Genomic DNA, 72089 nt, shown 5'->3' with positions numbered 1-72089 from the left:
GCTGTTAGATTTGTCCGCTGCCTTCAACACGGTGTCACATGAGATTCTTCTCGGCCGCTTGTGGGAGGTGGGTATAGGGGGTGTGGCCCTGTCCTGGGTGGAGAGTTTTCTCACAGGCCGCTCACAAGGTGTCAGATTGGGCTCCCTTCATTCCATCTCTAGGGAGCTCACCAATGTAGTGCCACAAGGCTCATGTCTAAGCCCTACACTATTTAATGTGCGTGTGGCCCCCTTGGATGACATTGTGAGAGAATACGGGTTCACCCCGGTGTCGTATGCTGGCGACACCGAGCTTCTGTTCCCTTACCAGTCCCTCACTCCAGCAATAATAAAATCCTTTGCGGATCGTATGAGGGCGGTCTCAAACTGGATGGCTACAAATTGCCTCCAGTGTAATGTAGAAAAAACAGAGGTGATGTTATTTGGAGAGGCCCCGCTTTTGTCGTAACCAAAATGGTGGCCTCTAGATCTTGGGCCAGTGCTGAGTCCAAAACAGACTGTAAAAGTTCTTGGTGTGCATCTGGATCAGGCACTGGTGCTTAAAGAACATGCCAATCAAGTCGCTGGTCTGTGTTTCCATACCATCGGACTCCTGCGACGCATTTTCCCATTTCTGCCTGATTATCATCGAAAGACCTTGGTCCAGACCCTGGTGGTCAGTAGACTGGCTGTGGAACGGAATCGTCCCCTACCTCCATTGGGCGATGGCTCAGCACTAATTCCCTGGTCTCTGAACTCGACCAAACCGCGTCCCTGGCAAAACGATCTCCTCCCCTTTCTCTTCCCTTGCAGGAACCTACCAGGACAGACCGGAGACCGGAAACGCCCTGTTCTGACCCTGGAAGTCCCGCCCTCGACCCGGATCCGGAACACAGAAAAGCCGAAAGAAGCGAGGAGAGAGCGTTCAAGGCGGCGGACTCGTGGCAGGAGACAGCATGTGGAGAACCCGAGTTGGAGAACGGAAGAAGCGGATGTGACGGAGAAGAGAAGACCGGAGACGAGGAGGAGGACGTTTGGAGCGAAGACTGGTGGAGTCCCCGGGAGGTTGCTGGAGAGCAGCCGCAACTCGCGGGAGAGTTGCGGCGGGGCATGTGAGTACCCTGTCTCCTGGCTCCCAGGTGGACTTGTATATAAGTGTAGATAGTGTGTCCCCTCACATTGCTGAAGACTAAGTGCACTGTATATTTGTATTATAGACCACGTCACGAGCCCGGTAGTTTAAAAAAACCCTCACTTGAACCCTCATCACTTCACCTTCTTCCCTCCCTTTCTTACCTGTTCCCGTAGCTGACCTCCCGTTCCTCACGCTCGCTTCCTCCCTCACACAACCCTGGTGTTGGTGACAGTACTCAGACAGTCCTGCGTTGAGGACTAATCGCCCTGTTTTTTCTCTCTCTCCACATACCTCCGAGGATCACCGGACACGTCGTGGAAAAGACGGACCTACTCCTGAGACGTCCAGGGCTACAGAACCATTTCCGGACCATTCCTCTCCTGACAGCTCTACATCCAGGAACTTTATCACAACCTCAACCCCTGTTTCTTTCCCTCCCAAAACCCTGACTTTCTGTACAATAAAACAAGGTACGAGATAGCTTACTATATCCGGCCTCCACGCTTGTTATTCCGGTCCGCCCGAACCCCTAGCCCACAGGTGGTGTCAGAAGTGGGATACACCGGAAGCATGGAAGCGGCAGTAAAGAAGCTGGCTGAATCCCAGGAGCAGATGGGGAAGTTGATGGAACAATTCCTCAGAACCACTGAAGACGATCGGGGACAGTTACATGACGTCCTGAACGGCCAGGGCACAGCACAAGACCAGGCTATTTTATTTATTTAATTATTTAGTTGCTTGTATCGCGCCAGAATCGACCCATGGGGTATCTCCGCGCTTTGCTCACCTTAAATACAGAAATGCAGTGCCTCTGTAGGATACCACAGGGTGAGTTATACTTTCTGAAACAGGTGCGTTTTTAGGGCTTTCCTAAAGCACAGGTGGTTGGTATTGTGTCTTAGGTCGGTTGGAAGTTTATTCCACAGGGTCGGTCCCACAAATGATAGGGCACGACCACCTTGCCTGACCTTTTTGATGGTTGGAGTTTCCAGTAAACAGGCTTATATATCTGAAATTTTTGGGCCAAGTATCTGGGGCCTTGTCCATAAAGACATTTGTGCACTGAGCAGCAGATTTTAAAATTAACGCGTTGCCATAGGGGCAGCCAATGAAGGTCATTTAAGAAGGGTTTAGACGGAGTTCTTGCAGGAGCATTTAAGATTAATCTGGCCGCCGTATTTTAGACCACCTGCAAACGGTTAAGCGCCTCCTCATTTGCTGATATAAGGAGACGTTGCAATAATCCAAGCGGGAGACTTACCAATGTTTTGGGACAACAACGACCAGTAGCCTCTCTTCCGTCGGTGGTCCTACAGAAGTATGTCCCGGGAGAGGACCTGGACTTCTTCACGAATTTTGAGCGCCTGGCCCAAGCCGCTGCATGGCCACCCGACCGCTGGGGTCACTATATAGGCCCCCTACTGACTGGAGAACTGCAGGCGGCCTATCAACAGGCCAACATACAAGGACAAACCCCTTATAACGATATAAAGACCTGTATCCTGGAGCGTTTAGGGATCGACGATGAAACCTATAGGATACGACTAAGGCAAGCAAAAGAAGGACCACAGGAGAATCCCCGGGCTCTATCATTCCGTATCCAAGACCTGGCGAACCGATGGTTAAAACCTGCTACCTCCTCTAAGGAGGACATCCTGGCGAATATATATTTAGAACAATTCTTGGCCTCATTACACCCCTCCACCCAGAAGTGGTTTCGACAAGTTCAAGTTCAAGTTCAGGAAGTTATATAGCGCACTACTCACCCGGAGGGTCTCAAGGCGCTTGGGGAGGGGGGTCATTATTTATCGAATAGCCAGGTTTTAAGTTCCTTTCTGAAGGAGATGTGGTTCTGTGTAAGGCGGAGGTGAGTGGGGAGTGAGTTCCAGGTCTTGGCCGCCCAGTAGGAGAAGGATCTTCCTCCCATGGTGGATCTTTGGATGCGCGGAACTGCGGCGAGGGCTTGATGGGAGGATCTTAGTTGGCAAGCGGGTGTATAGAAGGACAGTCGAGTGTTGAGGCATTCGGGTCCTAGTTTTTAGAGGGCCTTGTGTGCGTGGGTGAGGAGACGGAACGTTATTCTCTTGTTGACGGGAAGCCAGTGGAGGTCTTTCAGGTGACCGGTAATGTGATCTTGGCAAGGGATGTCCAAAATGAGTCTCGCTGATGCGTTTTGGATGCGTTGGAGTTTTTTCTGTAATTTGGCTGTGATTCCGGCGTAGAGGGTGTTTCCAGTGTCTAGTCGGCTAGTGACCATTGCGTGGGTGACAGTCTTTCTTGTCTCAGAGGGGATCCAACGGAAGATTTTTTTGAGCATACGAAGTACGTTGAAGCAAGAGGATGAGACGGCATTGACTTGTCTGGTCATCGAGAGTGAGGAGTCTAGGATGAAGCCAAGGTTACGTGCGTGTGGGTACGTGGGTATGGGTGCTGTGCCCAGAGCCAATGGCCACCATGAGTCGTCCCAGGTAGAGGGGGATGATCCTAGGATGAGGACCTCCATTTTGTCTGAGTTAAGTTTTAGGGGGCTGTTTTTCATCCATTCTGCTACTTCTTTCATGCCTTCGTGAAGATTGGTTTTGGCGGTGTTAGGGTCTTTGGTGGGGGAAAGGATCAGCTGGGTGTCGTCAGCGTAGGAGATGATGTTAAGGTTGTGTTGCCGCGCAATGGATGCAAGTGGACTCATGTAAACGTTGAAGAGGGTGTGACTAAGTGAAGATCCTTGTGGTACTCCGCAGATGACTTCGGTGGCCTCTGATTTGAATGGGGGAAGTCGGACTCTCTGGGTTCTCCCGGCGTGGTATGAGATGATCCAGTCCAAGGCTTTTCCCTGTTTGCCGATGTTGCTGAGGCGTTGTATGAGGGAGCTGTGACAGACTGTGTCGAAGGCGGCGGAGAGGTCGAGTAGGATGAGGGTCACTGTTTCTCCGTTGTCCAGTAGTGTTCGGATGTCGTCTGACGCTGCAATGAGGGCGGTTTCGGTGCTGTGTTTGGCTCGAAAGCCGGACTGTAAGGTGTCGAGGGAGTTGTTGGATTCGAGGAAGGCAGCGAGCTGGCCATTGATGGCTTTCTCAATGACTTTGGCAGGGAATGGGAGGAGGGAAATGGGGCGGTAGTTCTTAAGTTCAGAGGGGTCTGCTGTGGGTTTCTTCAGGAGGGCGCTGAGTTCGGCGTGTTTCCAGCTTTCTGGGAAGGTAGCGGAGTTGAAGGAGCAGTTGATGACATCACGGAGATGTGGTGCGATGACGGAGTCTGCTTGCCCGCCTGACGTTGGAAAGCACGGTGGAAATCGCTGGTGCGTTTAGTCGAGCACAGGACATTCAGAAGGCGAAAGAAGAACACCCACCCCGACCCCAACATATCAGTCACGTCCGAGCACAAAGACCGTCCTTGCCCAAGAAACCAGACCCTGTTCCCCTTTTTCCATGCCAGATTCTGCCCCGACCACCACCTCCCGGTCCTCAGTGCTATCATTGTGGAGGCTATGGACATATTGCCAGGGTATGTCCACAGAAGGAAGAACCAATGGAGTTAGGATTAGCCCACAACTATGTTTGTGTTACCTCCGAAGCAGGCCCTCCCCGTTTTCACTGTCCAGTAAGGATCGATGGACATCCTTTACGGGCTCTCGCCGACACAGGATGCCGACAAAGCGCACTACGCCCCCAGGAGTTGCCGAACGCCATAGGACCTGTGACCGGGACGGTAGCCATACAATGCATCCATGGTGATACCAAATGCTATCCCACTGCCAAGGTGCGGGTTCAACATCCTACCGACCAAGGAAGCCTACTGAAAGTCGGCCTAATACCCAATCTACCGGAACAAGTGATACTGGGTAGTGATTATAGCGGGCTTCCACACCTCCTCCAAGAAACAACCAACTCCCTGGAAAAATGGTGGGCGGAAGCGCCATTTCCCCAAACCAGTACGTCCCCGGAGGTGCCTACTAAACCACACAAAACCAAGAGCCAAAAGAAGAAAGAGAAAAGAAGCCATACTAGTGCCTATCCCGTACAGCTGGACAACCACCCTTGGGAGACCGATAGGGAATTCCACGCTGCCCAACAAGAAGATCCTGTGCTACAGAACGTGTGGGCTCATGCCCTAGAGAACGAGGACCCTCTCCAAGTAGGCCCATATTTCTTTAACCGGAATGCACTGTTATATAGAAAGGGCGGACCTCAACAAGCCTCCCAGTTGGTACTCCCGGTCTGTTCTGGGACAAGGTGATGTTCCTGGCCCCCAGCCATCTGTTGGGGGGCCACTTTGGTGATGAAAAAATGGGACAAACTATCCTCGAAAGATTCTACTGGCCGGGGGTGTATCAAGAGATAAAACGGTATTGTCGGGATTGCCCGGTATGCCAGAAGAACAGCCACTATCGACCTCCTAGAGCACCTCTACAACCCCTCCCCCTCATCGATGCCCCCTTCAGGAGGGTGGGCATGGACCTAATAGGCCCCCTTTTCCCTCTAAGATCGGGTGCAGATGCGCACTAGTTCTGGTCGACTATGCCACACGTTTCCCTGAAGCAGTTCCCATGCGTCAACCCACCACCCAAAACATTGCCAAAGCTCTCATCTCCATCTTTTCACGTGTAAGTTTCCCTAGAGAGATCCTAACAGATCAAGGGACCCCATTTGTTTCCTCCCTCATGAAACAAGTATGTTCCCAACTTGGTATTAAACAGATAAGAACCTCTGATTATCACTCACAGACCGACGGACTGGTCGAGCGCTGAAATGCCACCTTAAAAACCACCTTGAAGAAACTGTTAACACTGGAGAGTAAAAGATGGGAGGAAATGTTACCCCTAGCTCTGTTTGCTATCCGCTGCAAAGTCCAAAGCAGTACTGGTTACTCCCCCTATGAACTATTATATTGATGGGCTCCCCGAACCCTGTTGGACATGGCTCGAGAAGCCTGAGAGGCCGAGCCCGACCGAACCAAACCACTCCCGGAATACGCTGCCAACCTCAAAACACTCTTAGGACAGATAAGAGAAATCGTTAGGCAAAACTTATTGGCCGCTCAAACCTCCCAAAAACATCAGTACGACAAAGGGACCAAGCCACGTACCTTTGTCCCTGGTGACCTTGTGCTTCTGCTCATGCCCTTCTCGGATCACAAACTGCTGGGTCAGTGGCAGGGCCTATTTGCTGTCCTACGGCAAGTAACCCCTGTAACGTATGAGGTAGAATTAGATCCCAAACGCGGTGTCACCCAGATCTATCACATAAACCTCCTTAAAAAATGGGAGGGACCTCGACCTGTACTATCCAGTGACAAGGCTCAGAATCCCCTCCCTTATGAGGTCTGGTTTGATCCTGACCTACGGGAACCACAAAGACAGGACCTCCGGAACGCCTTGTCGTCTCTAAAACAAGTCTTTTCCTCCCTACCGGGCCATACCACTGTCATAGAACATGCCATTGTAACTGATCCCGGAAAAACAGTGAGGCAACACCCCTATCGGGTCCCTGAGTCCCGCAGGGCCGTTATCAAGGAAGAAACGGACCAAATGCTGAGAATGGCCATCATAGAGCCCTCCATCAGTAGCTAAAATTCCCCCATTGTCCTGGTGCCAAAACCAGACGGCTCAATAAGATTCTGTATAGATTTTAGAGAGGTCAACAAAATCTCAAGTTTCGACACCTACCCTTTGCCTTGCGTAGACGAGATTGTGGAACATATAGGCAAGGCAAAATACATAAGTACCCTTGACCTATGTAAGGGTTAATGGCAAATCCCCCTCAGAACGGAAGACAAAAAGAAAACCGCCTTTTCGACACCCGATGGGCTGTTTCAGTCTAAAGTCATGCCCTTCGGACTTCACGGAGCCCCGGCTACCTTTCAGAGGGCCATGAACCATGTCCTACAACCCCATTCCCAATACGGCGGAGCTTACCTGGATGACATCGTCATCTATGGCGATGATTGGGATCAACACTTGTATCACCTACAGACGGTCATATCTTCCCTCGGGGGCTATGGGTTTACCATCAATCCCTCTAAGACCACCCTGGCCGCCCAAACGGTGAAGTACCCAGGCTTCTTACTAGGAGAAGGTGTGATTCGTCCTCAGGCCCAAAAAATAAGTGCCATACAGCCCATCCGCTTTCCACAGACTCGAAAAGAACTCCAGGCCTTCTTAGGCCTACTGGGTTACTATAGGAGGTTCATACCCAACTTCTCCCAAACCGCGGCTCCCTTAACAGATCTACTAAAAAAAACACACAAAAACCGAAGAGGCACTACGACACCCAACACCCTTAGTGTTACAAGCATTTAACAACCTTAAACAGTCCCTAGTGTCAAAACCGGTACTACTTAGCCCCGATTACACCAGACCCTTCATCCTTCAAACCGATGCCTCGGATCAGGGATTGGGTGCAGTGTTGTCTCAGAAAGATCAAAACGGGGCCAAAAAAACCAATCCTCTACCTCAGTAGAAAGCTCTTCCATAGAGAGAGGAACTACGTCGTGGTCGAAAAAGAGGCATTGGCTATCAAATGGGCAGTATAAAGCCTCCGATATTATTTGGAGGGTCGAGAATTCATCTTGTATACAGACCATGCCCTATTAGAATGGATGGCCAGAAACAAAGGACACAATGACCGTGTCCTACGATGGTTCCTGTCCCTGCAACCCTACAGGTTCAAAGCCCTGCATCGAAAGGGGGCGGATCAGGGAAACGCAGTTTACCTTTCCCAGTACCCTCCCCCAACAACCCCTACAAGAAAGACAGCTAGGGGAAGGGGATGTGGAACGGAATCGTCCCCTACCTCCATTGAGCGATGGCTCAGCACTAATTCCCTGGTCTCTGAACTCGACCAAACCGCGTCCCTGGCAACACGATCTCCTCCCCTTTCTCTTCGCTTGCAGTAACCTACCAGGACAGAACGGAGACCGGAAACGCCCTGGTCTGACCCCGGAAGTCCCGCCCTCGACCCGGATCCAGAACACAGAAAAGCTGAGAGAAGCGAGGAGAGAGCGTTCAAGGCGGCGGACTCGTGGCAGGAGACAGCGTGCGGAGAACCCGAGTTGGAGAACGGAAGAAGCGGGTGTGACGGAGAAGAGAAGACCGGAGACGAGGAGGAGGACGTTTGGAGCGAAGACTGGTGGAGTCCCCAGGAGGTGGCTGGAGAGCGGCCGCAACTCGCAGGAGAGTTGCGGCGAGGCATGTGAGTACCCTGTCTCCTGGCTCCCAGGTGGACTTGTATATAAGTGTAGATAGAGTGTCCACTCACATTGCTGAACACTAAGTGCACTGTATATTTGTATTATAGACCACGTCAAGAGCCCAGTAGTTTAGAATACCCATCACTTGAACCCTCGTCACTTCACCCTCTTCCCTCCCTTTCTTACCTGTTCCCGTAGCTGACCTCCCATTCCTCACGCTCGCTTCCTCCCTCACACAACCCTGGTGTCAGTGACAGTACTCAGACAGTCCTGCGTTGAGGACTAATCGCCCTGCTTTTTTTCTCTCTCCAAATACCTCCGAGGATCACCGGACACGTTTGGAAAAGACGGACCTACTCCTGAGAAGTCCAGGGCTACAGAACCATTTCCGGACCATTCCTCTCCTGACAGCTCTACTTCCAGGAACTTTATCACAACCTCAACCCCTGTTACTTTCCCTCCCAAAACCATTACTTTCTGTACAACAATAAAACAAGCTACGAGATAGCTCACTATATCTGGCCTCCACGCCAGTTATTCCGGTCCGCCTGAACCCCTAGCCCACACTGGACTACTGCAATGGCCTGCTCATCTCGGCCGATGAGGAACAACTAAATCGTTATATGAAGAGCATAGGGCGGATGATAGTCCTGGATGGTTGTGGCGCTATACCAAATATCGGCAATGTCCGTATTTGTTGAGCATGATATCTTAGTCGTTGGGTGCCTAGGTATGGGTCATCATCCTGTCCCAAAATTGATCCGTAGATCCAAAATATAAATGAGAACCTATCACACCAACTCAGAATATTCCACAAGAACACAATTTCACAAGTTAATTCAAAGTAAATCAGATCAAATTAGAATAAATATATAGTTCATTTAATCCACAAGGCTTTCTCCAAGTCCAGCCAACACGTGTTTCGTCGAATGGGCAGGTACCCACGACTTCATCAGGGCTGATGTTCAATTTCAGAAAGATTATATGCCTTCTGGCTGGTTATAATTCCGACCCAGCCTCACACGGCTGGGTTGATAATATCTTTTGGAGAACTTGGGTCTGTTCTCTTGAACGAACTTCACATCGGTATTTAAGTTTATAGCTTAGTATATGGCCAGGTACCGCTTGTCGGAATCCTTTTCGTAAGAAGAAATCGTAATTATTTGTCACGTTGGTTATTGATGCGATATATCGTTTCCCCTGCTTCTTTTTATGAAGTCCCGGGAAACATTTTCTGCTGCGCGTGCAGCCGGTCTCTCCGTATTTTGGAAGTAAAACTTGGAGAAAGCCTTGTGGATTAAATGAACTATATATTTATTCTAATTTGATCGGATTTTCTTTGAATTAACTTGTGAAATTGTGTTCTTGTGGAATATTCTGAGTTGGCTTGATAGGTTCTCAACTAAATCGTTTGCAAGTGGTCCAGAAAACTGCGGCAAGACTGGTGCTTAACGTTCTGCCCAGGACTCCTTCCCGCCCGCTTCTGGACAGTGTTCACTGACTGCCTGTTCGGCAGCGGATTAAATACAAAATCTGCTGTACCATTCATAAATGTCTTTTTGGGTCAGGCCCAAAATACTTAATGGACAAGTTCATCCCTTATAGTCCCGGACGTTCCTTGCGTTCAAGTAATCAGCAACTGCTTCAGGTCCCTAGGATGAGGAAGATAAGGCCTCATTCTCTGGAATTCACTTCCACTTGCGCTAAAGGAAAACTCCAATTTCCAATCCTTTAGGAAGTTACTTAAAACCCATTTAAACTCAACCTCCTAATCTGTTGCCAGTCAAATTATTCAGTTATCAGTCTAAAATCTGTGTCAAAAGCGCAAGCGCGGAGATACCCCTTCGGGGGTTGAATCCTGCGCTATACAAGAAAATAAACAAATAAATAAATAAGAAGATAACTGAAGGAAGGCTATATGGAGAAGGTTCAGGAGGTTGTAAGCAATGAGCTGTGAGTGATAGATACTGATAGAAAGTCACAGTTTATGGCCTGTTCACCCCCATTTTTCTATGCTGAATGGGACTGGTCTAGCTGACTCTGACTGTGTCCTGGGCTCTTCTAGTCAGGACCATGGCCAGTGGTCACAAACACATGCATTGATGTCAACTTATAATTCTCAAGACCAACTCTATACATCCTTCGTAGATAATAGGGCCAGGGGATGAAAACTACCTGTATGACCCTGGTATATAATAGAGCATGACACTTTAGAGGCAAGCAGCCTCTGTTGCCCTTGCATGTGTGCACTGCTGAGATCCTGAGGTCATTTTAAAAGCATCCCTGTGTTGCAGCACTGCTTTAAAAAGTAAACTTCTTATACATATCTTGAATAACACGCATCCCCCGAACTGAAATGATCTGCCGCATTGTGGTTCACCACCTTACCTCCTCCTCATCTTCCCATCTTCTCCAGTTCAACCTTTTCTTTCTCTTTTCTATTCTTTTCTGTTCTCCCCTTCCTTCTCCAATCTGGATCTATCCACTCTTCCCCCTCCTCTCGCTCTCTATCCTCTTAGGAGTCCATTTTAGGAAAGCTTCATGGATGAATATAAGATTTGATTATCCTCCACAACGTTCCGATTGATATTATCACCATTGAGGCACCATACTAATGCCTTTGTTTGCCAATTTCCAATATATGCTCTTATTCTTGTACAATGTATGATCACATGCACTGTAATTTGTACACAGCAACGTCTGATCTGTTTGTTATATAACTCTGAAATTTCCAATAAAAACATTTGAACTTAAAAAAAGTAAAATTCACTGCAAATTTGACTTTAGTGGTATTTGCACTTTAGAAGTAATAATCTACCTTATTGTTACACTGTGGGTAACCCAAGGTCTCCCCTAGGTGTTCCAGGGGTGCGGGGGTGAGGGGGGAATGTAACTATAAGCAGGGCCCCTATAAAAGAGGTTTTATAAAACTTGGTGAGGAAAAGCTGCCCATTTTATTTTTTTCCGGTGTGGACAATTCACTACAAATTCAAATTTTGTGCTATGGGCACTGTGAAATAATAACCATAATCATTTTATCATATTAGGAACCCCCGCGGTCTCCCTTTCCAGGGGAGTGGAGGTCCTGTAATTATGAGCATGGGCTTTATAAAAGAGGTTTTATAATTCCTTGGTGAGGAAGAAATTCCACATTTCACATTTCCCCTTGAAGTTATTTAGCCTAAAAGGCTAAGGGACTGATTACGATGGCGGGCGGACAGCTACAAAATGGACCACCCGCCATAGGTGCGGCAGTCCTGCTATACGAATTAGGATGCACCCGCCACACTGGCGGGCGCATCCTGTATTTTGACATTGCGGCGGGCGTCAAATGCAGGGGGGTGCCACAGGCACCCCCCACATGCAGCACCCCACCCCCTCCACCCTCACTAAGGCATTCTCCGCCTGTCTTTTTGCGGCGGGATGTACACCAGAAAAAGACAGACATCGTAATGCCCACGGCGGTGCCTGAGCGGCACCGCTGCCATTGCCCCATTGTACCGTGTCCCACAAGGCAGGCAGAAAAGGACGGCCTTGGGGAACCACAGCCTTTCTGTCCGCCACGGTACCAAACCCATTCCAACTGCCATCCTGATGTGGCGGACCGCCCGCCATCGTAATAGGTCTCTAAGATGGCAATATGTTATGGATAAATGACTATTACTCGGAGAGTGTACAAATATAATTCAAAGACTGAACTGAATGATATTGATAAATCCAGTGACTTGGCATTGTTGAATTTATCATATCTTGTGCAGAAAAGAAGTTATAAGACTGTCTTTTCCGTAAGCTAAAGTCCAGCCTCGAGCACACTTCCCTGACTGGTCAGCCCTGAGTAGATTAGCTGGCTGCCTTGATTAAGTGGTAAGTAGCCTGGCTGGGCGGAGGCTTTCTGATGGAGTGAGCTCTGTGAGGAACAGGAATGCCAGGGCAGGGGGATGGGTCATAAATCATCAGCTTCAAAGGAAGAACAGGTCAAGCAAGCCTGTCAGCAAGGGCCACCCCCTCTCCCTCCTAGATTGGAGGCTTAAGGAAGGAATTCACAAATGTGAGTGGGGGAGTTTATGGAAATAAGCCATACTATGAATTTGGTTTAGTTAACTCCTGCTGCTCTGCTGAAATTTCATCCATGTTGGATTTTGAGAGAATAGTGCTTTCTGGGACAAGACTATGCCACAATTTGAGGGAAGATGTCATGCTTTGGGGTATTGCCCTGCACCTCATTGGACAAGGTGCTCCCCTGCTTGTCACCAGAGAACACTGAATACATATGTGAGAGGTGTAGAGCCTCTTAGTCCTGCTGCATGAAACTATAAGAAGAAGAAGGATTGTCCTGCTGGAATCCTGATCTGCACCCAAGGGCCTGCATGAATTAGTCTGCACCTGCTGCAGTATCTAGGACTGCAGCTCTGAGGACTTTGACTTGTTTCAAGAAAGAGTAAGAAGTGGAATTGCTGCAGTTACAGGTTAACAGAGCCTAACTAATCCATCTCCAGCCAGTAGAGTTTTAAGGGGTTGACCAAGTGCATTGTGGTAAGTGAAGTCCAGGCCTGTCAAATAAAATTAAATGAAATCCAGTATTTGTAAAGCGAACAATTACTCGAGGGTGTCAAGGCGCTGGGGGCCGTTGGCAAGATTAAGCAAGCTATTGCCCAGAGTCACATGGTGCTGGGCTCACCTGCCACCGGGGATCAAACCTTGAACCCATGGGCCGGAGTCAGGCACCCTAGCCGCTGCGCCACACCTCTTCCATGGACCATCTAGGATATTCCAGACCCTTGGATTTGTGTTTTGGATACTTGGAACCCACCAGGAGACCTTCTGGAGAGCAGCGAGGGCCCTCAGCAGAATTTTGACTAAGGCCTCCAGTGAGGTGTTTCCGAGGAGGGATAAAGCTTTGAGTTTGTCCAGTTCAAGCGCGACCAGCTGTCCAGAAGTGATGCTATTGGTTTCTAAGCAATAGAAAGTGTTTGTTCTTTAACATTTATGTCTCTGGTTCCCTACATTGGATTTTCATGGTTATGGTGCCATTGTAAGGATAAAGATATTTCCTATGTTTATAAATTGCTGTGGGATTTCTATTGTGGTTGTTTACTTATTTACTGTATTGGTGTTTTTAAATGCTTTACTTGCCCGTCTCCTGAATTAAGCCTTATTACTTTGTGTTAGCTATCAAGTTGAGCAAGAGACTAATGTATAGAGACCCTATTTAGGACCCAGTTTGTGGCCTTGGTACTGGTGTTAGGTGCCTACCTCCCCATCCCATTACCAAACCTTCCAACAGATACAAAGGGATGTATTAGATGGCATGGATTGAAGCCCATCACAAGTAATAAAGGTACTTTCCTGTTAGGTTCAGTAAAAGGTTTCAGTAATTTAAACCTGAGTTCAAACCTTGGTAGCTACTGCACAGGGCAGACAGGCTTAAATTAGAAAAAATGTGTGAAGCAATTAGTAATATCAAAACAGTTAAAAAGTAAAAAACCAAACACAATAAAAATGCCACTGCAATTTACAAAAAATTCAGAATATTTTAATGAACGAAATTATACCAAAACAGCAAACATCCAACCACGGTAATGTGAGTTTTATAAGATTTATTTAAAAATAGGACCAAAAAGCGCAAAGTGCCAATGCCTTATAAAGGGCGCAAGCATGATTTCTGCCAACTGCGTAGTAGAACACGTTGGATACAGAAATCAGGTTCAACTAGATCAGACCTTTGACCTTGGAACTTAATCTTTTTTTATTGTAAGTCAAAATCCTTCAGCAGGGCAAGGCAGTAGGCTGCATGGGAGGAGGCCTACATGACGTCGGAAAAGCACTGGACGAGGTCCCCTTGAAGCCATTGGTGTTGGTGGGAAAAACTCAGAGTGGGAACATTTTAATTTCATGTCCAGGAAAATCCTTACGCTGTTCGGATTCTTTTGTCTCCTTCATCTGGATAAGATTTGTACCTACAGACTTAGGGGTTTATACAAGTTGGGTGGTCCTACCATCATAGGACCGTGGACTGCGCAGGCGGTCCAAAGACCACTGCATTGTGAGTCGACTATGGGGCTGGTGGTGTGGAACATGTAGTGGTGGTGAGTACTATTACCAAATATATTGATGCCTGTGTCTGCATTTTGACTGCATGTGTGTTGGATGCACACATGTGCATATGATATGTGGGACAATACCATATACCCATTACTGGGATTTGACCCACACATCGCTAGTCCGGGCAATGGGTATATGACATGAAAAGGATTCACCTGTAGATCACCGCATAGGATCGTAATCCTCAGGGTGAAGATACTGCTGTGGAGGCGGACCTGGAGAACGGGATCCACGTTGGGATCTGCCTGTGAGAAGAAGAAATGGGTGAGTACATACCCTATATCCTTTGTCACTGCCACCTTGATGCAGGAGGTTGGATCGTCGTGTACCACAACTTGTGATACTCACGGTGGTGCAGCTCCCCTATCCTGCCCTATGGCGGCTGCCTTTCCCTGATCACAAACCCGGCAATCAGTTGGACCACTGAGCTCACTGCACTCAGACCGCCACCTCCGGAACAGTGATCCACGGTCCTGCTGAAATGGATTTGCTGCAACAAAGATCCTTCGAGTTCGGGACATTTGTTTCTTCATCCAGCAAGGTCACGCCTTTGGCAAATCAGCTTGTCATGTATGTCCCTATCCTCCGGAGGTCTTGTAACTCCAATACCTTTTAACTCACAGAGTGGTAGGAGAAGTCAAGTTAGACACAGTCAAGGGTCCCAGGACTTCAGGAACAGCATAGTGACAACTTACTCCAGGAGAGGCCACCAGCAGGTTCACAGGTCAGGTCCAGTTGATAATGGTCAGCTGGCCACTTCAGGAAAAAGGCCTCTTGAAGCGTGTTGCTTTCTTATTACCACAAAGTAGGTCAGCCAACTGACCCTTAGAATCCACTTCTCTGTCTTTGGTACATGTGGGAGCGGTTACAACCCATCAAGGTCCCTCACAGGTCTCAAACAGCAGGTGCAGTCCTTCTCCTGCTCATCCATAAGTGCAGAGTTTTCTGAAGAGGACGCCAGGGGATGCCACATTTCTGCCTGGCACTAGCTTGTGAGTGGGGGTGATGTCTGATCCCTGACCAATAGGATAAAAGGTGCAAGGTTAACCATACCCACTTTTGCAGCAGTTCCTATGTGTCCTGTGGCAGACAATTCAACAGTGCCCCTCGCTCACTAAATCCAAGATGGAGAATCTCTTTTTCAACTGTGCAGAGCCTCTCTGCTCACCCAGAGGTGTGCCCATGGTGATGAGCCACCCCTATTATTGAGGACAAGTTATGGAGGCAGCTTTCTTCACACTGAACTTGGTGCCTTCCTGACTGGAAGGACAAAAAAGGGACTATTCAGGTGTCATCTGACATCTACTTGTGACATGGGAGGGCCCTTTGAAGGAAATAAGGTCCCTTGCCACAGCCCAACTGGTCTTCCTGCCAAGAGACCGAAAAACTGCTTCCTACTCCCTGGCTATTGTCTCTGCTCTGCGTGCAGTTTTCACACCCTGTGCTCCCTAAAATTTATCAAGATTACAACTTCATCATTAAAGCCTTAACCCCGTCGGCAATTCCGCTGCGGTGCAGGCGTTCTAATGAGGGGGGGCTGCGCCGGCCGTTCGCAGCACTGGGGAGGGAGTGCTCCTGTCGGCCGTTGGCCGACGGGAGCACGGAAGGCGTTAATTTAAGCTTTTAATAAATATTAAACACAGTCATTTAATAATTTTCCTAGCTGGTCCCTACCCTTATATGGATCACTGAAAAATTATCGAAGGTCAAAATATCGACCTACAAAAATATCTGAGCAAGAATATCGATGTCAGGAATATCCACATCCTATCTACAACAAGGTAAGTACAAAAATATTTTTAAAAATATCGATGTCAACAATATCGTTATTAATAATATCGTTTTTTGTGTGAAAAATATGTACAATAAACTAAATAATATTTATAAGTAAAATATACATATGTAAAATATATTATAATGTTTAAAATTTATAAGTAATATATATAATTTAATAAAATATTAAATAAACATATGCATATAATATATAATATATACTTGCTTAATAATCCATTTTAATAATTATTTTAATAAATTATAAATTATTACAAAATATTATGAATTACAAATACATCTATACACATAAAAAAATAACATAAATACAAATAAATTTATGTATAACAAATTAAAAAATGTAATTCACTTTTAATATTTTTTTTTATATATTTCATTTGCTAAAATAATAAAAAAAATATTAAATAGTGTAGGGAATAAAACTACTATTCCAAGTCCAGAAAAAACAACAGTAGGGAAAGTGTTGAATTGCGTAGGGGTATGAATTACTTTTCCTTCTCCAGGGAGAAGTGTGGCTCAGGGGTGGAGAAGTGTGGCTCAGGGGTTAGAGACGGCAGACCCGGAAGCTGAGATCGGCCCTGGACCAGGGTTCAATTCCCCGCCTCAGCGGGTCTTGGGCTAAAAATTCCATGGACTCGATAATTCTCGCTCCGGTGCCTTCTCGACTCACGGGTTCACACTCTGCGATTCTGGGCAATAGCTTGCTTAATCTCCACAACGGCCCCTTGCGGTGGGATGCCTGGCTTTCACCTTGTGGAAACCCTGCCGGGGTTATCTCACAGGGGAATACCAGGACGGGTTCCCTAAGCAAGCGCTGGGAAACCTACTGCGGGTAGCTGTGCGCTATATAAGCTCAAATACAAATACAGGGAGTGCAACAGTAAGGAAAGTGTTGGATAGCATAGGGGTACAAATTACTATTCTAACTCCAGAGAGTGCAACAGTAGGGAAAGTGTTGGATAGCGTAGGGTAAACATTACTATTCCAGTTCCAGAGAGTGGAAGAGTAGGGAAAGTGTTGGATAGCGTAAGGGTCAAAATTACTATTCCAACTCAAGAGAGTGCAACAGTGGGGAAAGTATTGGATAGCGTAGAAGTTAAAAATAACATTCTTATAAATAAAATATATTTTTTAAATAATTAATGATTTAATTATTAAATAACACTAAATTATTCACAAATACCAATAAGTAATTATTACACACATAGTTACCAATGAATAATTAATTAACACTAAATTAAAAATGAATACCAATAAATATTAATTTATCAATATTAATTACCAAACAATAAATATTGAACAATAACATTTTTTTCATACAAAAACATATTAATTATTAACAAGCCATTACCAATTAAAAAATATTGAACAATTAAATATTTTTTATACCAAACATAATAATTATTAAGCATTAATTGCCAATAAAAAGTTACTTAATAATATATTAATTAAACATATCAATACATAGGGCCCCATTAGGATGACGGGCGGACATTGTCTGGCCGCCACCCTATCGTAGAACGGGACCACCCGCCATAAGGGCGGGGGTCCCGTGGGGGGGATTAGGATGTGCCCGCCACAGTGGCGAGCACATCCTGTTGTTTTTGCATTGTGGCGGGCAGTGCACTCTGCACCGCCCGCCACAATGTAAAAAATGCTGTTTTGCATTTGCATATGCAAAGCGGCAGGCACCGCGCGGTGCCTGCCGCTTTGCATATGCAAATGTGGGGGGGTACCATAGGTACCCCCATGTGCCCCCCAGACAGTGGCGCCAACCTGGGGGCCCTGCAGGGGGCCCACGCAGCAATCACCACATGCCTTTCCGTGGCGGCATTGCCGCCGCGGAAAGGTCTCTGCTTTTTGCCATTGTAATATGGCTGGCGGTGTCCATTGGACACCGCCACCATATTAATCTATTGCCGCCGCGGTCGCAATCCGACCGCGGCGGTAAAGTGGCGGACGGTCTTTCCGTCCGCCGCTGTCCCCTCCGCCATCCTAATCAGGCAGAGGGGAACACGAGAGTGGTTGTAGGGCGGATTGCCTCCGCCTGGGTGGCGGTGGCCATCGCCACCCTGGCGGAGGCAATCCGCCCGATATCGTAATGGGGCCCATAATGTTTAATAATATTTTATTACCAATTAATGATAATCAACAGTTAAATTAAATGTCATAACCAAAATTTTTTAATTTAAAATAATTACCAATTAATAATTAATGTTGAATAAATTAATTATCAATACCCAACAATAAATGTAATAATTATTTAATTATATTTCTTTTACTTCCAACACTATTCCCCTATAAACGCACAACACACTCCAATAATAAAATAACACACTTAACATAAATATCATTTAATCAATTAAGACAAATGAATTACCAATTAATAAAAATGAATCACCAATAAATAATTAATTACCAATAATATACTTATTAATACCAATACATGAACATAAATTATTACTTAATTACAATTAAATTACTTCCTACCCTATTCCCCTATAAACTCACAACCGGCTACAAAAATAAAACGCAAACATTCAAAAAAATTATTTAGGGGCCGATTCCGATTCGGTAAAATGCCCTCCGAATAGCCGTACGGAGTTTTTTTCCCGGACGAATCGTATGCAGAATCGTACCCATACGTATGATGTAGTACGATGTGTACCTTAACCAGTTCTCCGTACGAATCGTACCGAAGACCGTACAACTCACTAATCCATACGAATCGCATTCGGAACACACAGTACGTGATGTCCGTACGGATCAAAGCTGCATTTTCCGACCCAGCAAGTACGAATCGTATCGATAACACTCCGTACAACTCTTCTTCTACGGGAGCTTAAAACATCCATAAAAGCAGATTTTGCCTCGAAATGTGTACGAAACAGTTCCACCGGGTATGGTGAGTACAACCCATGATTGCAGGGGTACGGTGCATCGGGGTACGCTGCGTACACCCCTGGATTTGAGGGGTAAGGTGCGTATGTCCCCGTGCATACACCTCATGATCGTAGGTGTACGGACCGTAGGGGTACAGTTCGTACACCCCAAGGTCGTAGGTGTACGGTGTGTACACCCCATGCGTACACCCCTTGAATTCAGGGGTACGGTGCATATGTGATAGTGGTGCCCTCCGTTCGAATTGCTCATACGCGACGTTTACCGTACGTATCGCGTACTCATTCCCCGGTCCGGATCGAACTTGGCGGGTCGTACGTCATTTTTACTAATCGTACGGTTCATTGTGCTGGTCGATGTCGTACGTATTTACCCTTCATTCTCGTATGGTTCCTAATGATTCAGACGTATTTTCTCGCAACGGATCGTACTCCGCGATTCATATGGATTCGTACGATTTGTACGGAAACGGCTAGGAATACGAATCGTCATACGGATTTGTTTCCCAAATAGGAATCGACCCCTTAATAATTCCTAGAAAATATGAATTAATTTACTAAAATTAAATGACTTCCCACCCTATTCCCCTATAAACCCACAAACCGCTACAGAACTTAAACGCAAAAATAAGTAAAATTAATTTATAATTCCTAAAAGTTAATAATTAATTTACTATGTTTAAATTACTTCCAAACCTATTCCCCTTTAAACCCACGACCCACTACGGTACTAAAACACAAAATTACCTTAAAAAAACATTATTAACACATACAAATTGTTTACATATATTTTAAAACAAGTAGAACACTTAACAAAAAACATATAACACATACATATTAAATACTTGATAAAGTACATAACAATAAAATAAATATTGATGTTAGTAGCATTATATTAGTAACATCGATATATTTGATATTGATATTACAAACTTCGATATTACTTACATCGATATAAATTAAACGATATTACTTACCGCAGGGTCCATATTCTGTCTATCGATATTCTTAACAACGATATTCTGTCCCTTGGATATTAGCAACTCGATATTAGTGGAGGTTGATATTTAATTTTTAATATTTTCACTGCTCATCCCCTAATATAGCAGAATTCAAATGCAATATTGTTTCCCAGTGTGTCTCTATTGGCCAGCCTGCCTTCCTACAGTAATAATTACTTTTGGCTCAGCAATGAAAGGACAAGTTAACTTTAAATATCCCTTTGGGTTACAAGTCCTAGAAAGGGATGAGTTATTAAAATTTGAAAGAGATGTTTCTCCTGTCAAAAAGGTGGCATTTCAGAGGACTTTTTTAAAACTGCAGCACCCAGACCACAGTGGCAGGCCTGGTGTCATGTTTGCTTGTCACACTAGTGGATGGCAAAGTAGTGCTCTAGTCCACAGCTGACATTTAACTGTTATGCTGTGGGTGTCTTTTTTGACACCATATATTATGTCGTTATTGTAAAGTTAAATAGGCAAATAAAGAAGTAAGCTGTTTTAGGGATCAGAGCAAATGCACTGGGGCCCAGTAAGTACAGCTCCAGAGCACAGAATAAACAAAAAACTGCAGTGTTAGTACATATTAAATGGGGATGACTGTGCAAAACTAGGCCATTTTATACATAGTGATTGTGAAGTGTGAAAGAAGAAAAACTTAAATAAGAGGAGTCTTGGGTGTGGGAAAACATGGCAGATATATGGAAAAAAGTATTCAGGTGATTGTGGAGGGATAGTTGGAAATAAGGCTTAGGAAGCTTTTCTAATTTACATATGGTGGCTGGTAATGGCTATACTAGAGTCACTTATACATTGTTTGTGCTGTAAATAAGATGCTTCAATCAATAACTTCTTCCTTCCTAATAATGGGCACACTCTTTCTTGGGTTGTTGAGTGGGGTGGTAAGGTCTTCTTTTAAACCCCCTTTTGTCTTCCTACTTAGGTACGGGTAAGCAGTTGCCACTAAGGCCCCTCAACAGACAGGAGAAAATCTAGGTAACTGGAAATAAAACTGGAGATAAAGCTTTACACCTAAGATATGTGCTCCCCTGTTTCCTTCCTTAAGTGTTTTAGGGATCCACTGTGTGATAATGCCCTTTTTCGGGGTGCTGTGCTCCTGTCACTAATGCCCCTTGCTCCCTTAGTGCTTGTGGGTTCTCACTTTCCTCTTTTCTAACAGGGTCTAGGTAGTAGGTCTCCTGCTCCTTCCACTTTACTCGGTTCTACACCTCTGCATTATAGGTGGTTGATAAATGGTTGAACCCCCCTCACATCATGAACCATTAACACCGGTGTCCTTGTACTTTCTTCCACTCCCTCCCCAAATCTCCTCTTAATTTTCAGAAGAGGATTTTTTTATTTGACTCATAAAACACATCAGGATACATGCCTTCCTTTCAATAATACGCAGCAGTTAAGCCCTGCTCACTCGGTAGCCACAACTCTACTGAGTTGTGGCAGCATGTCCACAAATGTCCAAAAATCCTCTCTCATGACGTCCACCTTTCTCTCCACCCACTCCTTCCAGGTTTGGTGTCTTCAGGATTCCTCTTCACCACCTTTTCAACTTTACTTTGTTCCTCTGCGTCTCCCTTGTGGCTCCTACTCTCGGTTCTCCCCTTATATCTCCGCCCCTATTCCCTCCCCTTTTCCTAAATGTGGTCTTTCTTCTCCTTCTAGGTACCCGTGACTTGACGTCCGACAGCTGTCCTCTGTGGATATTTGCCCTGACTACCAGGTAGGTGTTGTTTCCTGCCCCGTCATCATCACAATTATGAGCAATGTCCATAGGTTCAGTTGTTAGTCGCTCCATAGGTAGGAACTGAGTAAATTCTTGTGGAGTGGTTGGAGAAGTTTATAGGCACGGTGGGAGTAGTAAGCTGAGAATAGATTAATACTTTTGTGGTAAAGGAAGTAATAGACCGAAGTGTTCTTTAAGAAGTGAAGATACAATGTTGCTAGAATATCACCAGTAAATTTTTTATAATTTTTATTTTCTATTGGGAGTTTATACAAATTACAAAGTTAGAGAAGTGTCAAATAAAGTGCATATTACAGATCAGAATGATCTAGTTACTTTGCCAAAAGACGATGTATAAAATAAAATTACAACATTAGATACCATGTAAAGTGAAAAGTGCTAAACCTTAAAGTTAACTGCATCTCATCAATCTTTTTCTTGTGGAGTGGTTGGAGAAGTTTATAGGCACGGTGGGAGTAGATGAATAGATGAATACTTTTGAGGTAAAGGAAGTAATAGACAGAAGTGTTCTTTAAGAAGTGAAGATATAATGTTGCTAGAATATCACCAGTACATTTTTTATAATTTTTATTTTCTATTGGGAGTTTCTACAAATTACAAAGTTAGAGAAGTGTCAAATAAAGTGCATATTACAGATCAGAATAATCTAGTTACTTTGCCAAAAGTATAAAATAAAACTACAACATTAGATACCATGTAAAGTGTAAAGTGTTAAACCTTAAAGGTAACTGTATCTAATCAATCTTTTTCACAGCTGCAGAATTGTTGAGTAAAGTGCTTAGTGTGAACAACTCAGAATACTAAAGTTACTCTGCCAAAAAACAAAAATAAAGAGACACTACAGCATTACATATCGGGAAAAATTACTGTATAGAGTGCGGAGTGCTAGACAATTAGGGGCCTATTCTGATGTCGGCCAGACTCGGGTCCGTTCGACATTGGTCAGGAGCTGTAACCGACCGACCTGCTGTCATCGGTAACGGTCCTGCACTCCTATACTTCACAAAGCAGGTGTGGAATGCATGCCTGCATTGTGAAAAGCAGGGGTTACGTTAATCCCTGCACCCTGTGGCCGGCACCCCAAGGTGCCTGCCACCGGATGCAGGGATCCACAGAGGGGCACCTTAGGTGCCCCCAGCCCGCAGTTCGGTAGCCCCGCAACCATGGGAGCCCTACTGGGGGACCCCAAAGACAGTTTCTGACTGCCTTTTCGTGCCAAAAAAAACGGCCTGCCATCGTACTCCCTCGGTTGCAAAGAGGCGGCCGGGGGAGTTCTGAGGGATTTCCGGGCAGCGGACGGGTTCTCCGAGCCTGTCGTCCGCAATACGGAAATCCGAGTCGGATTCCTTTCCGACCAAGCCCATCAGAATGGCTCGGTCGGAAAGGAATCCGGGGCGACACATTTCGGTTCGGTCAGAAGGGCTCTGACCATTGGTCGGAGCCCTTCTGACGGAAAACGGAATCAGCCCCTCAGAAGTAAACATATCTCATCGATCTTTCACATCTCCCAGTTAAAAAGAATAAATACCATATAAAGTGCAAGTGCTTAAACATTTAGGTATAACCATACCTAACAATTTTACCCATTGTCCTGTTACAGAGAAGAGACACAACAATTAAGAAATAGAATTACAAATCATAGTTCAATTAACGTGCAAGGTGCAAGGTGCTATATACAGAATATTGCCTTGAAGCAAAGAAGGGTTTGGCTTGAGCGCAGTAAGGCTATGCCTACAACTATATGAAACAAAACAACTGCCAGTACTGCTCGGACTATTTGATCATAGACTCGATAAGCTGAGTTGACACTTCTCAACTTAAAAGGACCAAACATTCAGTCCACACCAAATGTTATTATATAGAAGTTTATTTTCTACTTACAAAATCCCAGCTTTATTCTGTTTACCTCGTATTGTCCAAGTTTGTCCAAGTTTTTTTTCTTTTTCCTTCTTCAGTATGAAGCCTTCCTCACCTCCTTCCCTTGCATCGTTCCCTCCACTTCCCTCTGCTCTTTCCTCCGCTGCCGCCTGTTTTTGCTCCCCAGCTCTTACTGCTACCAAAGTCCTGCTGCCGGAGATATTCTTAAAGACTCCACTTCAATATTGGAAGCCGAAAGCATGCTGAGATGGAAACTGAGTGCGTGGGAGATAGCGACCGCGTAGAACAGGCTTTACCTCAATCTGCATGTAAGGAGGGCAAGCAGTGGACAGTGGAGCAATGCAGGAGTCTTTCCTCCCTTTTTTTTTACAGCGCAGGAGACGAGTGGCAAACAGCAGGCGAATGACAGTCTTTCTCTCTTTCTCTCTTTAATCAATGCGGAGTGTAAGTGTACAGGGGCCACAAGCATCTTAAGGTGTTTTGACTTTTTGGTGTTTGGCGCTTGTCATTTGGTGTTTGACATTTGTTGTTTTCGTTTTTTGGTGTTTTGGGCCTTAGGGCATTAGGGCTTCGGGCTTCTGGGGCTTCTGTGCTTCTGGGCCTGGAAGGTAGGGCGAGGCAGCAGGAACACTCAATAAGTGAGGGGTACAAGCCTTGAATTTAATCGGTGTAGAAGCCGCGCATCTCGCTCTTCTTACTCCTGTTAAGACGCCAAGACCCGTCAAAACTCACCGGATCTCTTTTCGCCCAGTTTTGTCTCGCCAATCCCAATCCCGCAGCTCCTGCCGCCCTCGACGCTCGTCGTCTGTTCGCTTGCTTTCTTCGCTTGGTGACCTTCCATGCACATTAGACTCCTGTCGACCCCTTTTTGCTTCGCCATCGTTTGCTCGCTTGATCGCTTGCCTTACTCGCTCATAGACCCTTTTAAGAATCAGAGTCGTCGAAGCAGCCACTGAGAACACAGCAGCCATTCTCCATTCTCCCCAGAGCATCTCGTGGGCGGGGCATCAGTGAATCATGTGACGCTGACGGCAATGTGTGTGGCTCACATCCGTCTCATTCCTCTTGAATCGATGTATGGCGTTACAACGCATAATTTTACATCACATTCCATTACAACGCGATTTCTACATCGCAGGATCCATTACAATGCATGCCTTTACAACGCATGCCATTACATAGCAGATGCTATTACAACGCATGCCATTACAACGTAAGTATAGGTAAGTATATCTTTAAAAAAAAAATGTAATTAAGTTAATTTAATTAATTTTATTTTATTAATTTAAATTAAATAATTTTTAAAATGTAATTCATTTAATATAATAAATTTAATTTAATTAATTTAATTTAATTAATTTTAAAATTGTAATTAATTTATATTAATTAATTACATTTAATTGATTTAATTTAATTAAATAAAAAATTGTAATTAATATAATTTAATTAATTTAATTTAATTTAATTAATTTAATGTAATTAATTTTAAAATTGTAATTAATTTATTTTAATTAATTTAATTTAATTCATTTAATTTAATTAATTCAAAAATTGTAAATAATATAATTTAATTAATTTAATTTAATTAATTTAATTAATTTAATTTATTTAAAGTCGTTTTAAAAAAAAAACTGAACCCTAAAATTACCCCTGTACCCCAAAACCCAAACCCAGCCCTGAAACCTAAAAATGCCCCTGTACCCCAAAAACTCAAACCTAGCCCTAAAACCTAAAAATACCCCTGTACCCCAAAACCCAAACCCAGCCCTGAAACCTAAAAATACCCCTGTATTTGCGCTTTCACGCAACGCTAGTGTTTTAAACCCTTATTTTAACCCATGTCTTTTTGTTATGCAGGCAACTAATTTTCATTCTTACTTTTTGAGGTAAACTGCTGGCTGGGGGCTGTTTGTGATCGCGGGTCCCCGCCGGTAGCGGCCGCCATCTTTGTTTGGGCTCGTTTCACTGGAGTGTAGCCCTGAACTCCACCCTCGCTCCGCCCCTATTTAGGAGCGCGTTCTGATCCCTGCTCCGTGTTTGCGTGTAGCCCAGTGGCAGTGGGCTGGCGCGCTGACGCTTGAGAGCATTCTGCACATATTCCCTGCATTATACTGCGCTGCGCCCCGCTGATTGCGAGCGGTCGGCGCTTTCACGCAACGCTAGTGTTTTAAACCCTTATTTTAACCCATGTCTTTTTGTTATGCAGGCAACTAATTTTCATTCTTACTTTTCGAGGTAAACTGCTGGCTGGGGGCTGTTTGTGATAGCGGCCGCCATCTTTGTTTGGGCTCGTTTCACTGGAGTGTAGCCCTGAACTCCACCCTCGCTCCGCCCCTATTTAAACGGCCTCCATGTGTCAGCGCAGCGGACGAGCGCAGCGGGCGCGACGCAGGCGCGCCGGAGTTGCGCCTGAGTTAAGCCCGTCTGCGCCCGTCCGCGCCAGGCCGGGGCAAGGGGCACGTCACTCTGTCTCCCCCTTACCTACACTCGCTCTTTCCTTGTATCTGCTCACGACCCCGCCCTCCCCCCTCCCCTTCCGTCCCCAAACTGGCACTACACAATCTGTTTACGCCCAGAACTTCCTTCCCTGAGATCTCTCCTATTCTCCCCGATAAATGTGCTCCTTTTTACTGAATCCTATAATTAAACGGCCTCTTTGCTCCCTCATCTGCTCTCTTCATTTTGGCGCCAAGAAACCTAATAGTGTTAGTTGCGCCTTATACATTTGTTTAACATAACATTTAACATACCCCAAAACCCAAACCCAGCCCTGAAACCTAAAAATACCCCTGTACCCCAAAACCCAAACCCAGCCCTGAAACCTAAAAATACCCCTGTACCCCAAAACCCAAACCCAGCCCTGAAACCTAAAAATACCCCTGTACCCCAAAACCCAAACCTAGCCCTAAAACCTAAAAATAACCCCTGTACCCCAAAACCCAAACCCAGCCCTGAAACCTAAAAATGCCCCTGTACCCCAAAACCCAAACCTAGCCCTAAAACCTAAAAATACCCCTGTACCCCAAAACCCAAACCCAGCCCTGAAACCTAAAAATACCCCTGTACCCCAAAACCCAAACCCAGCCCTGAAATCTAAAAATACCCTGTACTCCAAAACCCAAACCCAGCCCTGAAACCTAATACCCCTGTACCCCAAAACCCAAACCCAGCCCTGAAACCTAAAAATACCCCTGTACCCCAAAACCCAAACCTAGCCCTAAAACCTAAAAATACCCCTGTACCCCAAACCCCAAACCCAGCCCTAAAACCTAAAAATACCCCTGTACCCCAAAACCCAAACCCAACCCTGAAACCTAAAAATACCCCTGTACCCCAAAACCCAAACCCAGCCCTAAAACCTAAAAATACCCCTGTACCCCAAAACCCAAACCCAGCCCTGAAACCTAAAAATACCCCTGTACCCCAAAACCCAAACCCAGCCCTGAAACCTAAAAATACCCAAACACCCCAAAACATATACCTCAGTATCCCAAAACATATACTCCTATACTCATACTTATTTTTAAAATTACTTAAATTAATATATTACATTTAAAATAAAAAACATAAATTAATATATTTATTTATAATTAATATTAATTAAATTCATTAAATAATATTAAATAAAATAAAAATACAATTATATACTTATCTATACTTACGTTGTAATGGCATGCTTTGTAATAGCATCTGCTATGTAATAGCATGCGTTGTAAAGGCATGCGATGTAATGGATCCAGCGTTGTAAAAGTTGCGTTGTAATAGAAGTGCGTTGTAAAAGTTGCGATGTAACGGTTGTTTCCCCTCTTGAATATCACCAGTAAATTGAATGATGATTTTTTTTTGATTAACAATGGAAAGAGAGATATTGTCTATAATGAATGGCGAAGGTAAGACCATAATTGACAGTCACAAGGAGTTTTGGAATTACAGGATGTAGCCAAGCCTCTCAGCATAATTTCGATCCAAGGAATCATATTATCTGAGAAGAAGATGGCATAGGTTTTCCAGCTACCACCTGTACAGTGATATATGTCTCTCAAGTGTTTGTTTTCATATTTTGTACATCGGTTTGGAAATCCCGGTTGTGGGCATCATTTTCAAAGAATACCGGCCTTATTTGAGTAGCCAAAGTGTTGGGTAGGAAACATTGTAGGGAGGCATAGTGACAGTATAGGCTCACACAGAGAGTAGAAGGAAGAGAGAGTGCAAGCAGAGGAAACGCGTTCAGCTGAAATGGAAAATATCCATGAAAAGGAAAGGAAGAGCAGCAATCAACATTTACAAAGAAATGTCTATCTTATAAACGCCATTATAAAGAAATTTAAGATAGTGGATTAAAACACAAACATCACAAGTATGTATGGGTGAATCAGAAGCTCAAGTTACACCACTACAAAATGTATCTCTTGATTTTAATTATAACTAATTTATCAGGTAATCAGCAGATATAAAGGGGAAAGTAGGGAGATTAAGGACAGCGTAAACGTGGATGGCCAGAACATAGACTTGAACGCTCTGCTAAAAATTAAATATTGAGCAAGTCTCATATACAGAGATTTCAGCAGTAAATGATTTTCGCATGGCTTGAAACATGGGCCCAGGTTTATTAACCTTGCACGCAACGCAGTATAGCAAGGCAACTTGATGTGCTGTATGGTGCGAAGGAGAGAGAACAGACATATAACATGTCTTCTTTGATATGGTGCACTCCTGCCCTCTCATAGGCAGAAAGCCTAGTGCCAATGCATGCATGCTTGCACCACTTAGTGCAAGGGTGCCTGCATTAGAAGGACAAATATTTTTGTGCATTCCTTCCTTCCCCAAAAAAATCCCTTGAGGCAGTTTCCTCTTTCTATGTGTTCTGCATTCCAAGCACAAACAAAGAGAACATAACACGGAGAAGAAGTATTTTTGCCTCTTAAAGCCATCCTCTGGGAGGCGTAGCCATTTCGCACAAATCCAGGTTTACAAACCTGGGTGCATGGGAACACCCATATTTCTCCTATGGAACACCTTCCAGAATGAAATGTACCGCAATGCAGCATAAGTTTCGGTGTTGCATTACATTAATTTACAAACCCACGGAGGTGGCGCTAATTGCCATTTGCGTCGCTCTGTAAATATCTACGAGCATTTTGAGACTTTTCCCTCACATAAAGGTCAATCACATTTGCTTACCAAATGTCACACAGTGGCCCAGATTGACTGGAGTCATAAGAGTACATTAGCGAGGAGAGAGACGCTGATGATAGGGTCACAATTAGGCAGGACCAAAGGGTTCGACTCGAGATGGAGTAGTTAATTATCCCTGAGTAATAAGGGGCAATGCGTGCTGGAACTGATGCCAGCTGCCACAGGGGAATAATATATCACCTTACAGGCAACTCTAAAAGCAGCAGCTCTCTCTCATCGGTGTGGCAGTGGTGCTACCTTCACAACACGTTTGGGGCAGGAGCTTTTTGGTCTCACAGGGGCATATTATCAAGCCTGTGCGCTAAAATTATCGCTGCTTTATCGGCCGAAAACGGCCGATAAAGCGGCGATAATGGGCTTGATAATATGCTCTGTGGAATTCCAATCGAAGCCCATGTTAGATGTCTTCACATTTTCGGCCGATAAAGCGGCGATAATTTTAGCGCACAGGCTTGATAATATGCCCCACAGTGTTTTGATTTAATTTCTTGCATCCTTCCAACACATACTTCAGGCAACTATTTACTATTGTACACTGTACGTGAACGCATATGTTTTCATGCAACCCTGTGTTTTCTTTTCACTACCCTGATGGTCTCCACCACACTCTCCTCTGCTTTCTGTGTTAATTTGTTTGAATTTTTTTTTCTATTACCCAGTAGTTGGAAACTGTGGCTAGGTCTCTTGTTCCTTTTTTTGTGCTTTGTATGCCCTTCTTTTTGACATTTATTATTATTATTATTTTTTTTAAGTATTATATAGCGCAAACATGACCCAAGCGGGTATCAGAGCGCTTTACATACAGGTTGCGGAAGACATAGGAAGATAGCTGTGATAGAAAGGCAGAGAGAAAATACATCAGTTATTGTATGACATAGTAGCTGGCTACTCTGAGGCCGTAACAGATGTCAGATAGCAGATTGGTTGTCAACCAAGGAAGGGGATAAAAGGAGAAAGTCATCTATTTCAACAGTGGTCATCAATAGAGCTTTCACTTCCTTCTAGAAGGCAAATGTTGAGGGGATCAGTCTTGCTTCCACAGGTAGGGAGTTCCAGATTCTCGGGGCAATACCAGAGAATGTACGATTGTAGTTTTCATCTTCTTGAATTTCTTCGGCTTGAGCAGCAATGTGCTGGTGCTCCTAGAGCAGCCGCGGCCGGTAGTGGGAGTACCGGCTGGACGGTGATGTGGGGAGAGGGAGGGGCAGGGTGGAGGGTAGTAATGTATGAATTAAGGACCTTAACAGGTAAGTAAACATAAAAAATAATAAAACGAATTTCGTTGCATGCACTGCATCGCATTTGGAGATGCAGTGCGCGCAACAAAATTCGTTTTATTTATTTTTATGTTTACTTACCTGTTAAGGTCCATAATCCATACTTTACTACTCCCCACCCTCCCCCTCCCCCTCCCGACGTCACCGCCCGGCCGGTACTCCCACTACTGGCCACAGCTGTCCTCGAGGGTTGGGAGCCGCCTGAAAGTTCATTGTAAATGACAATGCGTTTTATTTATCTGTTTTGATAATTAACACATAAATAAAAGGCATTGTCATTTGCAATGCCAATAGCTCAAACTCTTGTAAATTTCAAAGAAGCGGCCGCCGTTGTCTCGGGCTGCTTGGAAAATTGAAAGTGCTGCAGCAAAGCATGTCGTGGCTGCAGTAGGAAAATCTTATTAAAGAAAAGAGTGCTTACAGACAAAATAAGATATGCCGTGTAACAACAGAGGCAGAAGGGCCAGTCCTAATATGAGGTTAGAAATGAAGAGAAGGCGGTACTAAGGAGGGACTAACAAGCCTATTAACAAATCAGAAGCCACCATTTACAAAGGACAATGACACAAGCCAATGAAAGACATGGGCGGAACTTCAAGCCAATACTCGAATACAGCATTCTTTGCAGAGCTGCACATGAGCTGCCCTGGCACAACCGAACATGGCTGAAATGAGTCCTGATGCAGGAGTGAACATGTGTGATGAGTAGGACATGCGTGTGCATCGGCGACCATCTTCAAATGGAATTTTATTAACAGAAACCAAGTTCAAGATTGCCTGTCATATCTGCACAACCTTAACATGGGATTGGCAACAAGCATCATTGAAACCAAAAGTTTGCCCTTTTAAAGCGAGACCTATTGCTTTGCCAATGCTCATTTATCAATTCGTACTATGATTGTATTTCGATATCAAGTGGGCATCTTCTGCATGTCAGAATTTTCAGGATCTTAATTGCACTTTTGACCTAGCCGCTGGACCATTCAAACATGGTTAATTTCTCGTGGGCACCTTCAGAGACATGGTAGTTAATGTCATCAATCAACTCACACAGGATGCAACATTCAACAATTTCATATTTAAATGTGTGCTCATTATAGCGAGGGTTTAATTGCACAACCTTTTCAGTTTTAGAAAGATCCATCCTTTTTATTTTTACCACACGTGCATGCTTAACTTTACCTCTTGTGCGACATTGATGTACCAATACACCTCCGGTAATCGAGAAAAGTGAAATAATTCATTAAAACCTAATCTTATGATGACAACAATGAAATATAGAGGCATCGGTACTTTTTCCACCCTGGGAACCATTACAGCACTCCAGTATAATGTACAATATTCCAAAAGAACAGAATGAAACACTATGAGATCTACTGTTTGCACGTCCTGTTTACCAATTAAATTTTGTTTGAGTATCATGGAATGCTTACTCACACGGGAAAATGCTAAATGAAGGGCACTTGGCGTAGTAGCAGAACAAAGGAGCAGCCATTTGGAAAGAGCTCCTGGGAAATGCAAAGTAAAGCTTTAAAGTCCATTAGCACCACGTCCAGGGGCAGTCTGGAGGACACTGCACAGAAAGGATTTACAGCTCCTGCCAGTAACCGCCTTGGAGCGGTGGGGCAACGACTTGTTTAAAGTATACTTATCGGAGTCATGACTTTGTTCCTGGCAATGGATGAACTAATATGTACTCAGAGGGCAGTTTCCTTGTGAATTTCCAGTTCCTCGTTGTGTCGATTAAACTGGCCTGCACAGATAGTTTTTTGAAAACGATAGTACACAATCATTGACAAACAGCCCAGCCTAATTGTGGCCTGGCAGGGTTGCAAAACAATTACAGATGCCCTTCTCCTTGTGACAGTGAAGATCATTGTTTCCAAAACCTAGTCACACATGAATGATTGGCGTGGATTAAAGACCTATTGAGTTCAGCCTGAGGTGACTGCCAAACGCCGAGCTTGACGGACTCTCTTGTAGTTGGTTGAAAAGGAAATTAAAAAATAATCAATGTTGTTGCAGGGGAGCAATGAGCCTAATGCAAGCAACGAATATGAGCCCCTCTCGCCCGCAGGTTGGGAACTGAAAGACGGATCCCTGACAGAATATCGACAGCAAAAAATGTCGAGCTACAAAACATCAACGTAAAAATATTGTTGTCAAAAATATCATAGTCCTATCTTCATAATGGAAAGTACAAAAATATTGGAAAAAAAATATATTGTCGTTGGGACTATCGTTGTTAAAAATCTTGTTCGTTAAAAATCTTTAATAAATAGTGTAAAATAATGAAAATAATACATATAATTAAAAAAATAGAATTATAAGAACATGCTTAAAATTATAAGTAATGAATATAATATAAAAATAAACTAAACATACATATATATAAAATATAATATATATATTAACTTAATATAACTAATAAATACCTATTTTAATACATTACAAAGTGTTAGAAACATTGAAATTATAAATAAGTGTCCAAGACTGAGGTCATGCTTCTGGGCAAGCAGTGGTCCACCATCCCTCCCTCGGTCTGGCCAGACGTTTTCGGAGAAATCCCCACCCCGAAACAGGAAATCAAAACCCTAGGAGTCTGGCTAGAGCCCGAGCTGTCACTGAAGACTCAAGCCACCAAGACAGCAGGGACCTGCTTTGGCCTAATGCGCTCCATCAGGAAGATCCTTCCACTTCTCCCGCCACTATCCAGGAAACTCCTAGTACAGGGCCTGGTACTCGCAAGGCTGGACTATTGTAACATGATATACCTCGGAGCACCAGAATCTACCCTCGCCAAACTCCAGCGAACGCAGAACGCAGCCGCCCGGCTACTCTGGAATCTCCCCTCCAGAGCATCAGCCAGGCATGCAATCCAGGACCTCCACTGGCTTCCAATCCGCCAAAGGGTCGATTTCAAGACCCTCTGCACTGCACATAAGCTGCTTAACGGCTCCGGCCCAAACATCTTAAGAAACCTGGTTACCCCTTACAAAGTCTCCAGGTCCCTCCGCTCGGAGAATGAGAATCTGGCCAACGTCCCTAGGCATAGGAAGACACGCTCAGGTGGCCGCCGCTTCTCGATCAATGCCTCCACGAGATGGAACGCCCTCCCCCGTACCCTCCGACTGGAATCCAATCACCTGCGGTTCAGGAAGAAATTGAAAACGATACTGTTCCCAAAATAAAAATTTCCCCCTTGTCTGCCCTCAGGTTCGCCTTCAAGATTTAGCGCGGGGATGCCCTCGGGTCACCATGCGCTGTACAAATCGCTAAAATAAAATAAATAAATAAATAAATATATTTATAATTTCAATATATATATATATAATAAAAATAAAAATACATATATATAATAACTCAAAATATTTTTATTTTTTTACAATTACATTTGACACTACATTAACTGCAACATTAGTGAAAATGTTGGATAGTGAAGGGGATCAAATTACTTTTCCCCCTCCAGGTAGGGCAACAGTAGGAAAAGTGTTGGATAGCGGAGGGGAATAATTTACTACTCCCACTTAAGTGAGTGCAACAGTAAGGAAAGTGTTGGATAGCGTAGGGGTAAAAATCTCTATTCCCACTCCAGGGAATGCAACAGTAGGGAAAGTGTTGGATAGCGGAGGGGAATAATTTACTATTCCCACTCCAGGGAATGCAACAGTAGGGAAAATGTTGGATAGCGTAGGGGTACAATTTACTATTCCCCCTCCAGTGAATGCAACAGTAGGGAAAGTGTTGGATAGCAGAGGGGAATAATTTAATATTCCCACTCCAGTGAGTGCAACAGTTAAAAAAGTGTTGGATAGCGTAGGGGTAAAAATGACTATTCCCACTCCAGGGAGTGCAACAGTAGAGAAAGTGTTGGATAGCGGAGGGGAATTATTTTCTATTCCCACGCCAGGGCCTGCAACAGTAAGCAAAGTGTTGGAGTAAAAATTACAAGTCCAGGAAGTGCAACTGTAGGGAAAGTGGAGGATAGCGTAGAAGTAAAATTTACTACTACAACTCCAGAGAGTGCTACAGTAGTTAAAGTGTTGGATAGCGGAGTGGATAAAATTACTATTTCCACTCCAGTGAGTGCAACAGTAGAGAAAGTGTTGGATGGCAGAGGGTATAAAATTACTATTCCGACTACTGCGAGTGTAACAGTAGGGAAAGTGTTAGATAGCTTAGGGGTACAATGTACTATTCCCACTCCAGAAAGTGCAACAGTAGGGAAAGTGTTGGATAGCGGAGGGGAATAATTTACTATTCCCACTCCAGGGAGTGCCACAGAAGGGAAAGTGATGGACAGCGTAAGGGTAAAATGTACTATTCCCACTCCAGAGAGCGCAACTGTAGGAAAAGAGTTGGGTAGCGGATAGGAATAATTTACTATTCCCACTACAGCAAAATAATAAACATTAATTCACAAACAATTAATTAATGAAAAATAATTTACCTCCCACCCTATTCCCCTATAAATGACAGCACCAGTATTGGAAATCATAACACTATTACCATAAACAATTCACAATAATTAATTAATTAATAATTAACACGCAATTTAAAATTAATCAATGATAAAGTAATTCACATAAATAACACTAAAAATTAATTGAAAATACATTTTATATAAATAATTTAAAAAATATATGAATATTAGATTACTTCCCTGCCTACTCCCCTATCAACCCACAACCCACATTTAAAAACACAAATAACTTAATTAATAATTAATAATTAACTATTAATAACCAAATTATAGATAATTAGGAAAACATTATTTACCACAATTAACAATATAAAATGTTAAATACTTAAATATTAAATATTACATATTATTAAATAATTAATTATTATTAAAATACTTCCCATCTAATCCCCTGTAAACCCACAACCCATTCCTAATAAAATTACACAATTAAGATATATACCAATGAATTAATATTAATTAAGAACCAATTAATAACTAATTAATAACACATTAATTACCACAATTAACAATACAAAATATCAAATACCTAAATATTAATGAACACAAAATAGTATTTAATTAATTATAATTAAATTACTTCCCACCCTATTCCCCTATAAACCCACAATAAATAACACAATTAAGATATTTACCAAATATTAATTCATAATTAACAAAAAATTATGAATTACTTAATAATTAATTATTTAATTCAATTAATAATATAAAATATTAACTATCTCAATATTAATTACTAATGATTTGTAATGAATTAATTATAATTAAGTTACTTCCCACCCTATTTCCCTATAACCCATAACCCTCTCCTAAAAAATAACACAATTAAGATATTTCCCCAATATTTATTAGTAATTTACAACCAATTATTAACAAATTAATAATGAAGTATTTAACACATTTAATAATGTAAAATAGTAAATACCTAAATATTAATTCATAATAAATATTTAATGATAATTAAAATACTTCCCACCCTATATCCCTGTAAACCCACAACCCGCTACGGAAGAACAACACAAAGGGGTCGATTCCGATTCGGAAAGAAAAACGTCCGTACGATTCGTATCCGGAGCCCTCTCCGTACAAATCGTAAACATGCCGTACGACCCGACAAGTACGATCCGGACCGCGGTGAAGGACTGGGTTATTTAGAACCCAGCGGTGCCAGGGCACAACACCTGAAACCTTCGTGGGTAACCTGCTCCGGCGTACGAATCACAGAGACACGGGACACTTCCTTCGGCGTCAAAGATTCAAGGTTTATTTGCTGCAGGGAAACACAGAAATCACGGAAGTACAACAAGTGTAGTTCAGAGTGTCTGCTTCAAATTGGTTCTGCGGATCGCTCCTTTTATACATGATTTTCCCATAGAGTTACATTGAACACAAAAGTTTATAACCCGGTTCCCACAATTATCCCCCAGAGGGGTCGCTTTGGTCACTTTAATACACACAAGGCCCGGAACATAAGTGCGGAAACATTTGGCGGTTCCCAACTGTAAAAACCCATCTTCCCAACCTTAGTGCATTCCAATCGGCAATAAAACAGATCAAAATAGGAACAAGGACAGGTGTAGAGGAAGAGGGAGACAGTGGGGAGATCGGAAAGGGTGTAAAAGGGAGGTATCGAGAAACACGAGATACAGGCATCAAAGGGACGTGCCTAATGAGATGCACGGCTAAGACAATAAACCGGCACGGCGAGATGAGCCTCGAGCGGGGCCATCTGCCTTACAGTATCATCCCCCTCATCATAAAGACACTTACAAAGGACATGTGTCTTCTGCAAATATCTTGGGAGTCCCAGGGTCGCGAAGCGGACAGCGTCCGTTCGCTGGCTACTTGAGGGCAAGAGACAAAATGGATGCCGTATCTATGATGGAACCCGTAGGTACAGATAGAAATACCCACGTAACAAACGAACGGTTTAGGTTAGCGCAGCGAAACTGCGTACACCCACTAAACTCGTCATTTGCGGTTCATAGATACCAGACTCGACCATATTCGTGCGAGTCGAAAACACCACTTACAATTGTCACGGAACCTCAGACGCTCCTTTTGCCCTCATGTAGGCAAGCACTAGTCGGAATCATACTCAATATTCATCAGACCATCTAGATGTTGCTGTAGCATAGCTCTGTCCAACCGAGTCCCCTTGGTAACAGGCGACTGTCTCATACACGTTGTAGCACAGAGGCCACATAAGGCAGGACCGCACTGCACACAAAGGCAACACGTGAACAGGAACGCCACAACGACTCCGATGATCATCAGAATCTTCCAACCCCAAGTCGACATCAGGCCCCAAAACCACCCAAGTAACGTCCAATCCCCTACATCCACGTGTATGGATTCGGAGATCTTATGCAACTTCGAGATGGCTTGATAAACGGTCGGAGCATTATCAGGAATGAAAATACAGCAGCTCGAATGGATCACCTTACATACCCCACCACGATCTGCTAAGATCACGTCTAAAACCATACGGTTTTGTAACGTCATAAGTCTATCCGCCTGAAGTTCTGTGGTGATATTACCAAGGGCACTGGCAGTAATGTTAGCTGTCGATTCCACCACTCGAGTCAACTGTCTCAGGTTCCTACTATTAACCATAGGTCCCCAAAACGGGAGGAAACCCTTGAAAAAGTCTCCTGCCTCTTGACCGGCAGTGTCCTCTTCGCTAATTACGCCTCTCACAACTCTAGTCTTGTGATAATCTGCATCTACAGTAAACGTCGGAGGCAACAAATTTGCGATAAAACATGAGCCCATAAAGTCAGAGGGCAACCATGCATACGCACGATCATGGCAGATAAAGTATGTACCCTTGGCAGCCAGAAACACAGGGGACGAGACCATCGGCAGAATGTAATTTTCAGTGCAAGCACTCTCTCCAAGTCGGGCTTTCGATCTTCGGCCACGACCTATGAGACAAAAATTACCAATGTGGGGTACGACCCATATCGGAGGTGAGCTTTTGAGCTGTTTTTCACTAGTGAACACGCTATACTCGCCTCTACTCAAGACCCTGTAGGCTTGTACCTCTTCTTCAGGAATAAGCGAGGGATCATAGATATCACTATCTAAATCCTCTATCGCTATAGACAAAGGTTTTTGATACGAGGTAGGACCAGAGTAGGGGGAACGTGGTTCTCGAATGGGGTGGAAACCTAGTGCGCTTCGAAACATTGTTTGAAATGCTCGAGCAGACCCTTGGGAACTATACGGCAACACCAGATATGGGATTCCCTTATCCGTAGTATGTGGCATCAACCCACACACCCAACAATTAGTAGTGTTAACCACTAACTGATGCTGATGGAGGAGCTGAATAAAGGAATTGTTGCGGAATTCTGCACGTCTAGCCTGCTCGTGTTCAGGTAATATATGAAAAGAATGAGGAGAAGCAGTGGAGGTAAGTTTAGGGTCAGGGGTAGGAGTAGGTGTAGCAGAAGGTAAGAAGTAAGACATTGTGTAATACACCCCACCGCCATTAATGCAGAAACAGTCAAAAATAATACGAATATTTGAAACATAAAACATTTGGTACGACTAAGTTGCTGCAGCTTGAATCTTTGAGCTTGAGCTTCTTCCAAATCCATCAACTTCGAAAATGCCATTCCCTACGACCGTCTGCAACGTTTCTTGACGCACTTCGTTCTGTGTAGCAGTAGTCAATCCCTAGGAGTTCCCAGGAACCGACGGTCTTTAACCTAGCGTCAAGACCTACTAACCAGAAGGAAGTACGCGCGCGGCCCTACGGCCTTTATTTCACAAATATATATATATATGCGAAAACAATGTTTCTCAGCTGTGGAAGCAAAAGGTGTAAGGAACGAAACTCAATGAATATATACAAAAATAATCACAATGATACGAATGTTCAAACTGATCGTGGAAAACGGGATAATACAATTGTCAAGGGACAGAACAGGATCTTTTATTAGTCTCTGGTGCTAGATCGCAAAAAGTATCGGGTTTTCCCAGAACGTGTCTGTTCGTCAAACAAAGGATCCTTTGAAGAGACAGCGTCCTGTTGATCAGTTGAATGTTCTGGTCTTGAGTCTTTTGCTGACAAATGTTCAACAGTGTCTTTCTGCTGCACTGAGGATTCCCCAACAGGTTGTGCTTCGCTAAAAGGTACAAACGCCGGCAATCCTTCGGTTTCAGTTGATGCAATGCCTTTCCTCACCCACGGGTCTGCCGGCAAAGGGATAGGGACTTTTTTGGTGTGGGTGGCGTGCACCCAGTTTTTCCGTCCCTCAAGACGAACAGCAGTCCTCGTGGCAAGGAGAACCTGGTAGGGTCCAGTGAACCTTGGATCCAAATTGTTCTTGCGCGAAAAGTTGCGCGTCACCACCCAATCTCCGGGCTGGAGCTGGTGGCCTGGACCCTCCGTCTGCGTCGGCAGTGCGTTGTGAACCTGTTGGTGAATTAACCTCAGTTTAGCAGTCAAGTCATGAAGATAATCGATCAACATTGGATATTCAAGATCACAGAACATACCTGGCCTAGGAACCCCCCAAACATTCGCAGGACGACCGAACACTATTTCATAGGGACTAAGCCCTACTCGGGAGTGTACAGTCGCCCTAGTTGACAATAATGCTAAGGGTAAAGCGTCAGGCCATGAAAGACCAGTCGTAGCCTGAATCTTTGCTAGTTTCAGTTTAAGGGTGCCATTATACCCTTCAACCAAACCAGCTGACTGGGGATGATTGGCACTATGGAATTTCTGATTAATTCCAAGGCCCTTACACACACTCTTCATCACACTTCCCACAAACTCACTTCCGTTATCTGACCACACGACTCTAGGCATTCCGTACCGAGGAAAGTATTCCTTCAGTAGGATTTTCGCAGTAGACAAAGCAGTATTGTCTTTGAGAGGATAGGCCTCGATCCATCGGGAGAATGCGCAAACCACAACTAAAACGTACTTCAGGTTATTGCATCGTTCCATATGGATGAAGTCCAATTGAATCACCTCAAAGGGACATGAAGGGGGAGCAAAACTGCAAGGAGGAGTTGGGGTTCCCTTGCCAGGATTGTACAACATGCACACCATACAATTCTTAACCAAGCGTTCAGCACATTTCGTGATACCATCATTCTTCCACACAGGGGACAGCAGTTTACAAATACCTTTCGCGCTAATATGTGCTAACCCATGTGCCATTGTCACAACGGCCAGTACATACGCATCAGGCAACATCCATCTTTTCTGATCCGATAAATCAATCCAACAACCACTTGCATCCAGCTTTCCCGTACTCTCTTTCCACTTCATCTTTTCAGTCTCGGTGGCCTCTTTCTGAATTTCTTTCACACTCTCAATAGTGTCTTCGCACATACTCGACTCTATAGGCCACCTAACCGAACTCGTCACATACATTCGAGTGCTAAGGTTCCGGGCAGTCTCCTTAGCAATCTCATCCGCAAACGCATTACCACGACCAACATCATCCGTCACCTTACGATGCGCACTACATTTAACAATTGCTACCTGCTTAGGCAACGTAAGTGCATCCAAAAGATCATTCACAAGCTGGCCATGCTGAATCTTCGTACCATGCGATGTCAGAAAACCTCTCTCTCTCCACAACCGTCCAAAGCTATGGTCGACGCCAAAAGCATATTGGCTGTCGGTAAACACATTCACACGTTTTCCTTTTGCTAACACACACGCTCTAGTGAGAGCGATCAGCTCTGCAGCTTGGGCAGAATTCTGATTCAATCTTGCAGTCTCAACAACAGTATTCAACGTTACAACAGCATAAGCAGTAGTCACATCGCCATTTGGCAACTTGAAACATGAACCATCCACATACAGCGTTCCATCTGGGTCTTCCAATGGGGTGTTTTTAAGGTCCACTCGACCTTTTGTTTCCTCCTCTGTCCTCAAATAACAATCATGTTCTGTTATTTCATCTGACTCTGAGCTAATTGGTAACAAAGTTGCCGGGTTCAGGACATTACAACGTTTTATTTGAATGTGGCTTGCCAACAGCGTCAACTCGTACCCAGACAACCTCGCACTCGTCAAGTGCTGAGTTTTCGTACGATTCAAAAGAGTGTCGACTGCATGCGGAACCATCACCGTAAGCATATTATCCATGACCAATCCTGCTGATTGTCGGATGGAGACCGCAGCTGCCGCTGTTGCTCTCAAGCAACTCGGCAATGCTCTAGCTACTGGGTCCAAGGTCGAGGAAAAATATGGACATGGACGTTGCTTACCACCAAAAGGTTGCGTTAAGACACTCAACGCACAACCTTCTCTTTCGTGAACATATAATGTAAACGGCTTGCTATAGTCAGGAGTACCTAACACAGGAGCCGAACACAATGAATCACGTAATTCAGAAAAACTTTTCTGACATTCCTCCGTCCATGGTAAAGGAGTCGAAACATCCTTGCACGTAAGAGCCACTAATGGTTTCGCTAGCAATGAAAAGTTAGGAATCCATTGCCTGCAGTACGACGTGATACCTAGAAAGGCACGCACATCTCTTTGGGTTTTTGGCACAGCCATTCGTGCAATTGCTGCAATTCTCTCTGGGGTCAACCGCCTTCCCTCCTTTGACAATAAGTGACCTAGATAGGTTACTTCTTGACAACAATATTGGAGTTTAGAAGGTGACACCTTGTGATTTAACTCGCAGAGATGTTGCAGCAACGACACCGTAGCAATTTTGCAAACGTCCTGAGTATCTGCAGCCACCAATAGGTCATCGACGTATTGGATTAAGGCCGCACCAGCCGGTAACGTAAACGCATCCAGTTGACCCTTCAAGGCTTGACTGTAAATCGATGGACTTTCACAGTAGCCCTGAGGAGCGCGTTTGAACCGGAAGCTACGTCCACCGAGAGAGAAACCAAAAAGGTCCCTGCTCTCCTCTGCAATCGGGATGCTGAAGAACGCATTCTTCAAGTCAATCACCGAAAACCACGATGCAGAAGCTGGAATCAGAGTCAGTAGCGCCGTGATGTCAGGCACAACGGGGAACTGAGGAATCACAATTTTATTCACCTCCCGTAAATCGATAACAAAACGATAAACGGGTGGTTTCGAAGGATCAGTACGTTTAAGAATGGGCAGTACAGGGCTGTTGCACACGTTTCCCCGAGTCTCTTCAATAACGTCTTTCTCGATCAAATCATAGATGATCGCTAACAATGCTCGTTCACCATCAAGAGAGATCCGATACTGGGGAATACGTGGCAATCGCACATTAGATTTCAACTGAACAACATAAGGGGAGATGTCAAGCAGGCCCACATCATTGGGACCCGTTGCCCACAAAGACGCTGGAAGAGAACTCAATTCCGGTGGAAGCTTATCGAGAGACAAATACATAGGAGAGACAACCCTCTCTCCTAACGTAAGCTTTACACCTGCAGGAGAACAATACAAAGTTGCATACAAACGTTTAAGCAAATCCAGACCCAAAAGATTCTCACCACAACCAGTAGTCAAAATCAACGGAGCTTCTAGCTCACGAGGCCCAATTGTAAGGGGCAAAGGGCGCGAAACTGGATTGCTAACGGGGGCGCCAGAGAATCCAACGGAAACATTTGTTAAGCCAGACAAAGGTGCGCCAGGGAGTTTCGAATGCTTAATGGAACTTTTCGCTGCACCAGTGTCCAACAGAAAAGGCTCAACGACGCCTGATGTAGCAACTGCGACGTAAGGCCCTCTCTGATCAACCGGAACTGATACCACTCCCTCTCCTTGTCTTTGGCTGTCCTAATAATTACTGTCGTCAGTTCCCTGATCGACGTAATAATCGTCTACAATGTACTGCGCAGATCGTCCTTGCGATGACCCACGCTGATCAAAACAGTTGTTAGAATTAGATGAATTATCAGAACGATCATTCTGAGCACCACGACCTCTACCACGTGATGCCTGCTGTGAACCACCCCGACCTCCTCTAGATGAATTACCACTATTACGATCGTTCAAAACAGGGCAATTGAATTTGATATGACCCTCCTGTCTACAATAGGCACATTGATTGTACCCTAACGACGATCTTTGGAAAGAGGAGTCATTACGAGATTGTGATCGGTTCGATTGCGGCTGTGATCTATTTGGTTGTGAAGTATTCTGATTCGAACGTGGAGGATATGCTTGCTGAAGCAACACTTTAGTTTTAAGCTCTTTCGTCTTTTTATCAGCGCGGTCGTTCTCTTCTTTCTCTCTGTTCTCATAATATTGTGCCGTGGCCAATATCTGAGCTGAAGTAGAAACGGCCCACGCACTCTCTGAATTCTTTAATTTATTGCTCAAATCGGGCAATAAGTTGGAAACAAATTTATCCACAAACAACCTTTGACCACCCTCAGTGCTCATATCCTGACCACTATGATCAATGAATGCCTCCTCAAATCTCGTAAAGAAGTCGGAGACACTCTCGTCCTTCTTCTGTTTACAAGCTAATAATTTATCCCAATTTACCCTCATAGCTGGCATAAGAGTTTTCATTAACGTTATTATTCTTTGAGGGAGAGCAGCAATCAACTGGTCGGGTTTAGCACCACCAGTTTGTAACCCATCAGCCGCTATAATGGCCGCCCAATCACCACCTAATTCATTGGGATGGTTTTCCTGACGAATCTTAGCCCATACCGGTTGCGGAACAACATTGCCAAACAACATATCAATATCGGCAAGATTCATTATCGTAGCGTCTACGAGCTGCGATAATTCCTTGTAGTACCCTGCAGGATTTTTACGAGGGTCAGGCAGAGATTGCTTCACCTGTAACACTTCTGAGCGTTTCCATGGGAGATGTATCCACACTCTCTGGAAATGCGCCAATGTCGCAGGGTTAGCATTAGGATCAGCTGGCATCCATACCGGTGGAACTTCGCGCATAGGAAATTGACCAGATTCATCTGGCAGTCTTTCAACATCCTCAACAAACAAGGCTTGGGGTATAGGAGTGGGACGAAAAGATAGCAACCGCTCAACAGCACGTCGAACGTTGGTATCCACTATCAGTCCAGTTGAAAACTGAAGCTGTAGATCAGACAAAGCGGTCAGCACCTCGTCAGGTGCGTCGGCCGATATCTGATCGCGAAGGACCTTACACATTTCTTCGAACACAAATCTCTGGGTTGGTATATTAAATTGACAAAATGTGTCGAGTACAACGCGTGGCGGATTTCGAAGAGGATGCATCATCCAACCCATCGCCATATTATATAGCGAAGCGCGTTCTCTGTTACCAGGAAGCTGACTACGTCTCTGAGGACCATCCGAACCAGCGGACCCAAGAACAGGTCCGAGCGAATGAAAGAAGCTAGCCGCAAGAGGAGAATTACGACTACGAGTAGAGGGAGAAGTATAGGACACAGGACTAACAAGTGAAGGAGTAGAAACAGAAGCAACAACAGGAGTTAACAGAGCAGGTGCAGTAGCGGGAGCAGGAGTATGTGGAAGCGGAGGAGCAGTAGGGATAGGGACAGGCAAAGGAGCAGGAACAGTCGGAAGAACGGGTGCAGGTTGAGGAACAGGCAAAGGCAGAATAGGTGCAGGAACAGGTACAGGGGGAAGCACAGGAGCTGTGGTACCCTGTACATACGGAGGTGGCGACTTCATAAGATAGGACATTAAAGGATCCTCAACTGGTTCTTCCTTCTTATCCGACTCCGTAGGCAAAGCAGGATAGCATTTATCTATGGACATACGCTGTAGCCTATCAAACACTTCCTTTTCCTTAACCTCCTTATCACGCTGAAACTGCTCTGCTTTCTTTACAATGGTAGCAACATTATCTCGCTGATTTCGTTTAGTCTGTCTGATTTCTTTCTGTTTGGCTTCTTTACGCCACAACCGAAAGGCATCAAACATGGCCGGCCTTGACTTTTTCGCAAATAATTTAGCCTCTAGGTTATCTAAAATCGGGGTTTCAAAGCTACCATGAGGTGGCCAACTAAGGACACCGTCTTTCTTCGTATAGCGGATCCAGTAATCATTAAAAGTAATCGGGCCTAGCCCATGTTTACTGTATAATTCATAAGTCGGAGTTCCAACCGGAGGTATCGGACACGAGTCCTCCAGTCGGGAATCCATACCACAAGGTCTGAAACAACTAAACAAAGTACTGCGACTAAGCATCTTACACACTAGCCGAGTTTCACAAACTTCAAGGGTTACGGGATTTACCAAGTCCCAGCAAAGAGCAAAAACCCTCGGTTTTTGGCGGCTGCAGTCGTCAAACAATACAACAAAGGACCAAGAACTACAAATGCAATGGAACCATGCAACCACTAAGCAACCACAACCAAGAACTCTGGGAGCGACCCACAAATACTTAACTCAAAGATCGATGGCGTCACCAGGAAGGCCCGTCAATCGTCTCGCTCTACCAAGGTCTACGCCAGGCGCCCAAACAGGTCTACAGTTAGGGCAGCAGTCCGTCGCAGCCGTCAGGAGGCGGGAATCTTCGCGGGAAAAGTCTTCGGGCCACTTATTTCGACAACAGGATCGATGAAGCGGAGTGCACCTTCCCTCGGAGATTTCACACGAAGTTCCTCACGATCGTCGGGCTTGGACCGGTACCACTGATGCAGCCCCACGTTGGGCGCCAACTGAAGGACTGGGTTATTTAGAACCCAGCGGTGCCAGGGCACAACACCTGAAACCTTCGTGGGTAACCTGCTCCGGCGTACGAATCGCAGAGACACGGGACACTTCCTTCGGAGTCAAAGATTCAAGGTTTATTTGCTGCAGGGAAACACAGAAATCACGGAAGTACAACAAGTGTAGTTCAGAGTGTCTGCTTCAAATTGGTTCTGCGGATCGCTCCTTTTATACATGATTTTCCCATAGAGTTACATTGAACACAAAAGTTTATAACCCGGTTCCCACAATTATCCCCCAGAGGGGTCGCTTTGGTCACTTTAATACACACAAGGCCCGGAACATAAGTGCGGAAACATTTGGCGGTTCCCAACTGTAAAAACCCATCTTCCCAACCTTAGTGCATTCCAATCGGCAATAAAACAGATCAAAATAGGAACAAGGACAGGTGTAGAGGAAGACGGAGACAGTGGGGAGATCGGAAAGGGTGTAAAAGGGAGGTATCGAGAAACACGAGATACAGGCATCAAAGGGACGTGCCTAATGAGATGCACGGCTAAGACAATAAACCGGCACGGCGAGATGAGCCTCGAGCGGGGCCATCTGCCTTACAGTATCATCCCCCTCATCATAGAGACACTTACAAAGGACATGTGTCTTCCGCAAATATCTTGGGAGTCCCAGGGTCGCGAAGCGGACAGCGTCCGTTCGCTGGCTACTTGAGGGTAAGAGACAAAATGGATGCCGTATCTAAGATGGAACCCGTGGGTACAGATAGAAATACCCACGTAACAAACGAACGGTTTAGGTTAGCGCAGCGAAACTGCGTACACCCACTAAACTCGTCATTTGCGGTTCATAGATACCAGACTCGACCATATTCGTGCGAGTCGAAAACACCACTTACAATTGTCACGGAACCTCAGCGGTATGAGGACGCGATTCGTACGATCCACTTCAGGTAAGGGCGATTCGTACGGAAAAGCACACAATCACATACACACCGTACGGTGCGTACCCCCCATGATCGCAGGAGTACGGTGCCTACCCCTGCGATCATGGGGGTTCACACCGTACCCCATGATCGCAGGGTGTACGCACCGTACTCCACGGATGCAAGGTGTACGGTGCGTACACCATGCGATCGCAGGGGTATGGTGCGTACACCCCATGATCGCAGGGGTACGCACTGTACCCCTGCGATCATGGGGGGTACGCACTGTACCCAGGGGGGGGCGTTCCGTACCTGTTCCGAGGCGTACTCTGCTTTTCTGACAGTTTTCAGCTCCCGTAGAAAAAGCGTCGTACGGTGTGTACCCGAAACAAATCGTACTTGCTGGGTCGGAAATACCAACCGCGAACCATACAGATGTCGCGTACAGCGGGTTCCGAGGGAGAATCGTATGGGGATTTGATTTGTACGGTCTCTGTATGATTCGTACGGAGTACAGCTCCTGGTTCGGATCGTACTTCATCGTACGTACGGGGGGACGTTGCAGGGTACGATTTGTATGGGAAAAACGTTCCAAACGGCTATTCGGAGCGGTTTTTCATGGATCGGAATTGACCCCAAAATGTAATTAAAAAATGTTAATGACTTCTAAAAAGTTTTTTAACATTTATTATAATTAAATTACTTCCCACCTATCCCCCTATTAACCCACAACCCGCTACGGAACAAAAACACAAAATTGTAACTTCAAAAAATGTAATACATATATTCAAAAACAAATGCAAAACTAAAACAATCAATAAAACACATACATTTAAAATACGCAATAAAATAGACAACACTAAATAAAATAACAATATTTTTAACAACTATATTTTTGCAAACAATAATAATTATTTTGATATTTTGGAAAACAATATTACTTTCCTTCAACTCAATATTCTTGTCATCGATATTCCGACAGTTGATATTTTAGTTTCCCGATATTTTGGACTCGATATTAATGTAAGCTGATATTTAAAACTCAATATTTTGACTGTTTACCCTTTGATAGCTACAACCCTGTAAGAATTATCCAATGGTAAGTAACCAAGTCCCATTCTAGGTAAAAATAACCTCTAAATTTCTTACAAATTTCTCTAGGTATAATTTTATAATTCTCTAGCCCTGCTCCTATGATTCACCTCTAGGAGTGAGTGCATTATTTTATATAACATAACATTTTTATTGCCATTTGTTAGGCCAGTGGTTTCAGGCTGGCTATGACGCATCAAAACCAGCCAGAATCCACTGTTTCAAATAGGATGAGTACGATACACTTGTCCGATAACCTGTGCTCAACCTCTGGTAGCTTGGCACCGAGCAGTCAGGCTTATTCTCAGGGCTCAAGTGTAAAGTACTGGCACAAACCCCCACCCTCACAACACTCTGCAAACACTACAAAAAGACTCAACAGCGTATGTATAAAAACACTTGCTTATGTATTACACATACACAAACACAAACTGAAATCAAAACTAGGTACACATTACAGTTATTCGCAATTGTCAAACTTCTCTATTGAGATTGAAATGAAATACACATCGGGTTACAGTTATATGCAGTTGTCTGACTTTCCCATTAGCAGAAAGGTTAAACAGTCACAATTCTTTGACTACGCCTCGTGACCCAGACCCTTAGTCTTCAACTACACAAGCTAACGATACACATTTCCCCGGCAGGTGCCCTTTTGACTAGACACTCATAGCTACCTAATATGGAAAGAAATAGTTACTTAGTTTCATCAATTCGGATTAGCCCTCCAGGCACCCAACAGCACCTGCATGAGCGCGGAGCAATATCGTGCCTGAAAATGTTTAACCCAGGAAGCTGGTGCACTCCCAAGTGTGGAGAAATGCTGTCCCCTCAAGTGGAGGTGAGATCTGCTGGACACCCCGATAGTCAGAAGCAGATGACCACAAGGCACATGAAACCCTTCTGGGCTCTTCACTGTGTTCTCCAAAACAAAGCACCAGTGGTGTGGGTCCTGGGAGAGGGAGCCAGCAACTTCAGACAGAGGCTGCAATGTCAGGCACTGTTGTCCCACCGATCTGGAGGCTGAGGACAGTCTCAGCTCCCGGCTCAGGTTCACCCAACACCCCTCAGACAACACATGCTCTGGAGCGCAAGTGAGCACAGGTCCCCTGGTTGCAAGCATGGGTCCCTTAGACTCTGCAAGCTGCCCCCACACTCCTTGAACTCCTTGCATATTGGCCCCTCGAATGGCTGATGATCTAGCTTACACACTCTTCTTGCACAGTGAGATGATAGTGTATGTCAGGGTGGTCCTTGTCCCAACAACAATCACTTCCAACTTTCTCCACCACTCCCAGTGCAGTCCTTATGATCTTGTGGAGACAGTGGGACCCTTTGTGAATCCGGGGCAGGGGGCCAGCTCACTGGCCCTAGGAGAGTACTTTGAGACCCAGGCCACAACAGTTGACACTTAGCTGCAGGCCAGCAACGTCCAGGCAAAATCCACCAAATGAAAGTTCCCTCTTTAGAACACAACAAGTTCCAAGCCACCACAAATTCGCTGTCCCTCCTGCCTTACTGATTCCTCCTGTCAACGTCCAAGTATCTAATCAGCGTAGTATGGTTCAAAATTCAAAAGTGTTTCTTCTTTCAGAGGCTGAAGCCCCAGTAACTAATCCTACCATGACCTTTGCAGATATGTTCAGTTCAAAGAGCCATCTTCGAAATGCACAGGCATCTAAATGTTCTCCTTTCTGCAGTTCTATTTAGGAGGTTTGATCACAATCTATAGTGGGGCCAAGACTGCGCCTCTTGGAATGCAGGTGCCAATTTCACCCCCATGTAATTTTCTCATAAAGGCCCCTTAGAGTCAGAGGTCCGCAGTTTCCCATTAACCCTGCGTTTATGGCCCTTTATCAGAAATGCACAGATGTGGCTGCTCCCCTAGCACTTAGTTGTAATTATATTGAAATGCTCACGCTCACAAAGTGACATTTCCAGCACCATAATGTTGAACCCCCTCCCACTACCGAAGAGGATTCGCCATTACAAACTCAATTATACAAAACACTAACCTGTTACTATGCTGCCCGTAGGAAATAATGCTTGACAGCTTTTCCGACACCCCCTCATGCTAATCCAATGCGAGAAGAAGGCCCCATTGTACCGAATAGACCATCTAGTGTTATTTACGACTCTAGAAGGTAACACAAACTCACACCTGCCCGTCCTCTTCCCAACACAGCACCCTGTCACCAATATAGCAGGAGACATGCAGAAACGTGTCAAGTTGCTTTATGAATGCCATACCGAATAACAGTAACCTGTGCACACAGGCGCCTCCAGGGCAAACCCGTGGCACAATTGATGAGCTACTTCTGTGGATGATACAACCAGTGCGACAAGCCCATGGAGGCGCATTCGCGGTACATGCCCCGGGTATAGGTCTTACCCCATGACAAGGGACTAACAGGTAACTCAAATGAGCTAATCATATGTACACTGATCCACAGTATGTATATGATGAGCATTGCACTTTGAAACTGCACAGTGGTGACAAACGTGCTCAAATCCTAAGGCTAATTCTAGAGACAACGGCCCCTTAACAAAAAATGAACGACAGTTGTTCTGGATACAAAAATCAGTTCCATAAAAAGATTCAATGATCAGAGTTTTCAAATTTTTTACCACAATTCGATAGAAAAAATTGAATTACATCAGCCAGAATAATTTCATAAAACATAGATCAAGTGAGCAAACAAACAATGAACTGAAACAAACAATGAGCAAAAAAACAATAATACACAGAAAACCAGGTGTTAAAAACTGACAATAAAAGACATATAGACATATACAGGCAAGCAAACAGTGACCAACATTAAAACAACACCTTTAGGTTACTTCTTATTAAAAGCAAAACACCCACAACAAAAATACTACAAAGCATAGTGTACCGGGTCAGAGTGTATGTCGATGACGTTTCAATCCCGTAAAAATAAGGGATCATTATCTGGACTGAGGATCAGTTGCCTGGCATGGTATCAATTAATATATTACATAAAGCACCTGATTTTTCAACAATATGTAATTTGAGAAACATATGTTATGTGGGCATATATTTGGATTTAGCTTTGTATGATAGTCATCAACAGGCACTAATTGTGTTAAAAAGCCTATTGTCTTTTTTTACTTACAGATTGATGAAAAATCAGGTGCTTCATGTGATACATCTTTTGATACCATGCCAGGCAACTGATCCTCAGTTTTATATAGCGCAAACGTGACCCGAAGGAATCGGGTATCAGAGCGCTAAATTAAGTGATTTGCCCAGAATCACAGGGTGTTGCACATCCTTGCCCAGACTCGAACCCGTTCCCCAGATTTCAGGTAACTGCCCTCGCCGTTAGGCCATCATCTGATGATCCCATATATTTACAGGATCAAAATGTTGTCGGTATAAACTGTGACCCGGTACACTATGCTTTGTAATATTTTTATTTTGAGTACAGTAGTGTTTAGCTTTTAAAAAGAAGTGACCTAAAAGTGTTATTTTAATGTTGATCACTGTTTGCTTGTCTGTATATGTCTTTTATTGTCAGTTTTTAACACCTGGTTTTCTGTGCATTATTGTTTTTTTGCTCATCGTTTGTTTCAGTTTATTGTTTGTTTGCTCTCTTGATCTTTGTTTTTTTAAATTATTCTGGCTGGGGTAATTACATTTTTTTTATCGAATTGTGGTAATAAAATTGAAAACTCTGATCATTGAATCTGTTCATGGAACTGATTTTTGTATCCAGAACAACTGTAGTTCATTTTTTGTTAATGGGCTGTTGTCTCTAGAATTACTCAAATACCCTTGGTCCCTTATGATCTTTGGGTTTCCCTTGTGTACATATACAAGTCCTAAGGCGAGTATCCAGAGCACTGGAAAACTAGGAAGGAGAAAAGCAAAAAGTTGAGTGAAAGCACCCTAGAAAAGGCCATTTCCAACACTCTTAATGTAAGAACCTAGGGCCCGATGTAGGTAGGCCGTTACCAATCGGTAACGGCCGAAAATACCGATTTTGGGCCCTTACCGATCGGTATACTGCCATCGAGATGTAGGGCAAAGAAAAAAGTCAAAATCGGACCGAAAACCGAATCGGAATGAGTACCGAATGGATAATAATCCGATACGTACATACCGAAAATCGGATATGTAACGAATCGGTAACACACCGAATCGGATGAAAATACCGATTCGGTCCATGTACCGATTCGGTAGTGACACCGATTCGGAAAATATCCGAATCGGTCCATGTACCGATTCGGTAGTGACACCGAATCGGAAAATATCCGATTCGGTCCATGTACCGATTCGGTAGTGACACCGAATCGGAAATAAGCCGAATCGGTCCATGTACCGAATCGGTAGAGACACCGATTCGGACATAAGCCGATTCGGAGAACCTACCGATTCGGTAGAATCACCGATCGGGAAAGTCCCCGATTCGGACAGATGGCGAGATGTAGGGAAGCACAGAAACACCGATTTCGGCTCAAAATCGGTAGTATTCACTCGGTATTTACCATGGATTACAATCAGGTGGTAACCAACTCCAACCCATAAAAAACAGCCCCAAAATGCATTGCAACTTGCAGGATGGCAGCTTTTTATGTCATTGCGAGGCGGCTACGGCTACAGCAGGAAGGACAGAGGGAATGGCAAAGAGAAGAACAGGTCTACAGACAGAGGATAACCCTGTTCATGCTCACAGAGGCATAGATCCTACAGAGATACAGGCTGGACTCTGACACCATTCTTGAGCTCATCAGGGACCTCAAACCATTGTTGGACCACCCCACCCCAAGGGCACACGCCATCCCAGCACACGTCCAGGTGCTATGCAGCCTACACCTGCTTGCGTCTGGCAGCTATCAAAGTGGAGTATCAGCGGTAGGAGGGGTGACCCAGAGCAGCCTGTCAAGGTTCTTCCACACATTCCTTGACGCCATGATACACAGGATGGACCAATACATCTCTTTCCCTGCAACCCACGCAGAACTGCTACAAACTAAAGCTGACTTCTACCAGATGGCACAATTTCCCCAAATCATTGGCTGCATAGATGGCACGCACATTCCGATTTGCCCCCCAGCTGACACAGAATACATATACCGCAATCGGAAGTCTACGCACACCATCAACGTGCAGGTGATCTGCAATGCGAAGTGCACCATCACAGACCTGGTAGCAAAATTCCCAGGGAGTACCCACGACTCCTACATTTTTCAACAGAGCGGCATCTATGCACGGCTGATGGCTGGCGAATTTGGTGAAGGATACCTCCTAGGTGAGACACATCATCAGACCCCCATAACACAAAGTAGCTAGGTGTAATACATGTATGCATGTGTGTAATGTTACCCCTTTTCCTTCCAGGCGACAGTGCATATGCCCTCCGCTCTTTCATACTCACCCCCTACCTCAACCCCTCCACACCCAGCCAAAGGAGGTATAACCGGGCCCACAAAAGCACAAGGAATGTCCTCGAACGGACCTTTGGCATCTGGAAAAGTAGATTCAGATGCCTGCACAAGAGTGGAGGTGCAAGGCAGTATACCCCCATCACCTGCTGCAAGATCATAGCTGTCTGTGCAATGTTACACAACCTTGCGGTGAAGAAGGGCACTGAGGTGGAGTTGTCTGACTACGAGGACCATGACGACGACGATGCTGTGCCACTAACACAGCCAGCTGGGGTGTGTACGCCAAGTGATGGCAGATACAGACGTGAGGAGATTACAGAAAACTATTTCTGAGTGAGTACAGATGCACAGACAGGTAAATGGTTGTGGGAAAAAGCAATTTTAATACTGTTGCAACACCGTTACTGCACTGATGTGCAACAAAATAAAATGTAGAAGCTAAGAAAACAAAAGTCTAAGGTCCGGGTTGCCTCACCCGCCCTGGCCAGCCTACTTCTTGGAGCGCTTGGCAGCCCCACTGGGGTGTCCCTCACCCCCCTCAGAATGTCCTGCGGCTTCTGCGGAGCATCTGGTGCTCCTGCGCGGCTCTGACGCAGCGCTGGCCGGGCTGCTGCGGCTGCTGCTGTCCCCAGCATCCCCCAGGTCCAGGGCTGGATTGGCGGCAGTGTTTGAGATTATCATAGCCTCCATTGCTGTAGTGATGCGGGCCATTCCCCTTGTTATTTCGGCGGTGTTTTGGGTTAAACTTGCCTCCATATTGGCACCGCGCTGACAAAGTTGCGCCGTTGCAGCAGCAAGGCGGCTAATGGAGCGGTTTTGCATGCGGGCATCCCGCCTGCGCGACAGCTCATGCTCCTCAAGTCTGCCGCATAACTGTGTTATGGCTGTGGTCAGCCTGGCAAGACCTGCAGCTACCTCTTTGTCTACAAACGCCTTGAAACCTTTCACCATCTCGCCCATCTGCAGGTTATGATGGCGGAGCTGGCGCTGGCAGGCCATGATGGCCTTCGCCTGCTGCCTTTGGATTTTCACCATACTCCCTTCAAGGCCCTGGAAGACACTGCCCTCCGGTGCCGGCGCTGCAGTGCTGGGAATGGCACGCCTCCGGGTGCTGGTGCTGCCGCCGCCCTGCTGTGTGGGCTGGGGTGCCACTGGTGTGGGTGTGGTGGTGGCCGGGGCCTGACCCCCTGCTCCCAGGATAGGGTTTATTGGAGCCACAGCCATAATCGTGGCAGGAAGTGGTGTAGGTGCAGGGTGGGCCCTTGTAGGAGAGTTCTCTGGGGAGAACAGCAAGGGGGGTGAGCCTGACATTTGTGGGGAGTGTAGTAAGTCATAGTCAATTGCCAGGTCTCCATCACTACCCAGCCCAATGGTGTTGTCATCTTCCTCCTCGGCAGCCTGACTCGTGCTAGGCCCTGCGACTGCACTGGTAGTTGGTGCTGGTGCCTCTGTTGCCTGTGGTCCTCCGCCTGATGGTGCCCCTAGGTATAAAGAAACACATGAGAAGAGGGACTTTGCAGCCCCATAGCTAAATGCACAGTTCTGTGCCGCTATTTAGCGTGCACTTAAAATTCACATTCCTTAATCATTCTTAAATATATCAACCTTTTTTATCCATATTTTAACTCCTTTTTAAACATGTAGTTCACTGTGTCATCTTTAGTCCACCAATCGGGTTCAGGTGCCAATGTTCTGTTTTCTGACATTCAAACTGTGCCATTCCGGCCTTTTTGAAAGAATGCGATAGATGCAAGAAGTCCTTCACAAGTAGTCGTTTATTGTGTAGTTAAAAAACCCAATGCATTTCGGGCCTCCATGTGCCCTTCTTCGGGGGTCACTACAAAATTAATAACAATATAAACAGATAATTAGCATTTTGTATCTAAAAGCACCATATTACAACGTACTTTCATCACTGAACTCAACTATACAATAATCGTGACATTACTCCCTGATACATAATGTTCGTGTGCCTACCTTTCTAATACCTCAGTCATCATGCTCAAATATGCTATTTACAGCGAGCACAGCACATGTCGAACAGCTTGAGTTTGAGCACTAAGAAACGGGAGAAGCTTGATTAATGAAGGTAGCGCTTTTTGAAAACAGAGGGTTTAAAGGACGGCTTGTGTTATTGCTGGAGGGGAGGGAAGCAAACGGGTATTATTTGTAGGAGAACAGACGTTGCTGGAGATTTAGATGTATACCCCGTACTTTGTTGATTAGGCGCATGATGACTGAGGTATTAGAAAGGTAGGCACACGAACATTATGTATCAGGGAGTAATGTCACGATTATTGTATAGTTATATACAATACAATATATAAATACAATAGTTATAGTTCCACCTGTCCCTCCAGCTTGCCTCTGGATCTCAGCCATCTTTCGTTTGGTCAGGCTGCGGATATCGTAGAAACGTTTTTTAAGGTCATCAAGGGACCTGGGGGTGACACCTACAGCGTTGACCTTTTCTGATATCTCACTCCAGAGCCTCCTCTTAGTGCTGTCCGGCACAGTGAGGGACAGCCTCCCGAATAGCTGCCTGTGCACCCTCACCTCCTCCTCCACCAACACCTGCAGCTCTGTGCCACTGAACTTTGGCTTTCTCTTCTGGCCAGGCTTCTGGGTCTCAGTGGTGTTTGCCATCTTGCTCTCAACAGTTCTCTGCCTCCTGCTCCCACTGCTGCTCACTGTGAGTGTTCAGCTCAGGCAGGCTCTCCAGAAAGTTCTTAATTAGCTGCACCTGCCAGGGTTGCCACTCCCTGCTTGGGTGGGGGAGGGGGGATCCACCTCATTGGCTGTATCGGATTTTACCGAATCGGATTTTACCGATTCGGATTTTACCGATTCGGTTTTTACCGAATCGGTTTGTTCAATGCATTCCTATGGGCTTTTTGGCCATGGGTGTGTTTTCAGACCTCCGATTCGGTAATTGCCGAATCGGAATTTACCGATTCGGCTATTTCCGAATCGGTGGTAGCCGATTCGGTACTTTCCGATTCGGTCCGTGCCGATTCGGTACGTAGCGATTCACAATACCGATGCCTACCGAATCGGTATTATTTCGCTGTTTTTTTCCTACATGTCGTTTTCCGATTTCAGAATACCGATTCGGCCCGCCTTGGTATTTTGAAATCGGAAAATCCCTTTTACCTACATCGGGCCCTTTGCCTCACAAGAAGGTCCCTTTGAGCTCAAAACAAGGTTAGGAAGTGTCGTAATATGGGCAGGTGTGTCAGTACACAATTAGGCAATTCAGTATCATGATCTTTGTGCAATTATACATTGTTTCCAAAAACGTTATGTTGAAATCCCTAAGTGACGCAACCACACACCACAGCCAGATATTAGTTTACTTATGTGGAAAACTCCACGCTTTATAGAGGAGGATTTAAACACCAAAGACCTATCCTTTCCCTGTAGCATTTCACATAAGGTTTCCAGGGAAGAAGGAATCTCAAACTGATGGGAACTGTAGTGAAGATTCCCTACGTCTTTGTTGTAAGCAAACCTAAGCTAGGCCTACTTGGTGCAATGGGATCGCCCTTCTCTGAAGAGTCCTCAGACCTTAGGAAGGAGTTGGCAATGAAACTGGAAAATACAAAGCAAAGTTTATTAAACCTTTAAAGGTTGTACTACATTCCACACAACACCCTTCAGTATTGTATCAAGTAGCACACCGAACTAAAGCCCATGGCCCCTTTTATACACAATGAGGGGGCTCAAAAGAAGGCGGTACAGAAGACAAGAGCAGTTTCATGACCATACAAGGACATATTGGAAGGCACAATCGATAGATAGGCGGAGTTAACAGTCTTCGGTAACTGGTAAACACATTCCTATCTGGCACCAATTAGTAACGGTCATTGACCCGACTGCGCATGTCTGGACATGCTGGAAGCGGGGGATACTAAAAATAGCCTGTTCGCGGGCAGACTTCAGGCGCAGTTGACAAGAAGATAGGACAAAACACATGACGAGCACATGGCAATGTATGGCATACAAAATGGCCGCTGCAAATACAAAATGGAGTCGGCACATTTGATACGCTAATGGTAAAAACAAAGCATGTCTTCTACTAATGCTTAACCTAATCGCCGTTGATTTACAATATGTTAGCTAAGTCATTTCAATGCTTAAATCAAGTAGGTTAATTTGAGTACTTCCAAACTTCCAACAACATATGAGTAACTGACTAACAGTAGCCATATTTTTCCATCATAGCCACAAATCACCGGAAAGAAATCTCCCATAGGAAGATGACATTGGAAAGAGTTTAGTGCTGACCTGTTATCCATTTTTCACAGGTGTTCCAGCGTGAAAAATACTCTATGTAGATATTAGGCAAAGTCTGGCAGAGTTCCCTTGCTCCCCTATTTTCTCCTGACAGTCATCCTCCTCTAATGGCCCAGGTCGACTTCCCAACCAAGCCGCATATTATACAAATTTGTCAAGGACATTACAACAATGGCATAACAGCCCTGTGATGGTTTCTTTACCAAATCAGGCTGAGTTGCAGTCTTGCATATATTGGTTTCTGTTCAGGGAAAGCATCAAGGTCTGATATCTATATCTCTGGCAGTCTCAGCTGATGGCACCCTAACAACCAGGACTTATACAACATTTAGTCCCATATTACTAAGAAACCACACAATGCAGTGCACCAAGTAAAGTTGCTGAGTTGCATTACTTGCCTAGTAGAGAACAGAACAGCACCATATTATACGATATGGTACTGTTCTACCTATTCCCTGTACTTGTGCAGTTTATGTTGCACTATTTGTGCAATAGTGCAAGAGTGTCTGTGTTGTTATAAGCACAGTTCCTGCTGCCTGGTCTGCATCCTGCTGCTGCAAACCAACAAGAGTAGGGCATTCCATCTGCGTCTTGCAGAACTCCTACCTGAAGGGACCACCTTCCTGCTGCCAATGGGACAACTCAGGCAGGTCTCCCAGTTCGGCCACTTGCTCCCCTGTAGGTTCCAGGGCATCCCCACTGATTCTGCCTCCTCCTGGACTGGGGAACTTCGGGGGATGGATTACCACGCCCCCTGCACTTCCTCTTTCTGGTGGGCACCTGGGCCACTCTTTCAGGCTCCAGGTCCTCTTGATCACCCTTACTGGCTGCCATTGACAGAGTGCTCACACAGGCCCACTCGGGCAGTTCCAACAATTTTAAATGAGCCTGGTGCTGCACTTCCTTGCAAGGTAAGTTGTCCTGGTCATACCCAAGCAGACAGTCAACAGGCATGGATGGACTTACAATGACCTTCAAGGAACCTGAGACCCCCCCATTCAAAGGGAACCTGTGCCAAAATACACAGGCCTTCAGAGTTGTCTGCAGCAACTACAGGATGAAGTACATTGGGGATGACCTGCTTTTCAGACACCCATTGACACCTGACAGATTCCACACTGGGTCCTGTGTTTCTCAGAGCCTCTACCCTCCTCCCATTGATGGTCACCCACTGCAGGTACTTTTTTAGTGTTATCAGGCAGGCAGGTTTCCTGAACCATCTCTCTATCTCCTTATGAGATAAGGGTCAATCCAGCTGGCTTCCCACCCTCACTAGGAACCATCTCCTCCCCCAGCACTATACTAACTAACCCCAGTGATGGTGAACACGTGGGTGCTGGTGGTGTCTTGGGGCACCTGGGGTCATTTGCTATGTGGCCTTCTTGATCACACCCATAACACTTGCGGGGACCCCTTTTGTGTGGCCTACCTTTAGGGGGCCACGGCTTCTTAGAACCGAGGGGCTGGGAATCTTTACCGTGGGAACTATTGTGGAGTCATTTAGAGAACTCCTTTTGGGTACCCTTGTCCCCCCACTCTTCTGCTGGGGATCCTGCCCACCTTTGGCTGTGTTTCCTACAAACCCCTTGTGGACCCTGGTACTCGTCCAGCGGACCGCTTCTTGAGCAAGTTTCCTGGGATTAGTCAGCTTACTATCCATCAGATGCTGGCGCAGTTCTGAAAAAACAAAGACTACTTAAGTACTCCCAACCAATCAGGTTGTACAACACCTGGTATTCAATTATCTTGCTGCCCTTTATCCACCCATCCAGTGTTCTGCAATACATGTTCACACATTCAACCCACGTGTTGGATTCAAGTTTCTTGAAAGACCTAAACTATTCCCTTCACTGCTCAGGTGTGAGCCCGTACCTGAGGCACAAAGCCTCCTTCATATTGAGAAAGGTGTCAGAGTGTTCCTCCCATTGGTCTCAAAGTGTCTCCACAGGCCCGCCCCCCAATTCTTCTCAGGGACCACATTCATACATAGTGCTGCCTCATAAAATGCGACCCATGCATACATATCCTCCCCCTTCTGGAAATTCTGTGCTAGGTACTTGGGAATGTAAACTTACACCCTTGCACTGGCCATGCACTGCCACCATATGTACTGGAGTCTGCCTGAATGGCCTTGAGGTTCAGCTCTCTCATACTCAATTCATGTGCAAAAAGCAACTTTTTTTCTTCCAAGGCACAAACACTATGGCCCTCCTCTAACTTGTTCTGGTTTTCCATTTCCATCTGCTTCATCTTGAGCCTCAAGACTTCCAACTCATGCTCTATGGCCCTTTTGTTCTCCTCTATTCCCCCTGGAGATAAATTCCTGGAAGAATGATTGCCCTAGAGGCTGCTCTCCCAAAAGGCAAATCTTGGGATCTGAAACTGCCATCTGGTGCACCCCCATCCACATCTGCATCATGTACCTCCTCAGCTTGTCTGGCCTCCCACCAGGCCCCTAAGGCCTTCTGTAACTCCTCTTTCCTAGAGCTGCTCTTCATGGGGCATTCACAGCTCTTGCAGAATTGCTTGAGTTGCTCTACTCTGTAACTACTTAACATTTGAATGTTAAACTCCAATTCATCAACCTCACTTGCTGATTTACCATTCAGAGAAATTGTGCATGGATACTTCAATGGTCAGATCAAAAATAGAACCAAAAAAAAACACAGTATGTGGTTGCACTAAACTAGTAATGTACACCAATCACTGTGTGTTAAGTACAATTTCAAGTTCAAATCCTCACCGCTGACCACCAATATTAGAAATAGGGGTCTCTAGTTGGCAGCGGTAGGTACCTTTGTCAAAATAGGGACCTTTGCTTCCAGTTAGGGTAAGGGGGACACACACTTTAGATAACCCCAGCTCATCATTCCAAAGGCAATGTGTAAAGTATTTTACTCAAACACCCAGTAATAGAGTGATAACAACACAAATGGACACCACACCAGTTTAGAAAAGTAAAGTATCTTTATCTAAACTCAACAAGATCAAAATGACAAGAATCCAACAAACATGTAAAAAGAATCTGACTTTAAAAAGGTTTCAAACAACTTAGTCCATAGAAAACTATAGATGCGTGATTTCTCACAAAGTACCTGTAGATGGGTCAAAATTTGCAAGTCCAAACAGCCGCAGAGGTTATGGTCCACAGGTGATGCGTTCGGAAAACTTTTGGCAAAGGTACGATGTGTGGAAATCTGGGATGCATGGGTGATCAATGAGGTGGCATCGAGCTGTGCTACATCGGTTTCTTCAGCCGCGATCCCTCAATTTGTCAGTTCTTGCAGAGGTGACAGGTGCAGCAATGTGCGGAGATTCTGCTGCGTCAGAAAAACAGCGGCAGGAAGAATGATGCATCGATTTTCTTAGTTCTTGAGGTTTTTTCCGGCTCCCAGCAGAAAGCACAACATCCAGAGGCCCCGAACTGGAACAGGCACCTCCTGGAAGGTCAGAACTCTCAGCAGCAGAGTTCAGGGGAGCTGGGATGAAGTATTTGTGTCCCTGAAACTTCAGAACAGGAGGCCAGCACAGACAGACCCTTGGAGATATTTTTCAAGCAGGTTCAAATCAAAGTTCCAGTCTACAGGCCACAGGCCAACCCCACACAGTACACAGCAAAGGGGCACTAGTCCTCATCACAGCTCTCCAGCTCTTCTCCTTGGCAAAGGTTCCTCTTGAGTCCAGAAGTAATCTAAATCTCTGGGGTTTTAGGTCTAATACTTATACCCCAAAACATCTTTTTCTCTTTGTGCAAGGGTCTCTGAGCCAAGTTCAAACCAGTTCTGTTCTCACTGGTGCAGTATGACCACAGGGGGTGGAGACAGCATTGTTCAAGGGAGGCAGATCCTATTCAGGTGCAAAGAAATCTCCTCCCACTACTCTAAATTCAGCCAAGGTCTATTCAACTCAGCTCTGAGTCAGCCAGGAAGGGCCTTGCATACTTCACCCCCCAGTGGTTGTCTACAGTGAATGCACATCCTAACCCCTTTCACTCCTAAAACCAGACAGTCAATACACAAACAGGCAGAGGCACACAGAATGGCTTTCTAAAAGCGGCATTTTCAAACATGCAATGTAAAAACCATCTTTACTAAAAAATGTGTTATTGAATTCTGAGTTCAGAGAGTCTAAAAGATATTTCTCTAACTTGTCCCAATGGGAAGTGATACTTGCAAGATGTTACAAAGCATTTCTCATTGTATCCTATGGGGCAAGAGAGCCTTTCAATAGTGAAAAACGAAATTGACAGTATTTCACTATCAGGACATGTCACTCACACCAGTACATGTCCTACCTTTTACATACTCAGCACCCTCCTCACGGGGCTACCTTGGGCCACCATAGTGGTGCCTTACATATAAGAAAAGGTATGGTTAGGGCTTGGCAAGTGGGTGCACTTGCCATGGCAGTTAACAAACGGCACACAGACACTGCAGTGGTAGTTCTGAGATACATTTTCAGGGCTCCTCATGTGGGTGGCACAATCAGTACTGGAGGAACTAGCAAACTTCAGTGCACTTTACTAGGGACTTACTAGTAAAACAAATATGCCAATCAGGGAGAACCAATTGTAATAACAATGTACACATGGAGCACTTGCACTTTGACACTGACCAGCAGTGGGAAAGTGCCCAAAGCATCTAAGTCAGAAAAAGAAAACCAGCGCAGCATCAAAAACACAGGGGATAGAGGCAAAAAGTTAAGGGAACCATGCCAAAGATGCCAAGTCTAACACAAATGAAATAGCTTACTTTGATCCAAAATTTTATACAGAACTTGTGGTGAATGCAACCCCTTTGGGGTTGGGAGTGGTCCTTGCCCAACATAATGGAACATTGTGGGATATGCTGGCCGGGATGCTATCTCAGACTGAACGTGCTTATTCTCTGTAGTATGGCCATGTGGACACCTCCATGTGTTTCTGTATAGAAAGTATTTCACCCTTGCATCAAGATGTAGGGATTGCATCTACAGGAGTATGATTACACTGTCATGCACAAACCAGGGAAAGATCTAAAGCCAGCAGACTACTTTTCACAAGTACTGCTACAGTGTCATAGCACAATGTCCAAAGTGGCCGAGGCCTACATCAATTTTACAGTAGAGTCACGTGCAGATGCAGCTCTTTCAATTGAAGAGATTCTGGCAGCTAGTAATGTTAACAAAGAAATGCTTAAGCAAATCATTATTAAACAGTCATGGAGGAAGCATGATCAACCACACACAGATAATGTTGAATACCGGGAATTTCAAAAATGTTCATGAAGAACTTTCTGTTACATATCAAGGTGTCATACTGAGAGGTGCCGGAATGGTTATCCCTGAAAGCCTGAGGCATCACGTTATTGAACAGGTGCACAAAGGACATCATAGCATTGCTGCAACTAAAAGAGCCCTCAAGGATCTAGTGTGGTTCCCACGTCTTGCCGAACGCGTTGAAAGGTAGCTCAAAGCTTGTCATATATACCACTGCCTGTCTCCCAAAATGACTCAGCGCCCATTGAACGTGTCTGATCTACCTAATCAAGCTTGGGAAAGGATTACTGTTGATTTCGTTGGACCGCTCAACAACGGACATCATCTTATGATAGATGTTCAGGAGTACTAATTTTTTCCTCTAGTGAAAGACTCGTCACACTTAAGACTTTGCCTCAATGTTCGTCAGCTCCATACCTAGCAAGTAAGGCAAAGCCACCAGAGTGCCCAAGTTAAGCATTCAATTCTTCTCAAGAGATACCAAATGAAGGCGCCTGTGGTGTGCTGCTGTACTTTCGTGGAATCTGGAACACAGATTCCAGGGGAGACAGTTGGCCCAGGCTTGATGAAGGAGCTACTTCAAGACGCTCCCAACTTAATAAATCTACCTGAAATGGTTTGATGAATCCTGTCATTTGTATTTGAGAATCCTACACTGGCAATGACTGGGAATTTACCTTTCAAGCCTGGATCCCTGCGGTGAGCAAATCGGGAGTCTGTCTCCAATCTATTTCTCCTGATTGCACCGGAAGCTGTGTGTGGTGTACCTTTCCCTAGACTGCCTGCTGTCATGAAAACCCAGTTTTGGTGAGACTTAATACATTTTTCTGCTGTTTTCTACTTTTGTGCTGACTCATTCTCGCTGTTGGCTTTAAACGCGCTGTCCCGCGCACCATAGAGCTTTAATGAAATACGCTTGTGCGCCGGCAAAAGATAGAATGCTGGCTTTAAACGCACTGTCCTGCGCACCACAGAACTTTAATTAAATGCACTTGTGAGCCTAAAAAAGAACAGAATGTTTTCAGGTCCTATGCTTCTTGTCATGACGCCCACGCTCATGTATGTTGCTCCCTGCTCACGTCCCGACAAAGGCTTTTCATTACTGTGCAAGTGTCATCCTCACAGTTTCAGTATTAATAAGTGATTAGCTGTTTATATGCAGTGTGTACAGTTAATATTGCAGTCATTATTTCTTCGGTGATCCGCACACCATCAGTAAACCTTGAAGAATTGAGTTCACTGATTAGCACACTTCATTTAGTGCAAGCCAATTCTTCAAAGGCTTCACACTCTTCTTGTATTACATCTCAATACCTCATGCCTTGTGGACAATGTTATTTCATTGATCCACACACCAATTCCTACTGATGTTCGAATCCTCTTTTATTTTTTTGAAGGCAGTGTTGATATTTGTAGTGAATTTTTCTCGTAACCTTTCATTTCAAATTTTATTATTGAGGGTTTTGGTGCTCCACCTTCATTTTTTAGCTACTCCAGGAGAACCTGCTTTAGAGTGGAAACAATGGAAGGGAGGTTTAGAAGCTTACATCGAAGCCATTGGTGGTGATGACTCCAAAGACAAGCGGAAATTGGCTATTTTAAAGCACTGCTTAGGTGCTGAAGGCAGACGCATTTTAAGTCACTTACCCTTAATTTCTTCTAATCTGTCAGGGATGAGGATGACATTGATGTATTTGACAATGCTATGAAACAACTTGACAAACTACTCTGCACGTTGTACTGGCTACTGGCCTTGATGTTTAGTGCTGTTTGCCCCTTCCCTGTGTAGGATCTTATGTAACTACTCTGCACTTTGTACTGGCCTTGCTCTTGTCTACTTTTTGTGCCTGTGTGACATGTGACTAGAGATAGTTACTCGTGTTGTCTGCCTTGTCAGTGTCTTTGCTAAATAAAGGGATTGTTGTGTGGTTATGGTTTGCTGTGACGCATGCCACTTCAACATTGCCAATGGCCTGTTTCATTTTTTCAGGGTTTTACAGAGGTGACAGGCACTTTAGTTCTTCTTGACTCAGGGGCTCAGGCTGCAATGATGTTGGTTTGTGATGAACTACTGTTATCATATTCACAGTTTGGTCAGGTTAGCTATATTGTAAACATGTCAAGTTTGTATGCACTGCCAGCACGAAGTCGGATTCTATCCACAGGATTGCAGGATGGCTGGCCAGGGTCATCATGTCTGTGTGATCTTTCTTGATGTGGACCAGCAGTGTTGGTGTTTCAATGTGTGCACTTGGGTGGGCAAGAAGTGCGCAGTGTGAAGGGGGTGACTTTGTCAGTGGTGTTGATGTGTGTGTGCCCCTGCAATATCAACTGCACACATGTGCCATCCAGGAGTTGAGTGCCTGTTATTTTGATTGGTCAGCCCTGTGCTTGTGATTGTGTGCACATATGGGAATTGTAGGTTGTCCACTGTGCAGTGTGTTGGTGTATCCTTGCACATCTGGGGGACACCTACTTATTGTTGATGGCATTTGTGAGTATCCAGAGTGTGTGACTGGCAAGTCAGTATTCTGTTTTGTTGAACATCCATGTGTCTTGATAATGTTTGTACTCACTATGCAGCCATGCTCAGCCACACTGACATTGTGGGTGTATCTTCTTATGCATAGCTGTCACGTGGGGATTTTTTGGCTCCATTATGGCATGTGAAGTGTGGAGCCGGCCCATTGTGAGTCTGTACTCCATCTATTTTTGTGTGGTGCACTCCTGACCTGTCCACTACTGATGTACATACCACTTCACTTTCATGTCAGCTGTCCCCTTGGGTTGCCTGTGTGTGTGCCTCCCCATAACTTCATGTGTTACTTTATGCTTTGTGGTGCTGATCTGTGCACAGGACCAATGTACCACTTAGGACAGTTTTCCAATTGGTTATATGTGATTTTCTTGTCTTGTTTTGCAGTCATGGTTGCTTATATGCAGTTCAACTATTTGAGCTGCACAGTCCTCTGGTCATGCTGTTTTCACCTGGGTGTTGGGTTTGCTGTATGTGTGTTTGCATAGGTACTGCTTCCCTTCCTGAGTGTGATGTTGTCTGTGTGCTGTGCTGATTAGTGTTGTGGAGGTTCATGGTGTGTCACTCATATCTGTGTGGAACTGGAATGTTTGATGTGCACAGACTGCTTGTCCTTGCCTGGTGTGCACCCCCTGATGTCCTGCTGTGTTTGCAATGTTTTTTTTTTTTTTTTTGTAGTTTTATAAAGCGCGCATATGCCCGTGGGCGTCTTAGCGCTAATCAGAGACCACGTGAGCAGTGCTAAAGAAGCAGGAATTATTATAGGTTAAAAAGCCAGGTTTTTGTCAGTTTTCTGAAGGACAGCAAGGAGGTACAGCTTTTAATGATCTGGGGGAGTTGATTCCAATTCTTAGCAGCATGCAGTTAGTAGCTTCTGCCACCCCATCTCACTTGTTTGAATCGAGGGACCTGAATTAGTTTGGCTTGGGATGAACGCAATTCTCTTATTGGAATATACGGTTTCAGGTGTGTTCTGAGAAAGAGAGATCCAGAGCCTTGTAGCGCCTTATATGTTAGGCACAATGATTTAAATTTGACGCTTTTCGCTATGGGAAGCCAATGTAAAGATTTCAGATGATGGGATATGCGTTCAGATCTGGGGATATTTAATAGCAGCCTAGCTGCTGAATTTTGCAGGCGTTGCAGTTTTGCCAAATGCTGGGTCTGCATACCGTCAAACAAGGCATTCCCATAATCAAGTCTCGATAAGGCTAATGTGGTGACCACTGTTTTCCTAGAATCCAATGGGATATAGGGTATTAGTTTCCTAATCATTTTCAGTGTATACCACAGCGTGCCCCTGCAATATCAACTGCACACATGTGTCGAGCAGGGACCTGATGTCGTCGGTAGCTGTGATGAGGGCGGTCTCGGTGCTGTGGTTTGCTCGGAACCGGACTGCGAGGGGTCGAGGGAACCGTTTGTCTCGAGGAAGGCGGAGAGTTGTTTGTTGACAGTCTTCTCGATGACTTTGGCAAGAAAAGGGAGGAGGCAGATATGGCGGAAGTTCTTGAGGTCCTTGGGGTCCTCGGTGGGTTTCTTCAGGAGGGCGCTGAGCTCGGCATGTTTCCAGCTCTCCGTGAAGGTGGCGGATGCGAAGGAGCTGTTAATGATGTCCCGGAGTTGGGGTGCGATGATGGAGTCGGCTTTGTTAAAGATGTGGTGTGGACATGGGTCTGTTGGGGAGCCGGAGTGGATGGTGTTCATCATGCGGGTGGTGTCTTTGGTGCTGACCGATGTCCAGTTGCTGAGGGTGGTGGTGGGGGGCGCTAGTTCGGTGGTTGGGTGCATGGTCTGTGCGCCGAAGCTGTTGTGTATGTCGGCGATCTTGTGGTGGAAGAACGAGGCGAGTGAGTCGCGGAGGTCTTCCGAGGGTGTGATGTCGTTGTTGCAGGCGCTTGGGTTGGAGAGCTCATTAACGATGCTGAAGAGTTCCTTGCTGTTGTGGGTGTTGTTGTCTAGTCCTTCTCTGAATGTTGTCCTTTTGGTGGTTCGGATCAGCTGGTGGTGTTCGCAGATGGGGTTCTTGAGGGCTGTCATGTTTTCTGTTGACTGGTCATGGCGCCAGGTTTTCTCTAGGGTGCGGCAGGTTTTCTTGAAGTTTTTGAGGTCGTTGATGAACAACGAGGCTTTCTTGCTGCCGGGTCTGCTGGGAGGATTCTTCAGCGGTGCAAGGTCATTTGCGCAGTTGTTGAGCCACTGTGTGAGGTTGCGGGCTGCTTCGATGGGGTCCGTCGTGTTGGTGGGAGGGTTCTGGCTAAGGGAGGTGGTGAGCTGGTCAGTGGTGATCTTGCTCCAGCTTCTACAGGGAACCTGTTGCAGGTGGTGGTAGGTCAGCGTTCTACTAAAGTTGAAGGGGACGCAGCTGTGTTCTGTCCAGTGTAGTCCGGTGGAGTGGCTGAAGGAGATGTGCTTGTTGGAGGAGAAGACGGGGTCAAGTGTGTGGCCGGCATAGTGGGTGGGGTGTTCACCAGTTGCTTGAGTCCGAGGTTGGCGAGGTTGTCCAGCAGGGTGGTGGTGTTCTTGTCATTGTTGTTCTCCATGTGGAAGTTGAGGTCCCCTAGGAGGATGTAGTCTGAGGAGGTGAGGGCGTGCGGGCTGACGAAGTCTGCGATGGCTTCGCTGAATTGTGTGCGTGGTTCCGGGGGTCTGTAGATGAGACTGCCTCTGAGGGTGGTCTTGGGGTCGGTGTGTATCTGGAAGTGGAGGTGCTCGGGGGCGGTGAGGGTGTCTTCGGAGTTGGTCGTGATGCGGATGGTGTTTCTGTGGACGATGGCAATGCCTCCTCTGGTTTGGTTGATGCGGTCCCTCCGTGTGATCTTGTAGCCATCCGGGATGGCTATGGCGATGTCGGGGGCTGAGGAAGCGTTCATCCAGGTTTCTGTGAGGAAGGCGACGTCTGGTGATGTTGTGTTGAGGAGGTCCCAGAGTTCGACGGTATGCCTGTGTACGGAGAGTGTGTTGAACAAGATGCACTTTATGTTTGGGGGGGCTAGTGTGTGGAGGGTGGAGGTGTGGCACTTTGTTCTTTGTGCACTGCCCATGCCTGGCGCCGGCCCTGCCTTCTGCATTGTGCGCATGTTTTCCCACGTCTTTACCGCAGAGGTGATGTGACCGGGACAGTGCATCAATATCGCGGTTGATGGGTGACCTGCATAGGGAGGGGTGATTTAGTGACAAGTAGGACATGTGTGGGCACACTTGTGGATGTGTTCCTGTTGCCACCAGGGTGTCTTGTGTGGACAGGAACCCTATATCTGCCCAGGTATTGTGTATTGTTGTGTGCAGAGTTCAGTTATTGTGTACCTGCGGCTGCGTCCGCGACGGTGCATGAGTTGCTGGTAGTGAATCAGGTACAGCACCAGGAAAATGTGTAGAGCTGGATCCACTGCAGTCGGGACCTGATGGAAAGGACCTGTAATCTGGTTTTGCGCTCTGCCATCATGCTTCCGCCGTCTCTGTTTGAGCGGTTTCTCCGCTGGGGTGCGACTGGCTGTTTGAGGCATCCTGATTTGTACAGCGGATTAGGCATCATTCCGCATGGTGGTGGGTCTCCATTGGCTTCCACCGCCGTGGTGGCATGCGCTTTTTGATGGCAGTTCGTTTTGCACAGCGGCGGATGGGAAATGGGCTATGTTTGGCCATACTACTATGGGGGGCATGAGGAACGCTCCTCGTGTGAGAAAAATTTAATTTTCCGCCACCACCAGCACCACGATGGTGCCTCCGCCGCCATCATAATGGGCCCCTAAGTGTTTTCAAAATAGTCCCTTAGGGGTCTAAGTTTGTCTTTGTTTGAAGAATTGGCTTTCTAATAGTAAACTGCAGTGTTTGGCTACTTCTGTGATGGGAACATAGACTAGTGCCATCATTTTTTGATCAAAAAGGCAATTTGGCTTTTTGCAGAATATTCTACACTTAGGGCCTGATTGCGAGCCAGGCAGTCTGTGGACCGCCAAACTTGTGGTGGTGTGGTAGTGGCGGTCTTCTGACCACCCGAATATGACTTGTGTGTTGGGACTGCCATGGGACTGCTGATGCTTCCAGGAAACCTCAGTTCCCTAGAGGTGGCACGGCTGTACAGAGGCCACAATATGCTTGGCGGGACAGCTTGTTATGAGTTTCCTCTCTTGCAGGGTTTTCATGGCAGTTCCTACAGGGCCCCCTTGTGCCTCACGTCCTGTGTATGCACACAGGGGACCACAACATGTGCCCTCCTGTGTGCATGCACACCTATTCCTGCATGGCATAGACTTTTGAGTCCTTGCCATGCAGGAACTGTTTTTGGCGTTTAGAGTTTGGAGTTTAGCGGTGTTGTAGCGAGGCCCTGGTGTGGCGACCCGCTGCAAGACCGCCAAACCCGTAATCAGGCCCTAAACCAGTAAGTAAAAACTTGACCGGGCCTTACCACTCACTGTTTCTGACCTACGCTCCATCACAGCTAGTCTAAAACTTTACCTTTGCCCTGGTCAGGCACGACAAGATGCCCCAAGTTGGCACTGTATTCTTTAAAAGTGAAGATCTCCTGTTCCCTACAGTGGATTTTTGTCATTTTGGTGTGATTTTAATCATACAAATATTTCCTATTTGTATAAATTGGTGTTGGATTTGTATTGTGTGTTGTGTTTTTGCTTTTTAATGTATTGTTGTTTTTAAATGCTTCACACACTTATCTCTAAGTTAAGCCTGTCTGCTCACATCCAAGCTGCCAAGGTTTGAGAAAGGATTCATTTATTGAGAACTTAACTGGGCTTTATTTGTGATTGTGATGTTTTTACTAAATTTAGGTACGTACCTTCCCTTACTAATAAACCGCCTTCGAACATTTGGAGCGCAGTGGAGGTTTCCAGTACTTGTGTTTGACAACACCACAGTATTTTTTAATTTTTTTTTTAATTGCAAGTTCATATAGATATCTCCAACAACAGTACATATCTGTGCCTACAACCCTGAGGCCGGCATACAAGGTGTCATATGGATGGTCCACTTACATACATTCAAGCCTTCCCAGGTCGTTGCTGCTTTAGCGGTCAATTAGGTTGTTTGATCAATAGAAACGGATTCAATACATACATAAATTTAACTTGCATTTTGTGTTTTATGTAGAACTAAGAAACTCAATACATGACTAGGTATGAATACACTTCATGTATACTTTGCTGACCGGTATCAACGCTACCCTGTTTGAGATCATACCTGCAAGCCGCACAAAATTACACCCTGCCTTTTATCCATACCACCACTAGGCCCCATTGTATTAAACTAAGCCCGTACCCCTCGTGTATGCCTCCCTCCGTAACCCTTAGCCGCTACTCAATGTCCTCCTCATCCTCAGAGCTATCAAGATTATCCTCCGGCAATGGTTCCCAAATGTCCCCTCTGTATGTGTTCCAGGGTTGCCAAACTCCATTCCATTTACGCGGATTAGCTCTCAGTTTGCATACCGCCCTCTCTGTTAACATGAGCATATCCATGTTTCTGCTCCATTGTGCCAAGGTGGGGAGCTCTGCCGCCCCCCATTTTTGTGCAATGTCTCGTTTGGCCGTCATGAGGCCTATCGTAGTCCAAGCTCTCCCATAAAACGTTAGATCCGTAGGTCCCCACACGTTCAGCAGGCATACACGTGGGTCCAGTGTCAGTGAGGTGTTAAGTGTTTGAGCGATAGTGCGGAGTACCCGCTGCCAGTAACTCACGATGCTCGTGCAGCTCCAAAGTGTGTGCATGAAAGTGCCTTCCTCACCACAGCCCCTAAGACAATAAGGATGATCTGCCCTCTGTAATTTATGTAGAGTAGGTCTCGTGTAGTATATCCTATGTAGGATTTTTAATTGTACCAGGCGGAACTTAGCTGATATGCCAGCCTCAAGCGGGGAAGCAATGGCAGCGTTCCATTCGGAGTCATCAAAATCTCCGACGTCTTCCACCCATTTGTCCTTCAATTTCCCCAGTGGGTCAGGTAGGTTATTAAGCAACTTACGATATGTTAAGGAAGTTGCACCTTCCTGCATAAAGTCTGTAAGCAGACGGTCTTCCAGCGGGGAGGACTCTGGGGGTATCATATCCGGTGGGATCGCCGCATGGAGGGCATGCCAAATTTGTATGTATCTATACAGCTCAGTGTCCCCCAATTCATACTGTTCCTGAAGTGACACAAACGGGACCACTCCCTCTCTATTCCACATATCCCCCACTGTTGATATCCCAATGTTGTCCCACTGGGTGAAACCCTTAGTACGCCGCAAGTGTCCCAGTGCCTTAGTGTCCCACAGTGGTGTGAGTTTCGTGATGGTCCCTTACCAGTGTAGTTTCGTTTGTGCCCTGTACCAAAGCTGCACAGTATGTTTGGTGGGTCCTATGAGTTTCGCCGCCGTACCCTTGTGATACAGAGGCGCCAGTAAACTGTTGGTGCCCAGTTGTGCCCTGTCCGACTTGAATGCTGGGTCGTCCTGCGGGGCGTGGACCCACTGGTTGAGGATCTTGAGTTGGGCCGCCCAGTAGTACAGTTGAATATTAGGCAGTGCAATCCCGCCGTCTTACCAGCTCCTGTTAAGTTTCATGTGGGCTATCCGGGCTGGTCGATTCCCCCATAATAAACTCGATATCAGTGCAGTCACCCTCTGGAAGTAGCTGGTGGGTACCAATGTTGGAGTGTTTTCAAGTATGAACAAAAAGCGCGGTAGCGCCATCATTTTAAATAATGCCGGCTCGCCCAGCAATGTTAACGGAAGTTCCTTCCAGTGCTGCACGTCATTACGTAGCCGAATTAGAGGGGGTTGCAGATTGAGTGCAGTAAATTCTGTGGCATCTCGGGTGACATATATTCCTAGGTATTTAAAGGAAGTACGAGCCACCTCCAGAGGGCAAGACTCCGGAAGGGGCGGGATCGACCCTTTGAGCTCATAGATTATCGATTTAGACCAATTAATAGTGTAGCCGGACACTCGCCCATGTGAGTTGCATAGTGCTAGGAGGTTCGGAAGGCTATTCCCCAAGTCCGTGAGGTAAATCAACATATCGTCCGTGTATAAGGACACTCTATCTTCCCAGTGTTGATCCCATCTAATCCCCTTCAGGAGCGGCGTATTTCGAATGGTAACTGCCAGTGGTTCTAGGACCAATGCGAAGAGGAGGGGTGAGAGTGGGCATCCCTGCCTAGTTCCCCGTCCCAGACGTATGTCACGCGATATGTGACCGTTTGCTACTACTCTTGCCACTGGGTCCTTGTATAGTAACCTGATCCAGGAGATAAAGGTGGGTCCAAACCCCATGTGGGTGAGCACTGC

This window comes from Lissotriton vulgaris, chromosome 3_2 (assembly GCF_964263255.1).
Source record: "Lissotriton vulgaris chromosome 3_2, aLisVul1.2, whole genome shotgun sequence".
Taxonomy (NCBI): domain Eukaryota; kingdom Metazoa; phylum Chordata; class Amphibia; order Caudata; family Salamandridae; genus Lissotriton; species Lissotriton vulgaris.
Note: the sequence above shows the minus strand (reverse complement) of the source record.